This window comes from Muntiacus reevesi, chromosome 12, assembly GCF_963930625.1.
Source record: "Muntiacus reevesi chromosome 12, mMunRee1.1, whole genome shotgun sequence".
NCBI lineage: Eukaryota > Metazoa > Chordata > Mammalia > Artiodactyla > Cervidae > Muntiacus > Muntiacus reevesi.
The window spans coordinates 62,483,831-62,555,919 of NC_089260.1; the positions used below are offsets into that span (position 1 = coordinate 62,483,831).

At 37.6% G+C, this 72,089-nt stretch overlaps 1 protein-coding gene across 4 annotated transcripts; it reads right to left on the bottom strand.

Moving 5' to 3' along the window:
* Nucleotides 1–15,120: 15,120 nt before the first annotated feature.
* TMEM65 (transmembrane protein 65) lies at nucleotides 15,121–60,347 on the bottom strand. Of its 4 annotated transcripts, XM_065902523.1 has the most exons (9): nucleotides 59,569–60,347; nucleotides 44,656–44,736; nucleotides 31,892–31,987; nucleotides 30,634–30,678; nucleotides 27,590–27,657; nucleotides 22,953–23,007; nucleotides 22,081–22,123; nucleotides 19,646–19,751; nucleotides 15,121–18,080 (listed from the first exon to the last, which is right to left on the bottom strand). In XM_065902523.1, the coding sequence occupies exons 1-9, from the start codon at nucleotides 59,861–59,863 to the stop codon at nucleotides 17,979–17,981; spliced, it is 891 nt and encodes a 296-aa protein (XP_065758595.1). In that variant the 5' UTR covers nucleotides 59,864–60,347; the 3' UTR covers nucleotides 15,121–17,978. The 4 variants fall into 4 exon arrangements, with proteins under 4 accessions (XP_065758595.1, XP_065758596.1, XP_065758597.1 ...); XM_065902524.1 differs by lacking the exon at nucleotides 44,656–44,736 and having other exon boundaries at nucleotides 59,569–60,343; XM_065902525.1 differs by lacking the exon at nucleotides 31,892–31,987 and having other exon boundaries at nucleotides 59,569–60,343.
* Nucleotides 60,348–72,089: the final 11,742 nt, after the last annotated feature.

A 72,089-nucleotide genomic window follows, 5' to 3' on the forward strand; every position in this document is an offset into this window, starting at 1 on the left:
TATGATTTTTGTCATACCCTTACTGTTTGCTTTATATATTTTAAAGTGATAACTTTTAACTTCATTTTTCAAATGAATATTTAACAATATACACAGTAAGTTAAATATCTAACTACACATTTAAAACATTTGTCTACCCTGTGAAACATCCTGCATATTATAGTGACAGAACACATCCCACACTTTAGGCAACGGTGATCTTGAACCAGCACAACCCATTAGCTCTTGAATTTCCAGAAGACAAGGGACAAGGTGACATCTGTGGGATTCAAACTCATCTTTTAAGTTTTCAATTATCATAAACATCCAGCAGCTTGATTCCACCAAGTACTGGCTGCACTCCTGCTGTGCGCAGTAATTTTGATCACATCAACTGTGAAGTCATATTGAAAAACCACAGAACGGCCAGCAAAGATGGCAGATGACTCTTAACTTCCCAGCAGCTTACATGGGGTGTTATTTTTGTGTGTATTTGGTTGCTTGTATTTTTTTTTTTTTTTTACTACTGCTGGGTCGTTGCTTTGCACAGGCTTTCTCTAGTTGCAGTGAGTGGGGGCTACCCTCATTGCGGTGCACGGGCTTCGCATTGCAGTGGCTTCTCTTGCTGTGGAGCACGGGCTCTAGAGCACAGGCTCAGCAGGTGTGGCACAGGGGTTTAGTTGCTCCACCGCACATAGGATTTTCCTGGATCAGGGATTAAACCCATATTCCCTGCATTGGCATGTGGATTCTTTTCTTTTTTTAATTACATTTTTATTAAATTTTTTTAATTTTTTTCCATTTATTTTTATTAGTTGGAGGCTAATTACTTTACAACATTGCAGTGGGTTTTGTCATACATTGACATGAATCAGCCATGGATTTACATGTGTTCCCCATCCTGAACCCCCCTCCCGCCTCCCTCCCCATCCCATCCCTCTGGGTCATCCCAGTGCACCAGCCCCAAGCACTTGTCTCATGCATCCAACCTGGACTGGCGATCTGTTTCACCCTTGATAATATACATGTTTCGATGCTGTTCTCTCAGATCATCCCACCCTCGCCTTCTCCCATAGAGTCCAAATGTCTGTTCTATATATCTGTGTCTCTTTTTCTGTCTTGCATATAGGGTTATCATTACCATCTTTCTAAGTTCCATAGATATGCGTTAGTATACTGTATTGGTCTTTATCTTTCTGGCTTACTTCACTCTGTAAAATGGGCTCCAGTTTCATCCATCTCATTAGAACTGATTCAAATGTATTCTTTTTAATGGCTGAGTAATATTCCATTCTGTATATGTACCACAGCTTCCTTATCCATTCACCTGCTGATGGACATCTAGGTTGCTTCCATGTCCTGGCTATTATAAACAGTGCTGCGATGAACATTGGGGTGCACGTGTCTCTCTCAGATCTGGTTTCCTCGGTGTGTATAGCATATGGATTCTTAATCACTGTGCTACCAGGGAAGTCCTGATTACATTTTTTGTTTAAAATAAAATAAAAAAAATTGCTCTAGTAAGGCAATATTGATTTACAACATTATATAAGTTTCATGTGTACATGCCATTTCTACTTCTGTGTACCGTATAATGTGCTCACCACCAAAGATTTAGTATCCATTGGTCACTGTACAGTTGATCCCCTTTATCTATTTTGCTCCCCATCCCTCCCCACTTTAGAAAAGCCTAAGTATCCATCAACAGATAAGTGGATAAAGATGTAGTATGTATGTGTATATATATATATATGTATATATATATACACACAGACACACACACAATACTACTCAACCATAACAAAAAATGAAATTTTGTGACAACGTGGACGGACTTTGGGCATATCATGCGAAGTGACTTAAGTCAGAGGAGGAAATGCAAGTGCTGTTTGGTTTCACTCATATGTGGAAATTACAAAACTAATAAACAATAAATAAGTGAACAACCCAAACCAAACAAAAACACAGAGAAATGAGTTGTGGTGAGTTTTTTGACACTTTTGCCCAATTCTCACCTCCACCAGCAGCATAGATACTTCAGATAATAACTTAAAACAAAAAGCCTGCCTGAGTTGAGAGGTTTGTCTGTCTCACCTGGTGGCTCAGATGGTAAAGTATCTGCCTGCAATGCGGAAGACCCAGGCTAGATCCCTGGGTCAGGAAGATGCACTGGAGAAGGGAATGATAACCCACTCCAGTATTCTTGCCTGGAGAGTCCCATGGACAGAGGAGCCTGGTGGGCTACAGTCCACGGGGTCGCAGAGAGTCGGACACGACTGAACAGTTAACGCTCTCACCAGCCACAGGCAGAGCTGAGAGTAAACAGAGGGGCTCGAGGCTGGTCTGGGGTCTCCTTGGCCATGCTGTGGGTCTTGGTCACACGGAGCCACAGTCTTGGCTGCTCTTGGCGCTGCCTGTGCTGCTTTCTGCTTCTTCTGTTAATATTCACAAAAGCTGCTGGGTTTTCATAAAACCAGCCTGCTCTCAGTCTCAAATACCCGCCTCCTGACTTAGCTACTATCCTCTGCCAGTTCTCCGTGAAAAGCTCTGTAATGGCTGATTGGGTCTAACAAGGCCTTCAGAGGTTTTGAGAATCTTCAGAATGGATGGAGAAGATTATGTGATGGTTTTAGCATTTCCACAAAGTTAAGGGAATAGCAGTTTGTGGAAACTGGGCCAGGGCCCAGATCATCCGTTCCAATTCCACGTATAATAGCGAATTTAGACTTTGGTAAGTATTTCTGTAAAACCACACTTTCTGGAGGAGTCAAGAATTTCCCAAATTATCTAAGCAAGTAAAGGACAATCAGAGGATTTTTTCCTCTCTTTTTTCCTAGAATTAATCATTAATAGTCCCAGTTTCCCTCTTTCATTTCCCCCATATATAAGGTCATGAATAGGAAATTATGCTGAGGGTCAGGAGGCCTGGGTCCTAAGTTCTACTCTGATACTAAATGGCCATTCTCCCATCTGTAACCTACAGAGGTTTGCTCTAAGGAGTGAGCCTGTGGTGTAATATGGAAACCTAGGTCCTAGAGTCAAGCAGACCTTGTATTAATCCCTGCTCTGTCCCTTGGGCCAGTTATTTAAATTTCTTTGAGCCCCACTTCCCTCATTTATAAAACTTGTTTCAAAAGTATTAATGAAGATTAAAGAATAAAATGGATATAAAACTCTGAGCACAGCCTTGATACAAAGCAATAGGTAGATAAATGGTGCATGCTTAATGCTCAGTCATGTCCAACTCTTTGTGACCCCATGGATGATAGCCCACCAGGCTCCTTTGGCCATGGAATTTTCCAGGCAAGAATACTGTAGAGGGTTGCCATTTCCTACTCCAGGGATCTTCCCCACCCAGGGATTGAACCAGTATTTCCTGGGTTTCCTGCATCTCATGCATTGGCAGGTGGATTCTTTACCACTGTGTAACCCGGCTGTTGTAATTACTGTCAATTTGGATAATCTGGGCCTTCCAACTGGACTGTATGAACATAACTAATGAATAGCTCTTGCCTTCAATAATGATGGATTTATTGCCCAGAATAGGAAGACTGTGGAAACACCATGCAGCTGACAGATAAGCTCCTCACAATTCAATTATCAAATGCATGAACTTTTCTAGCTTTGAGGAGTTATTCAGTGTGCCTTGAAAAAAAAAATCAACCAGCACACCTTTAAATATGGCCAGTTCTTGACTGTTAGTGGAAAAGTATGTTAGAGCAAGCGGATATAAATAACATCAACAAATAATTATTATTTTAGCCTGTGCCTTTGACTTTAGGACAGGACATTTTACCCAAATGTGTCCCCCTGATTTGAGTTTCACCAAATACCATCCTAGGCTCCTCCTTTGCTGGAGGGAATCAGCCCAAAGTAGTAAGAGGCCAGAGGAGACTAGAGGAACCCAGGTTGTATTTGTAAAATGGAGTCACCTGACCTATTGCATCAGGGTTACCAGGGTTGTTAAAATGCAGATCTCCCAGCCTCAAAATGAATGAGACTATGTGGATTGGGGATTGAAAGTACACATCCCTAACAAGCACTTTTGATGCAACCAGAACTTTGAAAACCACTGATCTCAGGCCAAGTGTAACCGTGCCATTATTGCCCCATATTATGCATGTGTCATCTCAGTAGGATTTCTCCATGTCTCCAGTAGAAATGCATGGTCTAGAAGGAGCAAAACATAAGCAAACAAACCATAAATAATAGAGATAAAAACCAAATATGGGGGTGGGAGAGGTCAACCTGTTGGGGACACAGAGGACAGCTGTCAAGCAGTTCTTTCCCAAGTGGAAGCTTTCCCTGTACTTTTTCCAGGGGGACAAGGTGGATGAAGTGTACCACCATCTAAAAGATTCTGACTAGCTGAAGACTCAGATGATGGTTAGAATTTTAGCAATAAGCTATTTTTAATTAAGGTAAAAGCAAAACAAAACAAAAAACTCCAAAACCTCCCATGATAGATGGATTTGTGGCAGGACAAGAGAGAAGATTAGACTGAGAGTTCAGGAAAGAACTTTCTGAGAATTTGGGGCTGAGGTATGAATATCAAGAAGGGTCCAATCCTGTAAGCACATCGAAGAGGCATTTTCCCCAGAGGAAACAGCATGACAAAGACTTTGAGGTGAAAAGTCTGCTGAGTGTGAGACACAGAAAGGCCAACGTGGCGGGAGCATCAAGAGTAAGGGGAAGAGATAAGATAGTGTTGAAGAGGCAGTCAGTGGTCCGTCATGAAGCAGATGGTTTGTGTCTGGAAGAAAAAAATCAGGAATCCCAGAGAGTCAGTGCATAGTGTGAAGAATAAATCCAAATTGTCAAGGACTCTACATCATGAAATCCTCTTCACTTAAAAGAAAGATGAAGATATAAGCCTTTATGTCTCTCTTCATTTACGCACTTGCTTGTACATGTAAGAAGCCAAATTTATATGTTTAAAAGGTGAGTGGAGGATAGAGGTTGATGGATGATTTGGGCACAGGGCACAGAAGCAGGAAGAACAACATGAACAAGGCAGAGAGATGTGAGAGCCCCTAGCATATCTGAGGGGCTGCAATGATTCTTAGGAGCTTCCCAGGTGGCACAGTGGTAAAGAATCTGCCTGCCAATGCAGAAGATGCAAGAAACACCGGTTCAATCCCTGGGTCGGTAAGATCACTTGGAGGAGGAAATGGCAACCCACTCCAGTTTTCTTGCCTGGGATATCCCATGGACAGAGGAGACTGGCGGGCAACAGTCCATGGGGTCACAAAGAGTCAGACACAACTGAGAGACCAAGCACTCAGTATTCTACGATTCTTCACATGGCTGGAAGGTAAGAAGTGAGACTTGAGGAGGGAAAACGGAAATATGTTTTCTCAGCTGTGCAGGATTACAAATTGGACCTTCCTTCCTCAGGGGAGGAAAACCATCTCAAGTTTCTGGCATTAAAAAGCATAAACAAATCTCTAGGCTCTACTAGGACTTGATTTTCCCCCCCTTTTCCTGATTTTAAAATGCACACACATCCTACACCAAATCCCAAGATGCTGAACATAGTCAGCATTCTGAACCTGCTGCATTTACTCTGCAGTGTCAGTCTTTTCAATTGTGATTTATGCTCAGACTATGATTGCGTTAACTTAGTCAGTTAACTTCAGTCAAACCAGATATTTATTTTCCATTCTCATGAGTATTGTTATTACATGATTATTTTAATCATATGCTCATAGATCGATCCACTTTTCAAGTTGGTCCTATTTCATTTGTCTATTGCTTATAGACAGACCCTCCCCCAGGCTGAGTGGCTTAAAACAACTCACTTTGTGTTAGCTCACTATTCTGAAATCCAGACTGGGCTGAGCTGGACAAACCCTCTGCTGATTTTGATGGTGGTCACTCCCTGGCTGAATTGAGCTGTGGGTTGGCTGGGGGCTGGGCGGAGCTGATACTCTGGGATGGCAGAATTTCTCTCAGGTCACTCCACATACCCTCTGGCACAACTGTCAGACTCCTTATATGTCAGCATAGACCTGACAAGGTGGCACCTGACATGCTGCCACTTCTGCCACATCCCACTGGTTAAAGCTAGCCCAGATTCATGGCAAGGAGACCACACAAGACTGTGAATGCCAGGAGGCATTGTTTCCTGTGGCCGCTGATCAGACAGACAGCAACACTTTGCTCTCTGATCCTGGATGGCTCACAATCCTCCCATATTCCAAGACCTCTAGGAGTTGCATCCCATGACAGCACCAGTCTCAGGCTTTAAGATCTTCTATCTAATACAGGGTCAAGTGTAGGTAAGACTCCCTCAGGTGTATTTTCCTCTAGATCTGAAAACCTGTGAACTTAAGAGACAAACAGGTTTTTCCCACATACTGGTAAGAAAGAGATAGGGTAATCATAATAGACATTCCCACTCAACACAGAAAGGAATGGCAGCACATGGTAATTGCTGGCCCACAGCAATTCTGAACTGCTATATTCTGGGCCTATATTATGAATTTCTCCCCTGCTCCAGGGACAGTTCTGATTCCCGAGTTATATTTTCATTGCTCATCTGTTTTCTAAACCATCGTGTCTCTAGACACTTCTGGGTAGAAAATATATGTCAGGCCTTGTGTGCCATGTTTGGTTGCAAGCTCATTAGAAGAGATCAAGTCTTACCCTCTTTGAAGTTCTCATTACAACACTCCTGCATTTTCACGGTCCTTTGAGGCTCTAAGTCTTTCTCCTAACTTAGACTCCATCCATTGGATTACCCTTCTTGTTTGACCCCACTTCTACCAATCAGCCATTATCACGGCTGTAACTCCTCCTGTTCCCTTCAGGGCTGAAAGTGGCCTGACTCCCCGGCACGTCCAGAACTTTCGCTGGGACAAAGCAATAGGTGTAACAATGTGATTTACCAATGTGCAGAGACACAATTTTAAAAGTTGGGTGTGCATTCTTCTCTTTTACCTAACACCTTCTTTCATCTGATGTTTCCACCTTTCCTTGGCTATCATCTAATCTTCCCTGGAGGCTCTGAACACATGCATCCCAATCTGGTATTCTTTTCTTTTTCACCTGCAGTACCACCTCAGCAGCATCTGGGTGTGAGAGATTTCACTGTCTATTCTCTTTTCTTTAGCTCTTGTGCAACTTTGAAAAATTAGCTGAAAAATAAGCTCTAGAGAACTGAGATGGGCTATTTTTTATTTAAAGCTAAATCCATTACTGGAACTGCTATCTGGGATAAAGAAAAAGGCTTTTGGAAAACAAAGCATTCAACTATTCCCATAGCAACAAGGGAATCAGGCTTTTCGACATGACCCAGTAGATGTTTATAAAACTACTGACTTCTAGAAAGGGTTATAAAGCAAAGGGCACAGGATTTAGAGGCCAAAGACGTGGGTACCAGAGAACCACCTCTGTCATTCACTGTATGTGACCTTGAAGTTGTCAGAATTCAAGTTCCTTGCTTATGAAATGGGGTAAGGGATATCTCAGATATGCAGGTGATACCACCCTTATGGCAGAGAGCGAAGAGGAACTAAACACCCTCTTGATGAAAGTAAAGGAGAGTGAAAAACCTAGCTTAAAACTCAACATTTAAAAAACAAAGACCATGGCATCCAGTCACATCACTTCAAGATAAATAGATGGGGAAACAATGGAAACAGTGACAGACTTCATTTTCTTGGGCCCCAAAAATTACTGCAGATGGTGATTGCAGCCATGAAATTAAAAGATGCTTGCTCCTTGAAAGAAAAGTTATGACCAACCTAGACAGTATATTAAAAAGCAGAGACATTACTTTGCCAACAAAGGTCCATCTAGTCAAAACTATGGTTTTTCCAGTAGTCACGAATGGATGTGAGAGTTGCATCATAAAGAAACCTGAGCGCCAAAGAATTGCTGCTTTTGAACTGTGGTGTTGGAGAAGACTCTTGAGCATCCCTTGGACTGCAAGGAGATCCAACCAGTCCATCCTAAAGGAGATCAGTTCTGGGTGTTCATATGAAGGACTTATGTTGAAGCTGAAACTCCAATACTTTGGCCACATGATGTGAAGAGCTGACTCACTGGAAGAGACCCTGATGTTGGGAAAGATTGAAGGCAGGAGAAGGGGATGACAGAGGATGAGATGGTTGGATGGCATCACCGACTCCATGGTCATGAGTTTGAGCAAGCTCCGGGAGCTGGTGATGGACAGGGAAGTCTGGCATGTTGCAGTCCATGGGGTCACAAAGAGTCGGACACAACTAAGTGACTGAACTGCCTGACTGAAGGGATATCTATGTCTTCAAGGTTACTGTGATGGCCAAATGAGATAATCGGTATGAAATTTGTCAACCAGAGAGCTCTAGATAAATTATAATTATTGTTTTTGAGCAGACAATGCTAAAGTTTAGAGGTGACAGTAACCAAAGATGAATGACATAGCAAGGCGTATGTGCATGCACACACACACATAGGCACACAAACACACATTGATATGGGGTCCAAAACTTGTGACCCCAGCTATGATGGGGCAGAACCTTGACTCCACCCTGACATCATAACACCAGCAATCATCAGTTATCAAAACCAAGAGGTTGGTCAGATCTGGGGGGTCACAGCTGTATAACATGGCAGAACCTCAGTATGCAGCCCAGGTCTGCCACCTTGGTATCCCTGGTTGAAATGTGTGAATGAGTGTTGCACGCTCAGTCGTGTCTGCCCCTTTGCGACCCCATAAACTATATAGTTTGCCAGGCTCCTCTGTCCATGGGATTATCCAGGTAAGAATACTGGAGTGGGTTGCCATTTCCTTTTCCAGGGTATCTTCCTGACCGAAGGATTGAAGCCCAGTCTGGCAGTCCGATTCTTTACCACAGAGCCACCTAAGAAGTCCATCCCTGGCTGTGGGAACATCAGTCCCACTAAACTGCCCTATGTTGGTTTGTCTTAAACTCTCAGCTGTAGCTAGTTTGCATGGAGTTTTTCAGAGGCCACCATGTGAGGAGTCAGTCTTGGGTTAAGTCAGCCCTTAATTTTCAGTAGAGTAATAAAGAACACTTCTCTTTCCCAGTTAAGTTCTTAACATTTTGAGAAACAAATAAGCTGGACAGTTGAAGATAAAAATAGCAGCCTTATTGCTGATAAAGCCTAGGGTGAAAATATGGTGTACAGAAAAAATGGGCTCCATAAGTTCGTACTCCAGAACTAGGCAGACTAGCTACCAAGTCACATGTGTCTTTTGTAAACTCGGGACTTTTTCGGTAGGAGCAAAATGTTTTCTAATAATTTTATCAAGTGGCCAATTTCTCTGCTGAGAGGCAGATACCAAAGGGGACCCAGGAAGTGACAAGTTCCCCCCGAGTCCAACAATCATAAGCAAAATATGGTAGATACATACAACAACCTATGAGAGAGAATTAGCCAGGTTAGTGATTGAGAAAGGCTAGAATTGTTCAAGTTGATGGCCCATTGAGAATTTAGCGCTGTGAGATTAAGTATCTATGTAAGAATCCAGTGAACTGTAGTCAGTCTTGTTTCACATGAGAAACGAGGTGTTTCTGAAGTATTCCATTAAATGGAGTCCCATTTCACCCCAATAGGTCTTTAGAATGATTACAGCTTAACAGCCATCCCAATGACAGTCATTCCCCATGAAATGTCTCATTCAATCTTAAACCTGTGAGATAAAGAAGTGTGTCTAGTACTCATTCTGCAGATGAACTGAATGACTTGCTTAGGACCAAACAGCTAGTAAACAAAACAAGACCTGAGAACTTAGGTTTAAACATTATTTCAGTAAAACTACAGGAGTTTCATAGGCCCTTAGCAGCCTTCCACAACACCAGAAAAATACTGGAAGGCTCCAAATCATTGCACTTCAGTGGTTATTTTAGGGGTAGCAGTGGGAAAATAACTACAAAACCACATGTTTGATCTGGGTTATCTTTTGGTTGCTTAATTTTCATCAAAGATGTGTCTGATGGACTGAGATTTCAATACTTACAGTCACACTGTAAATGACCAAAGAGAAAGTGGAATGTTTTCACATTCCCAGTATTTCTCAGCTCAGAGATATTCCACAGATTCCATTTTTTCCCAAAGATTTAACCACCAAATTGAAGACAGGAGTAAGAATTCTGAAAAATACTATCTTCACTATGACCATCAACTGAGCACTTTCTATATGCCAAGCATTCCACCAGGCATGATACATATGCAATCACAATCCTGTAAGGAGGTATTACTGTCTCAATTTTATAATGGAGACACTGTGAGAGTTCAGAGAGATTAGTCCTCATGGGTATGTAAGTTCCCAGAGCTATGAACTGAAGAGCTTAGAGCTGTGGATGCCAAATGATCGATGCTATTCACATGGCTTCAGAAAAGCAAAGGACATCAGCTGTGAAAGGAGATCTTCCTCTACAAAGACTGCCAGATGGATCAGCAGGAGCCACTCTACTCAGAGGTTCAGAGGCTGAGGCTTAAAATGAACATCAGAGAGGGGTGCAGAATTTCAATCTAATTATGTATTTTTAACGAATTTCCAACTATCTTATCAAGCCTTCAGAAGTTCATAATTGATACCAAGACTAATAAAAAATATAGAAAGAAGGAAAACCTATAATATACTCTCGTGGTAAATATCAAAGACAAGAATGAATTAGAGACAGCCTTGGCCTCAGTGCTGAGGCATCATACAATGGATGTGAATTAATGGTACTCACAGAGAGCCATGGGATCGTGGAGATTTTTAACTCGATAATTCAAACTAAATTGATGTCTTGCCCTCTAAGATCACTGTGTTTCATTTATATTTTTCCTGAATTGGAATAATTCAGTGTTTTTATTTAAAAGGTTATATTAAGTCTTACTTCAGAGTAAAGATGAATATGAATAGTGTCAAAGTGACTTTATTGCCCGATATGTTGAATTATATAAAAACAAAAAACTTCTAATAGCGACTTCCCTGGTGGTCCAGTGGCTAAGACTGTGCACTCCCAATGCAGGGTGCCCAGGACTGATCCCTGGTCAGAGAATTAGATTCCATATGCTGCAACTTAAAAAAAAAAAAAAGGAAAAAAAAAGATCCTACATGCCACAACAATGATTGAAGATCCTGCATGCTGCAACTAAGACCTGGTGCAGCCAAATAAATATAAATTCTTGAAAAATCTATAATATAATGCATTGCAAGAACTAAACAGCAATACTGTGAACCACGTGGATCACGCACTTAGAATCACAGAACTCCAGAGCTTGCAGACACCCAAAGACTGTCCATCTGTCTGATACCAGATGATCCTCCAGGGAAGGGATCGGGTCTCATGATTCTGTTGATCTACCTCCCTCATAACCTGGTTCCTTACTGGACACCAAACTCATAATAGGAGTGAATACAGAAGATGTTTTTCTCTGAATTGCATTTTCAATTTCTGTATTTTAGAGACAAGGAGAAAGGGTGAGTCTTGCATTAGTTAAACTATTTATTAGATGTCTGAGTGGGAAGGATATTGCAGGAAGATATAATTATAAAACCTAAAATGTAGCCGGGATCCAGCCTAGAGTTTTCAGCTTGTTTACAAAACATGCCAGATATCAGATGGCAAGAAAAGGGTAATGTGTTAATAGCAGATAGGCAAAACATTGGCTGCAGTTTCTAGAAACGACTAAAGAACTTGGACTAAGCTTTTGGCAGAGCTGCTCTGCAACATACTTTGTCTCTTGAAATCTAAGCGCTTAGAAATACAAAGGACTTGGAATAAATGAACAACGTTTATTTTAAGCACCTCAAGCATTGTTCTAAAATCTTTCATCTACACAGAAAAATATAAACATAAAAAGCAAGGTACTAGCCACCAGAATGTTTTTTCTGCAAATTTAAAATCCCCAAGTTATCCATCTGCTCTCCAATTATCTAAAAATGTAATTCTATAAAATTTGAAGAAAAACTAGAATTTCGAATCAAAAGAGTTGTATTTATGTAAGATCTAATTACTTAAAAACAGTTTAACTCTTCTCATCTATAAAATTAAGGATTGCATTGCCCTTACCTATTTTGTTACAAAATGCTGTGATTATTAGGATATTCTAAATGGCTTATCAATAGCTGTGATTTGCTTTTGCTGGCTATGGAAATTATCATTTTAAACACCTTGGGATCTTTTTCACTCTACCATGACAAAGACAGATTTTCAATTTTAGTTTTTTCCCACTCTCCTTTTACTTCTCTCATCTCATCATCCACGAGAAACTCAGCACTGACGACAGTGTTCGAGGTCTGTGATGGTTGCAAAGGGAAATAAAAAATGAATAAAATCCTACTTTCAAGAACTCACAATATAACAGAAGGGATATGGGTACCCAAAAAAATGCCCATGATAAAGCATAATCTGGAAGGATAGAGATGTTATAATGGCCTCCAATTAACAATGCTCCCCTATGTCCATGCCCCTTTGCAATAGGCCATTGTTGATCCTCCCCTCAGAAGGATGGAGTCAGTTTCTCCACTCCTTTGAATTTGGGCTGGTTTTGTAACTTGTCCTAGCCAAGGGAAGATGGCAGAAGATACATTGCAGAAGGTCCAGAGTGCAGGCACTGTGAGACCTCATGATTTCTACTTTTACTCTCTTGGAACCCAACTGCCATGCTAAGATTTGGTCATAGACTATGAAATGATTAGAGACCACATGGTGAGAGATCCTAGTCCTCCCTCTGTTCATGTCAAAACCATCTTAAACCCTCTAGCTTCTGCCAACTCACCAGTTGGGCTACAGTCACATGACTGAACCCAGGCAAAACCAGCAGACTAGTTGCACAGCCAATCCACAGAAATGTGCTCAACAGCTTTCTTTGACTCAACTCTCTCTCTGAAACTCCATTTACAGCTTGCATATGCGTAAATATTTTATAAACGGTAAAGCGCTATATAAATGTATAGCTCTCATATTAGTAGATATCAAATCTTTACTGACTTTTACAGTTCTCACAGAAAATTTCTTTATCCTACAGTTTTTGAACATTCCCCTCATCTCCCCCCAAAGTAGTTTTTTTGAGTTTAACTCCTCAGTCATCATTCTCACAATTTACTCATCTAAAGGCTTGACTTGTAGTTGTGGAGAAATTATAATCTATCCTATGCCTATTCCATCTTTTTAATCTCAGAAGTCAACAAAAAATTTGCTGAAATTTCTTTCATTCATAAACTCATCAATAGCATTAACCTATGTATGATGTTATAAAATTTCATGCAAATACCAATACAAAACACCATGTGCTTCATACAGCTATCAGCATAAGGTCAATAGATCCTGAACAGTTCTAAAGCTTCAATGTTAAAATGTTACAAGTTCCTGCTTTAATTACTATTTCAGTCCTAAAATTTAGAGGAAAAAAACTTATTTCAGTGTTGAAACTCATATACCAATAGCATTTACTACCTTGGTAAAAAAACATTACAAGGTTTCATTATGAGTACATAATAAACCCTAAACCATTTGCTGATAGATTGGTCACCCACTGACTTTATGAATCCCAAGGTAGCTTCCCCATGCTTCCAAGTCATTTCCCTTTACTGCTGTCAATAAATATGCAAGGAGTATCAATCTTAATACTTAAATATTAATATTCAGGCTTAATTCTGAAAACATGAATACTGCAAAACAAACAAGGAAATTTTTTACACGCAATCCAACTCCTGGGCATGTATCTGGAGAAAATCAATTATGAAAATTTACATGCAGACCCCAATGTTCATTGCAGCACTATTTACAATACCAAGACATGGAAGCAACCTAAATGTCCATCAACAGGTGAACAGATAAAGAAGATGTGGCACATATATACAATGGAATATTACTCAGTCATATAAAAAGAGTGAAATAATGCCATTTGCATTAACAGGGATGGATCTAGAGACTATCATACTAAGTGAATTAAACAGAGAAAGACAAATATCATATGATATTACTGATATGTGTAATCTAAAGAAAAAGATACAAATGAACTTAAATAGACCCACAGACACAGAAAACAAACTATGGTTACCAAGGCAGAAAGAGAACAGAGAGGGATAAATTAGGAATTTGAGGTGAACATAAACACACCACTATATATAAAATAGATAACCAACAAGGACCTACTGTACAGCATGGGAACTATACGCACTATTTTATAATAAACAGTAAGGGGAGAGAATCTGAAAAAAAATACACATAAATATATATATAACTCACTGTGCTGCACATCTGAAACTAACATAGTACTGTATATAACTACACTTCAATTTTTAAAAGAAAAAAATCATATAATGCATTCCAAAGTGAAACACGAAAATATTTCATATAGTAGAGATTCTCTAAACATCAACCTTTTGGAACCTAGCATAATACCTTCTCTTCCCTGATATATGTATTGCTTACTTCTTACTTCTTTCAGGTGCTCCCTGACCACTCTGTATAAAAATAACCCCCCACATATGACCATCAGAACTTTCTAGACTTCTCGTTTCATTTATTTCTAAAGAACTTATCACCACTTATTTAAGCGTACAACTGCTTTCCTGTATTCTCCTCCCTCACTTCCACTCCCTCAGAGAATAAACTTCCTAAGGATATATGGATGTTCTGGCTGTTCATTCAGAGACTTGAACAGTTCCTAGTACATAATATACAGTCAAAAACAAGTTTTGTTAAATGAACTTGTAGAGTTTTAGTACAACTCCCTTAAGGTATAAGTGAGAAAATAACTCCATAAATATACAGGCAAAAAGAAGACTGAGCAGAGAACAGACATTATAGATCCCTGCAACTGCTGTCCCGACTGCATAGTAAGTAGTTAAGAACACAGACTTCATGCTTGGACAAAGCCAGACTTTAGTCCACTTATTAATAGTGACGCCCTGTGCAAACTAACCTCTCCATGTCTCCATTTGCTCAATTATATACCTAGTTTTCTGACTGCTTTTTTCCACACACAAAAAGATGCTGTATTTTGTCAAATCACTTTTCTGCAAGAATTGAGATGATAATGTGGTATTTTCTGCTTCATTCTATTAATGCAGTGTATTACAATGATTGACCCCCTTACATTGACCCACTACTGCATCCTAGGTAAGATCCCAATTGGTCAAGAAAAAGATTATATTACATTTAATACACTCTTAAGATGGCAAGAAACTATAATTCTAAAACGGGGAAATTTTACTTCAAAATAGTTTGCACAAGCTTTTGGAACAGAAGATAAACTTCTATTACTTTCAAAATTCATTTTCTGGAAAAAGGAGTAAAGTAAATGACACATTCTTATATAGAAGGCTTGGATATCTCTTCTGCTGCTGCTGCTGCTGCTAAGTCGCTTCAGTCATGTCTGCATTTATTTATACTATTTCCTTTAAGCTACAGAATAACCAGGATTTTCTGAGATTAGAAAGAAAATCAAATTTCAAAATCAAAACCACATTCCAAAATTTCTTAAAAGGTATTTTTCTTTGTTCAATTCCTTTGTAAAAACATTGGTCACCGTTTAACATACAGTGGCAACAAAATGCACCCAATTTACATGCATAAATAAGTCAATAAATCATAATACACAGACAACATGATTTCACATGAACAGTATTGACGCAGCTCATGTTGCATTTAACCATAGTTATAGTTGCTCCCAATAAAGAAATAGTTAATGTGAGAAATAAGAACTCCAGTTTCAACCTGAAATAACATTCTTCATAACAAGTAACATAAAACAATGATTATATGAAGTCATTATCTTAAAGGGAACCATTTTTCAGAAGTCACTTTGTGCAAAGCACCATACTAGGAAGAAAATGTGTACCTTAGGTTAAGGACGAAAGAGCTCCATTCTTTTAAACTAATTACCTGAATTATGCAAATTTTATTATAACCATAAATTAAAGTACTTTTCAATTGAAGGCTGTATATTCCATATTTTGAAATCTTAAATAATTCCACAGATGCTCAGTTAAACTAAAAGATTCTACAGGACTGGGTTATTTTCATGAGCAAAAAAGAAAGTAAAATCAAAAGCCCTTTCTAAACTCACAGGCAAGGTTTCTGGATATAGGACTTAATAAAAAGAAAATTTAAGCACCACAATAACATATGTTTTTAGAGAACAGACAGGGCTGGCAATACAAGTTAGGCACAAAAACACTTAAACATTTACCAAAAAAAATTTTTTTTAAATAATCACTCTAATCCTATTAACTGAAATAATAAAAAAAAATTTTTGGTGTCTGTGATGTTATGTGGGAGATACAAACCACAATTCTATTTAAGATGCTAAGTTTTATGATTTTAATTTGATTAAATGAAACTGTCACATTATTTGTACATAATAAGAACATTATATATTTATCTTTATAGCACATGATCTATTTTTCCCTCAAAAATCTATGACTACAGGATAGCTCTAAAATAATTCTGAAGTAAACAGAAAAGAATTTATCACAACCTGTCTTGTGAGAGAAACCAGCTCCTCTGAAAATAAGAGTTCAAAGCAAATGTGCAAATAAAACTTTAAAATAAGGTAGCTATAAATACAGCCATCTTTAAGCTTCCCTTCTTTTTCATCTATTTAGCAAAGTAAATAGTTTCAGTGGCCCAAACAGTAATTTTAATTTGTTTTTCTCCTCTGTGATATATTTAAGTACTCTTACAATTAAGAGTAATTTTTTAGCATGTGTAACAGATCACATGCTAACAAACTTTACAGGTTCATAAAATTAAAATTTATGACTCACAAATATAGATGTGAATTCTAGCTACACTTAGGTCAGATACACAAGACTGGACATAAGGAACTTCAATGTAGAATATGATTTAAACGCCACAAAAAAAGAAAGGGAACGAAAAATGGGAGAAAGAATTTTTCCTCATACATCTTTTGATTACTAGGCTATATATATATATATATATATAGCAAAAAGTAAAATACAAAATATTTATTTTTCACCTCAAAAGAAGTTATCCAGAAATAAAATCTGCTAAAGAAGATATAACATTAGGATTCAAATTCATTCAACTCATATAAGAAGACATTTGGAGGGGAGGAGCATTCCCAAACAATATTATTTGTACTAATTAACCTTACACACATCACCTCAACTTCACCAATTATACTATAGACCTTCTTAACAGTTTCCATTTTATACTTCTGTGAAAAAAAACTTCTTTAGCCTCGTAACTTTCCAAGTGTCGTGTGAAACCTCTTAGTTGACCTAAATCTCACAATCCCCATTAGAAGCACTCTAATGACTTCCTTTCCCATAGGAGTAAAAAACCACTACATAATTATTCAAAGTTGAGAAAATAAAAGTATAAAAACCAACTCAAAATAATGCACTTCTTAACATATATGTTCTTATGTAGTAGGGAGACTAAAACTAATTGTTCATCCTAATTAATCTCCGGCTGTTGAGACTGAGAGGTCAGAAAATTAAAATGAGTGATAAGTACTTAAAGTCTGTTCATTTTGAATAGATGTGAGAGTTTTAAAAAAAAATGACTGAAACTAGATGATTGTAAATGTTTACTGTGAAACAGTACAAAATTGATGTTGCCAAAAAGAGAGTAAAAAAGAAATATTCAACTGATATTAAACATCTTAAGTAATTTGGAAAAAATTTTAAGGTTGAATTGTAACTGTAGGGGACAATGACGACAGAAAATGCTTTCATGCGTGTACACATGGTAAGTAACAAACAGGTAAATCTCAAGTTAGCACGGTACATCAACAACTGATAGTTAAATGGTATTTTGGTATATAAAGAAAAAGAAAAGGTAAAATGTTGACTGCCATTGATGAAAAAGCACTTTACCAATTTACACAAAAATTTTTTAAAAAGATGTCCTAAGAAAACCAAGCCACAATAAGTTAGTGTTTTCCATAATACATGCTGAATTATTTGATCCCGTTATCTATACACTGTTACTGTCTTAATTCCTAAATGCTGTTGACAGCATATTTGATAACTGAGGTACATTAGTTTACATCTTTTTAAAGGTATTCTACGTGAGTTAATTTTTCTTTTCCAGTTTTTCATCATCTTCACCTCCTCCAAAGAAGATCAAAGGGAACATTCCTAGAATGCAGCCAATGGTCACTCCGACAGCTTTACCCTACGGAAACAAAAGAAAACATTTTTTCAAAGTTATTTTATCCCTGTAAGAGGAATATCTGCTTAAGTATCTATGATAAAAATTACTATGTACTATATAATTCAACTGTTGCTATATTTCTTTTGATCATGCTAACTTAAATTAAAAAATAACATACAAAAAGGTTCTAGAACAAATAATATGTAAAGTTCAAGGCAACCAGGAAAAAAATTAAAAAATTTTTTTCAAATTGCCATAAAAATAACATTAGAGAAGTATTCAAATAGAAAATACCTTAAAAATGCACATATATTTTAAAGTCAGAAGATAGAAAGGAATGAAAAATCTCACCCAGTACTCTCAACATATTTGGATTTGCTGTCCTTTGTATATATTCCTTTTCAGTATTTATCCCCATGTACACCTAATTATATATGTAGGGCTAATCATTATGTAAACATAACTTTGTTTACTGCTTTCCGCCTCCCCCCCACCAGTCACACATGTTATGAAAACCTCTTTTTCAGACTGTTTCATAAACTTAATACAAAAACTTTTAAATTCCACTGAATTGATGGGCCTATAATAAATGTTAAAGCTCTTCGTACCATTAAAAATCATTGCTATTGTCAGTGATAGAACAATAAACATTTCAGTGTATAGTTCTTCCTCAATGATTTATCTAAAAATCAAATAATATGAATATCTGTGCATAATTATACTGCTTTGCTGTCTATTCTAGACAAAACTGCAAATATATGTATATACCCACCACAATATATTTATATGCCTACATACACACAATTTTTCTGTGACCTCACCTATATTATGAAAAATTTATTTAATTTTTGTAAATGATTTTTAAATGTTGCATTCTTATGATGACTATTAAGATTAAAATACTTACCAATTAAGTTTTACATCTTCATACAGACATTTACTGAGAATCTACAAAGTACCAAACTCTATGGCAGGTACCAGGGAGACAGAGATTAGTCAGATGCAGTCCCTCTCTCTGCCAGGAACTTCCAGTTAGTTATCATCATACCTTTCTACTTGCTAATCAATATACTTGCAATTCTCTCTCCCACCTAATAAATGTCTCATCAATAATTTAAAAATAAGTTTAGAACTAAAATACACCAAGAAATCTCCCCACTAAAAGAAATTTCTTTCCACAAAGACTTAATTCTTCTCCTGGTGCTTCTGCTATATCCAGTGTACATTTCTATTACTGAATATGTCACACTAAATTATAATTTGTTCTAATATGTCTGATTCTTTACCTATACAATGCTCAAAAAGAACTATAGTTTATTACTCATTTTATGTCCTTCAGTCTCAGTACATAACTGATATTCCTCAACAGTAACTGAATCATATAAAGATTTTTTTCAAAAATCAAGTATGCTTACAAAAAAAAGTCAATGATTAGTTTTTCTGAAACCTACTAGGGTTTGGACAGTTTTTGTTAAAAACTCCACTCAAATAAATTTTAATCTCAAATTTCTCAAGGGACTGAATTATATACAGTGTCTTGCTCTGGCTACCCAAATTCATTATCATAAACCACACAAAGTACTCACCAAATGTGAACTAACACGTGTTTGCCACATGTCAACTTGCTTTGGTGAGAGATCAGGAATTGATAGGCCTAACCTGGAAGCCAAAGCTTCAACATAGCCTGCAAGTCTTTAAAAATACAAGAGGACAAGTAAGTCAGAAAGAGAAACACCAATACAGCATATTAAAGCATATATATGGAAATTAGAAACATGGTAACGATGACCCTGTATCAGTTCAGTTCAGTTCAGTCGCTTAGTCATGTCTGACTCTTTGCGACCCCATGGACTGCAGAATGCCAGGCCTCCCTATCCATCACCAACTCCCAGAGTCCACCCAAACCCATGTCCGTTGAGTTGGTGATGCCATCCAACCCTATATGTGAGACAGCAAAAGAGACACAGATGTAAAGAACAGACTTTTGGACTCTGTGGGAGAAGGTGAGGGTGGGATGATATGAGAGAATAGCATTGAAACATGTATATTATCATATGTGAAACAGATTGCCACTCCAGGTTCGATGCATGAGACAGGGTGCTCAGGGCTGATGCGCTGGGATGACCCTGAGGGATGGGATGGGGAGGGAGGTGGGAGGGGGGTTCAGGATGGGGAACACTTGTACACCTATGGCTGATTCATGTCAATGTATGGCAAAAACCACCACAATACTGTAAAGTAATTAGCCTCCAATTAAAATAAATAAATTTTTTTTAAATAAAAAAAAAATACAAGAGGACCGAAAATAAGTTTTTAAAGAGACACATATGAAAAACTATGTCCTCACATATGAAAAACTCATGACTACAACAAAGATAATTCTATATCTGTATACTCCAGAAATGGTGTAAGCATTCTTTTACAATTTTCATCTTTATTGTATATACATATATTTGGTTTAATATTTTCCAGATTGACATATTTAATATAGGTAAATTAACTGACTTAAGAGTAATTACTCTCTACCACTGCTTTAAAAAGAACAATTCAAGGTATATAAAAATTTTACAATTACAATTAACGCATTTAATCCAAATTCAAAGCAATGCACTTTAACATACAATTTAATAACTGTCACCAGAAAAAAAGTTTTCTTGAAATTTATCAGACTGATATACTAAGAAAAACAGCCTATAATTTTCAGGGTAATTTCAAGTTATTTTCTAAGTGGCCATTGCTTATTGGATACAATCTTACTTTCAGAACTGGAAGAAAGAAAAAATTTGCCAATTAAATTATGCATACCATCAATTATAAATGGATCCCAATATTAGATATGTTAAATTCTAAAAACCTATGCAACTAAGATTGATAAAATGTGGTATTTACTACATAATGGTATTTTTTTAAGGCAGAGGAGAAATAGTTCTTAGATGGAAGAGTCCCAACAAATCTATAATATTATCATTGTAAACGTTAATGTTGGAAACTGGGAAATGGAATGTTTAAGGGATAATATCACTGTAGGTTTACATCAGAAATTCCAGGAATACAAAATTTCTGCTTTGGCCCAGAACAAAGAAACTGTGTTTTGAACAGTAGCTGTGGCCCCATACTCAAGTGCAGATGTCTAACATACAGAGTTAGATCATGAATAAAGCTGCCTTTTCCTAGATTATAGGGCTAAGTAGACTGCTCCTAGATGCAAATTCAAATCTCAAAACTTACCATCAAAATGAACCAAAAAAAAAGAGGAAGAAACAGAACCAAAGACTGAGCAAGACAGAGTATGTTTGTCACAATAATTAATGCCAACTCTGTCTAATTCATACTTCCTAGGCTTCCCCAAGCTCAGGGAATAGCCCAGGCCATCTGCTGCTTAGAAGAGAAAATGTAAAAACAGAAGGAGAAAGCTCGCCTTTTCTGAGCAGGCGCCCTCAGTTTGTTTCATCATTCCTTCTTGCCACATGGAATAAAACGAGCAAAAATTAGCCAAGTCCATGTAAGCTTTGGCCATTATTTGCTTTGAAAATTCCTCTCTCTAGAGAATATGCCCAGTCAGTATCCTCATATTTGAGCCATATTTCTTATCTTTGGACTTAGTGGGAGGACGGGGGGTGTGAAATAATGATAGGGTTTCTTACTTTTAGTCCTGTCTCACCCTTAGAAATATTTATAAAATACATATAAACATTTCAGGAAATGAAAAATTCAACTCTGCTTACTTTACAGTAGTTTTAGAAAAAAATTTTACACATATCAGAATTGCTTGAGAAGATTCTTTAACACAAATGTCAGGGCCCCATCCCTAGAGACACTAATTCTGCAAGACTGAGATGTGAGCTAGGCATCTATATTTGATGCACACCAAAGATTTAGTGCTGCTGATTTAGAAACATTAATTTAAAAAATTTAGTTCTAAAACACACGTGCAAAAATAAGTGTCCCTTTTCAAAATCCTTCCCAATTAAAGGAGAATGGAGAATAGAGAGTAAGTATACACATGCACAAGTGAACCTACCCAAGACCAGCTAAATCTGACACAAGGTTTCCCAAAGCAGCAGCTAAAAAAATGAAAAATGGACAAGTGAATTACTACATAAAAGTCAGAAAAATCACTATAGTAGATCACCGTGTAATCAATAAAGCACTAGTCTGGAAGAGTTACCACCTTTCTAAGCTACAATGACTATATCCAAAGTAACTCATAAACCTCCATCAATTAGTAGTTTTTTTCCTGATGTGGCAGCCAGTTTCCAGTTTGGTTTCAATATTAAAACATCTGCATAACATTCTGTAGTTCAACTTTCAGACAATATTTAAGGGAATTTGGATACTTGAAAGTTAAAGAGTAAAGCTATATGTACAGCTATGACATTCAAGAAAATCAAGGAGAAGAAATGTCTCATTCATTACTCATCTACTTCACATGTTCCATAGTAACACAACACAGAATTGTTCCCAAATCCCACCATCATGAAGAGTAGAGTGGTATTTGTGGGGAAAGAAGGAGAAAGAATCAAATCAGATTTTTGTTCTTGTGTTTCCTTCCTTGATTTTTCTTCCCAACTTGAAAATAAATAATTTGATAGAGAAAATGGGTAGGAAAGTTTTAGGGTAACACTGAATTAATAGAAAAAAAATTTTTAACACAGTCAATATAGTAGATTATTGTTACTCATTAACTAACATAAAGTACCCAAACTTTCTCAGAAAAATGCATACTACATGTACAAAATTAAAAATTAAAAGATAGGATTAAGGAGATAAACTATTAATGACAGACATCTCAGTGAGTAAATTCATTCAAATGAAGTATCTTCTTCTATACTTAATCTACTAAAATGTTTCATAAATATACAATGGAATAATAACACTGCTATTATTAAATACCTGCCATAGTTGAAATTCCAAAAATAATTCCAATAGACAATTCAATATGGGTTCCCTGAAAAACAATTACAAAGAAATTAATCTTAAAAATTTAAACTGAAGTGACTATAAAAGAATAGCAAAGCATTAATAAAACAGATAAAACAATGTTATTACAGCAGTTATATATAATATACATAAAATGCATATACTTAAAATGCAAATCACCTGCATATATGTATACTTGCATATACATAAAATGCAAATCACTTATTAAATATATGCATTCATGCAGAAATAACATCAATATTTTATTCATTACAATTAAGCCTTCATAAAAATAAAAAATAGCAACACACAGAGCAATACAATTCATCATTAATAATCTAGAATTTATATTTTCCTACTACAGAAAGGTACTTTAATGCTTTTGAACACAAAGACAACCAACTCTCCTAAGTTTTAAATTCTGAATGATACAATTATATACTATTGGTATCTACCTTATAAAAGATTTAAAAGATTAGACCAGTTTCTAAGGACCCAAAAAATCAGACTTCAAAAATTATCCTTAAAACATTTAGCTCTTTAATCACTAGATAATGAGACTATATAATTCATTTACAAGCAACAATAGCATTCAGTACAATAGAGATACAGCAAAAAAGAAATCCTAGAACCTATTGTGCTAATTCAGTTCTAACCTTTATGCAATACTGCCAAAAATGGACTTCTCAAAAGTTCTCTTAAATATTGATGGTTGAAAATTTCTAAAAAAATTTTTTTAAATCTCAATGATACTTATAGAGAAAAAAAAAAAAAAAAGCCCTACAAATCTCAGTATTTGTTGAGGAAAAACAAAAGAGAATGCCCTATCTGGTATACAGTAATATGGCATTACGCATTTATTTACAAAACTGAAGAGAAGTTAAGTTTAACTTCCTCAATTTTCCTTCCCCTAAGCCTTTTGATTCCACTCCTTTAAAATATAATTCCTGTAGAGTATGGACCAAATAGCCTGATGTAAAGGTCTCCCAGGCATTAAAGTTACAAGGTTGTAAAGGAACGCAAAGAAACAGATTTCTGAAGAAAAAGAAAACTGGCACAAAGAAATATCTTTATCCATGGATGCAAAATACCCTGGAGTATTAATATAGGAGAGAAGCACCTGACAGCTACAAAGTATAAAAAATAAACACAGCATCTTTAACAGCAATGAATCATTGGAAATTACCTAAAATGAATCTGTCTGCCAACACATGTATTTATAAAGCATTTACATGCTTAATCACTTGGTTGAATTTAAGAAACCTGAAGATGATTCTAATAGCATGAAAAGCTTCATGTAAACTCAAAGTTGGTTTGAAGGCAATGAAATCTCCACTCTTTTCCTTTTTCCCATAATAACATCAAATTTCATGTTAACAGGTGGGGTAGAAATTATAAATAAATCTAGTACTAGTTGTCTTAAAGTTGTACTTGGTTCGTCACCTTAATCTTATTCATCTATTCTAGAATTCTAATCAATTCTGTCCTAATTAAATTGTAAGGAAAAGAATTCCCCCCTACCCACTAAAATCTAAGTTATAAAAAGCAATCCAACAACACAAAAATAAAAAACTATGAAATCACAAGCTTAGTATGAACAGCAGCCAAGAATAAAAGTCAAATCTACTATGAGAAATTATATAGGAATTTGTTTACATGATTGCAATTAGGGTAGCAGTCAAGAAAGTATACCTAACAGGAAAAACATCAAATGGCACAATACAAAAAAAAGAATCAGTTAAAAATTAAACATTAAAAAGAAGCTTTTCTTAACTAGCTTTCTAACTAGTTTGAAGATATTCAAACAATCATAGCTATCCTACAATGGCAGTTAGTGTTTAACTAAAAAAGGTGAAAAAAATTCTTAAGATAACAATGTTCACTTATTTGCCTTTTCATAGATTCTATAGTTATATTATTTATGGATTTTTAGTCTTAACAGTCTATTAAAAGAAGTCTCTCTGGAAAATTTAACTGTTTCTGAATTATTCTGCAATTATCACAGGATATTTTTGCCACACCTCTTACTCTTAATCAGTTTTAAGCCAGTAGTTTAAATACTTATTTCAGTACTATATAAATAAAAAACTAGTGATGTCTGTGAAACTGGATTTCAACATAAACCAGAAAAACAAATTTTACTGAGTTAGAGTCAATCATCTCAGGCCTAGAAAAACAGTCCACTCTAGTCACACTAATAATTAGACACAGGCCTGAGTAACACAAGATAGGAACAACATTACAATAATTTGACTTTAGAATGTGGGTGTGGTTGTTCTGTCTTAATTGGTAACTGTATTTAAACACAGATATCTGTTTCTTGGGGCTTCCCTGGTAGCTCAACTGATAAAAAATCTGCCTGCAATGTGGGAGATTCCAGTTCAATCCCTGGGTTGGGAAGATCCCCTGGAGAAGGGATAAGCTACCCACTCCAGTATTCTTGCCTGGAGAATCCTCAGGAACAGAGGAGCCTGGCGGGCTGCAGTCCATTGGGTCACAGAGTTGGGCACAAATGAGTGACTCAGCACAGCCCATCTGTTACTGGAGATATTTATTTCAAAGAAATAGTAAGACCATACTGAAAGTTGATGAAAGTGAAAGTCACTCAGTCGTGTCTGACTGTTTGTGACCCCATGGACTATACAGTCCATGGAATTCTCCAAGTCAGAATACTGGAGTGGGTAGCCATTTCCTTCTCCAGGGGATCTTTCTGACCCAGGAACTGAACCGGAATCTCCTGCATTGCAGGCGGTTTCTTTACCAGCTGAGCTACCAGGGAATCCCCAAGACCATACTGTGAAGGTCTTATTCAGGACCTAAGAAACTACCCAGTTTCCCTATTCTGCTCCCTCTTCAAAATCTCCTTGTCCCCCTCTTTAAGCAAAATATATCATCTCAATGCTTCCCTTTAGCAAGGATAGTTTTTCATCATTTGAGTATCTAAGGTTTGTTCAACTGAGGCCAAAAAAATAAAAAGATTATTAAGATGGTAGAATGGGGGGATACCTGCTTTCAATACAGAATTAAAATACTGAGTGTAAAATTGTCACAGAGAAGCTTTAATCCAATCTATTCAGGAATATACCAAGTTTTAAATGACAGTTCATAATTTAATCATAGTGGGTTTTTCTATAAATAGTAAATAAAATTAGATTTTATTTACATTAACAATTTAAATAATCTAACCAACTCAAGGCTTACTAAAGGCTTACTTATTTCAGAAAAGGTAGTATGGCATGGTTGAAAAAGTTCCTTTTATTCACAGATATATAAATTAATCATCCTGATTCTTATATACATATTAGGAAAATATCATAATCAGCCAAAAAGCTAGCATTTTGAAATTATATTTTAGATGCTCTTACCAGACTACTCTGCTCAAGAATCATCCATCCAATGGGTGCTTATCACTTTTAAATTATGTACACGCAACAGTATCTTCTATGACTGTTTACCAAGTGAGATGCCTTCCTGATGTGTAAACCTTGTGTCTCCTCAACCAGCTGAATGGCTACAATTTCTGGATATCTGATCCCCATCAATCTGGACATAAACTAAGACTATATAGTGAAGAAAGCCATTCTTGAGCGAACCAATTTGATAGTCTTCAAGCAAATTTTATAATCTATACAATGTAAACTATACTTTCATCCCTATTTTAAAACCAAATATTCTATTTCTACCCACCTACAGTACATGTGACCGTCAAAACACTGAAACAAAAAACAAAACAAATGACGACAAAAAAAAAAAAAAAAACCTGGCATCTCTCAAATATTTTTTCCTTGATAATCCTCAAATCACTTCTTTTTTTTTTTTTTGAGCAGTTTCCTACACAATATCTAGAATTTTTAGACTTTTTAAAACTTCAAGTCAGTGAGGAGAATTGGATACAGGACTAGGCAGCTTCAGAAGACCTGCATTTTCCTCGTGGACTAATGATGGACATGTATTTTCATCATGACTTTCTAATCTAAACCCCAAATTGGGTTGACATCTATTGACATCTATTGACAAAAGATGTCATAGAAGAGTAAGAAAGGTCAATTGACCATTCCTAAAACTAAACAGCAGCAAGACTAAACAATACCTTTAAGAAACAACCTTAAATGAAAATAACTTCAGCAAAAGAGAATTTTTAACACTGATGGAACAGACTGAAGGCCTTAACATTTACAGTATTCTGAATTGAAACTTAAATCATCTTTGAGTTAAATGGATAAACTGAATACCAAAACACTCTTGTAAACATTTTTGTATGGGAAAACTGGACAAAGAACTAATTAATAACATACACATATGAGAACTGCTGATAAAATTAAAGGACATCAGAAAATTTTACAAACTTTTTTCTTTAATAACGTTGAAACTAGAACAGAATAATACAGACTCAATGAATATCTGTTTATTATTGTCAATGCTTTACCAAAAGTCTTGATTAATAGATATAATGCCTTAAAATTGAGCTACAGTCTAATTAACATGAAATACAGCTAAAAATAGTCATTCATTTGTTAATTAAAGTTTTACAACTATAATATATAAATTATTAGGAAAATTTAGACCACATTTCTTTATTAATTCAAAATAGAAGGGTTGAAAGAACTTACTGCAACAATCATAATTGCATTATCCAAAAAGCCAAACCCTATGAAAGGTATCGCATTGTGGATGAATACTGAAAAACATCAAAAACAGAAAAATATATTTTAAGATTTCTATAATTTTAAAATGACAAAAACAGATCATATGATTAAAGTCTCATAAGTAGATATGATTTAAGTTTTAGAATTTGCTTTCCATTCCCCACAGCCAAAAGATTCTGCTTCTGCTATGTTTATATACTTGGTAGAAGCTATAATGGGGAAAAAACAAAATAAAAAACACATAACATGTAAAATTAATTGTGTTAGGTTTTTGTGCTTTCTTACCGGCAACACACACACACACATACAAATTACATACAGTTAATGACAGAACAAATAAATAAATATATTTTGTGAGTACCATATTTTACCTGCTAAATAACTATTGACATCAATCTTTTTCTCTCAATAAATATTGATAACATAAAATTGATCTCCATATTAGAAATAATAAAAAATGTTTTGAATCAAATTTCAGGGAAGTTATCTGGTCACATTTACTTATCAAACAATTTTTTAAACACTGTTAGGAAACTGTGATTATGTCATTTCTATTAGACATCTGGATTCAAAGTCCTCTTTCCTTCCTCGACACATCAGTATCCCTGATTGCTTTCACAAACTAAAACAAATAATATTTGATTTAAACAAAAATGTAACTTGGCCTCTTCCTACCAAAAGCACACCATATCTTATCTACCAAGTACATAATCTGGATGACCTGAGAAAACAGAAATGTAACTAGGAAGAGCTAATATCTATTTTTTAAATATATTCAGCTTCATCTTTTTTTCCTATTTGCATCTTCAGCACATTGCAGAATGCCTAGTGCATAGCAGATGCTCAACAAACAAATTAAGTTGAGGACATCTACCTAGGAAAGGAAGAAAATTCCAGACTAAGACAATTGAGGGAAGACTATGAAATAGATTAAAAGCTGAGGACAGTTAAGACTTTATTCTAATTAATCTATAAATCTGCCAAGGTATAGTCAACATCCGTTCAACTGAGGACTTTTTAAAAATAGGCATCAAAGTATTCAGTTTTATACCACATCCAAAAAATTGTCCCTTAAATCAATTGGTTAGTTATGTGTTTAGTGTTCAGTGACTTTACATCTTTTTTCTTTTAATGTAGTTAAGTTCACAGAAAATACAATTAAAATATAATCCAGAAATTATGAAAATTTGATACTACTATGGTGAGCTCTGCACCAATAAGGGAAGGCTAATACACAGTAAAACAAGAAACACTTCTACCCATAAGCACTATCAAAGACTAAGGATCAACGGGGGAAATGGTACATATTCTAGGTCATTTCAGAGTTCTTCTTACCACATAAGAATGTCCCAGGTAAACAGCAGCATCTTTTTAATTACAAAGTATATTGTTTTAAAAGATAATAAAAAATCAAATGACATTAATGAAACAGCGTTTCTTCATTAAAGGGCTGTCTTAATTCTTCAACTTTTTGCCTAGGTTCAGGAGTTTAATGACCAGACATTCGAAATTTTATAATAATCAGCTTCTAAAACACATAAATACTACAAATTGGTAAGTCAAAGGAATATAATGAAATTCTAATAGTTCACTATATGAAACACTTACAGAGAAGAGAGAGCTACTACTTAGATATATATATTTGAAGAGAAGACTCCCAAACACCTTCTCAATCATCTTTGAAAAGTAAATATGGTAAAATATGAAACTTTTGGAATTACTAAACATTTTGGGGTTAATCTGATGGCATCTCTAAAACTAGCTGGTTATAAATATCTTAAAATTATGTGTCAAGGTTACTAAACTAAGATTAAGCTAATAGTTATCTTAGTAGAAACTTGGTCAGTAAAACCACAGCATGTTGCTACATTGCTATAATAATTACCTGCAACTGTAAAATATATCATGTTTTGATGCTTAGATGTAAATAAATGTGTCCTATAAATAAAAATTTATTTTCAACCCAAAGGAAAAATATAAATTTCAAAAAATTACATAACATGTACTGGACACTCCGCCGGGCACTTGAGATACAGAGATAGTTGATCCCAGCCCTCAAGAAGTCTGGGAATGATTACAGAGCCATATAGTTAACGTCAATATGACTCCCTAAATGGTGATGGCATTATACAGTGTTATGGATATAGAGTATACGAACCCAGCCTAGAAGCATCAGAAAAGATTACCAGGGAAAGAAAAATCTTAAAGAATTCTTAAATTGTTTTGATACCTAGGAAAAGCTACTAATTTCTAAGGCAACTTATATTCTACCTCTGAGAGAAAAAAAGGAACTAGCTACTACATTTTAATTATATGTCTGCTCTCCAGTATGTAATGACAGACTACCAATTTGTGTTTTCTTCAGTTTCCTTTGTAAAATATTATTCTATAACTCAGCAGTTATCAGCAAACCATATCTAATATTTAGCTTTAATTTACAACCAATTCAAATTCACTGCACTGCTAAATACTTCTCTTCTTCCACTGTCTTTATAAGAAGACCCTAAACTGTTTTACATTCCTTTGGTGTTAGCCCTTGAACAGTTATTCCAATCATAATACAGTAAAGAGAGCAGACCAGCAGCATTAAAAGGTTCTTCTTTGGGGTGGCTTAAAATGAACTTTACTTTCTTCATTATTAGAAACAAGTCAGAGCATTTTCTCCACCAAAGAAAATAGCCTAGAAATTCTAGTTCTGAAATAACCCAACTTAAATCCAAACTAAAGTAAACATATCCTTTTATCCAGGAACTAAGAAAACCTCTACTACAATTCTATCTCTAGATGGTAACAATATTTAAACACTAACAGACATGGTTAACAATCTTAGAAATTCTATAATACTATGTTTTAAACCAAATTTACAAATCTTTTGCTTTAGCATAATAAATAAGATAATCTATTCTATCTGGAATGAATTAATTTGTTGACTCTTCTGTATTATTAATGAATAACATAGCTATTTCAAGTCCAAAAGACAGATGCACAAATAATTATAGAACCATTACCATATCTCAGCTGTCCTGGGGTTGGTGGTTGAGCTTCCAACTTTTCTGAAGGGGAAAGAGAGGGTGTGGTCAAGAATTAGTTACTATAGCATGATTTCTTTTTTATTACAATGAAGAAAACACTAGCAGAATTACAAAATGAGAGAACAGCAGAGTTTATTCATAAATTATCTTTAGGTGAATGAACCAAAGTTATCCATACAGGAAATATTTCTTGGTATAGATTAAATTACAAGGCTAGAAAAACAAATTGAGCTTTAGTTACAGGCCTACTATAACCCTATATCCCTGGGCAAATCACTTGTTTTTGGCTTTTTGTAAATAAGTCTTTGTATCTCTACAATGAGTCTAATTAATATACCTTGATAATATACTGAATATTTTGAGTTTTGAAAAATATACTACAGGATAATAAAGAACATTTACACAACAAAATGACCCCAGAGAGTAGGGTGTGATTGACTAAATAGCAACATTACTTATATGTCATAATAAACACAAAAAGTTTTCTCGAGTATATTTTATCAAAGTATATTCAAGTGCCATCATTAAATCTAAAAATTAACAATTACAAAAATGCTACCTATGTAATCTCATAATAACCAACTCATCATTTGTATAAGAGTAAATTACAGTAAAATGGCAGAGAATTCCATCTTCTTTATTCTCATTCAATCCAACAGGATTAACTGATATACTATACAAAAGAACCCAAACCATGGGTCACTCTGCAATAAAGATCTAATGTAACCAAAGTGTCCAAAGAAATACATTACAAACTGGATATATATTTTCTAAAATATTTATAATCTCTGACAACATAAGAACTGAAGAGTTTAGTTTTTAAAAAGTGAAAAGCCAATGAATCTCCATCAATAAGCTACATAAAAAGGAGTATGACATATTTGTAAATGTTATTTTACTAAAAAAGCATACAGTATCATAATGAGTTTATAATAAGAAATGTGCTAAAACCTAGAGTTTAGGCAATTATTGGATTATTAAGAAATTCTAAGAATGCAAATTTAAGTTTTGTTTTTCCTTTTCTAGGACAGTAAAGAAATGAAGATATCCTGAAACTTTGCAGTATTGTCTATCTGCTTAGAATATAATCTTTATTCTTTGACTAGTACTATTACCTCAAAATCTACTTTGAAAGCATGCAAATAGTTTTCCAAATTTTTAACAAGGAATATAAGATACCACTGTACTCCACAGAGTTTTCTGGTGAAGTAAACATGCAAAAGTGGTTACATACCAGAACTATTTCCTAGTTGCATTACTCTCATCACCACTACAGTTCTGACACTGTGAGCAGAAGTCCTTGTCAGTTGACTGGAACATCTTGAAATACCTAAAAATTCAACAGCAGGACTTTCCCAATGTAATGAGAATATATAGAGTCCTTGCTTTTACTTCTTCAAATTCTCTACATACTGAGCAAAGTATTTTAAAATATTTTACAACTCCTAGGATGAAAGGATAAGAGCTAGGCAAATGTGTAAAAGTAATGAGGGGGAAAAAAATCAAATAAGGTAAGCAATATTTCGAATCTATCTTTCTAAGTACACACAAGGATTAAAAAATTAAAGGTAATGAAAAATAACTCTTTTTAAAAGAAAGAAAAAGAAAGTAATACAAAGTAAAGGAGACACAGCAGGGAGGAAAACCACTGGCACAGAGGTTAAAGCAAAATCAAAGCATAGAGTTTTGCCTCCTGCATTATAAAGAACCCAAGGAGTAACATTTCCTTGAAAGTGGAAATTTTATTGGAAAGTACCCATCAAAAATTGTGACTCATAAACTGACCATTTTGAGGATTCTGACACTATATCTTCTTTACTACATTAACAAAAAGAAGACAAATATATATCAGAAGTGAAAAAACATTAGGTGTATAACACACAATAAAACTCAATCTTTAAAATAAGCCCAAGGTTTCAGCAGTCTGTACCAATTTTAAAATGTGAGGGGAGCTAATATAATCCCCTTGAAAATAATCATGGTAAATCCCAAAGCTTTATATCCCTACATACACATCTTAACCTTAATTTTTTTCTTCTGACACACAGTAAACTATGTACACTTACATGGAAATGCACTCCAATCTAATGTTTTATTAAGCAGACTGAGTTAGAAAAACTAGTTCTTTCTGTTTCAGTGTGCGTGTGCATTACATGCATCATAATTTCTCTCTTTTTCTAAATATTTTAAAATAAGAAGACTATTGATCTAGTTGCTAAGTCGTATCTGACTCTTGCGACCCCATGAACTGTAGCCTGCCAGGGTCCTCTGTCCATGGGATTCACCAGGCAAGAATACTGGAGTGGGCTGCCATTTCCTTCTCCAAAGACTGTACATTACCACACTGTATTTTCCAACCATTTTTAGCTTAAAAAGTTCTGGTTCTACTTCCAGTACAGGCTGAATTATCCTCTATCAGACCAATCCTATACAGAACAACTATAAATAAATATTTGAGAGCTCTGGAAAATGACCAAAAAGCAGGTTGATTGTGGAGAAGAATCAACAACTACAAAGAAGAATGGAACTAAATGAGTTACCCATTTCATGAAGATTTTGGCCTAAACCAGCTCTTAAAAAAAGAAGAAAAAACCCTTCAGTCTTTCTGGCCTAAAGAAGCACTGGGCAAGGTGCAAGATAACCAAAGCCACTGCAAAGTGAGAGAAAAGAGCAGAGTCAGAAAGGAGGAGCCTTAAATTCTGATATACATTCAGTTCAAACATATGGCTTCTGTGTGAACCGCGCCTGTGCAGGGAAAACCACAAAAATCCCAGCTTAAGGTAAAATAGAAAGAAAATAAAAAGAATGAAGAGCATCACGAATGGTAAATACTGAGTAAATATAAAAGACTACTTTCTCCCTAGTAATTTAAATAAACCTGATTGTCCAAAAATTGCAACACTGCCATGTGGAGTTTATAATGTATGTAGATATAATACATTTGACATCAAAGCATAAAGGATGAAGGAGGTCCAAATGGACCAATTTGGAAATGTGATTGCAATATTTCCACAATGTATGTGACATGGTACAAGGTTCTAAGTAGAAGTAGCTCTAGGCAGTATGCAAAGTTAAAGGATACCTATTTGCAATTCCTAGAGCAATCACACATACAGACAAAATGCATCAAGGACACAGTTAAAAAGCTAAATAATGTGAAGGAGATTGCAAAAAATATTAAGTCAAAAGAATGCAGGAAATGAGAACAGAAGAAAGAAAAGAGAACCAAACAGTAAAATAGTAAACCTACATCCAACTATATCAATAATTACTTTCAATGTTAGAGGACTAAACAATCCAATTAAAAGGCAGAGGTGGTTAAAATGGACAAAAAGGCAAGACCCAACTATACGATATCTGCAAGAACTACACTTCAATAGATTAAAAGTAAATAAATGGCAAAAGACATATTATACAAACAGTAAGCTTGTGAGACTGGAGCTGCGGCAGTACTGTGCTGAGTTGCTCAGGCACATCTGACTCTTTGTGACCCCCTGGACTGTGGCTCGCCAGGCTCCTCTGTCTATGGGATTTCCCAGGCAAGAATACTGGAGTGGTTGCCATATCCTCCTCCAGGGGATCTTCCTGACCCAGGGATCAAACCTGCATCTCTTATGTCTCCTGCACTGACAGGTGGATTCTTTACTACCTGGGAAGCCCCTAAGGCTGGAGTTGTTCAGTTGCTAAGTCGTGTCCAACTCTTTGCACCCCATGGACTGCAGCACACCAGGTTTCCCTGTCCTTTACTATCTCCCAGAGTTTCCTCAAACTCATGTCAATTGAGTCAGTGATGCCTTCCAACCATCTCATCCTCTGTCACCCCTTCTCCTCCTGCCTTCTATCTTTCCCAATATCAGGGTCTTTTCCAGTGAGTCAGCTCTTCTCATCAGGTGGCCAAAGTACTGGAACTTCAGCATCAGTCCTTCAAATGAATATTCAGGATTAATTTCCTTTAGGATTGACTGGTTTGATCTCCTTGCAGTTCAAGGGATTCTGAAGAGTCTTCTCCAGCACCACATTTCTAAAGCATCAATTCTTCGGTGCTCAGCCTTTTCATGGTCCAACTCTCACATCTGTACATGACTACCAGAAAAACCACAGCTTTGACTACATGGACCTTTGTTGGCAAAAACTGGAAAGGCAATGTTAAAAACAGATAAAGTGGACTTAAAGAGTATTATCAGAACCAGGGACATTTCAAAATGTGAAGAGTCAACTCATCAAAAGGCATAATAACAATTTGCTTATGCTTAGAGTGTTCTTGCCTGGAGAATCCCAGAGATGGGGGAGCCTGGTGGGCTTCCGTCTATGGGGTCGCACAGAGTCGGACACGACTGAAGCGACTTAGCAGCAGCAGCAGTAACAAAGCTTCAAAATGCATGATGCAAAATCTGACAGAATTAAAGGGAAAATAAACATTTCTACAATCATACTTGAAGATACAAAAGCTTCTGTCTCAGCAACTGATAGAACACCAGGGGAAATTATCACTAAGAAATAGGTTATCTGAACAGCACTACCAATCATCTTCATTCAACTAATATTTAAACATCCATACTCAACAACTACAGAATGCATATTTTTTTCAAGTGCAGATGATAACATTTATCAAGAGACCATATGCTGATCCATGCTGATCCACAAAACAAGTGTTAAAAAGTTAATGATTACAACTGTAAAGAATATGTTCTCTGACCAAAATACAACTCATAATAAGATATCTAGGGAAGAAAGTGGAAATTAAGTAACATCTTTTAAATACACGGGCCAAAGAAGAAATCAAAGAGGAAATTAGAAAATACTTTTCAAATGAATCACAATGAAAATACAGTATACTGAAATTTGTCAGGACAGCTCAATGAATGCTTAGAGGAGTTTTAAATACTAATATTAAGAAGAAGAAAGGCCTAAAATAAATGATGTATGGTTCTATCTGAAAAAGCTACCAAAAAAAAGAGAGCAAGAAGTCGTAGAATGAAGGCTATAACAACAAAAACAGCTGAAATCAATGAAATAAAAAGCAAACAATAACGCAAATAGACAAAGCCAAAAGCTGATTCTTTGAAAAGATTAACAAAATGAAAAAAAACCCTTAGGTACACCAATCTAGAAAGAGAACACAAATTACTAATATCAGGAATAAAACAGGGGACATCACTACAGATTCTACAGACATTAAAATGAGAATATCACATATAACTTTATGCCAACCTAGTCAACTTAGATGAAATGAACAAATTCCTTGAAAAATACAACTTACCAAAAGATATAAGCTGAAACAAAAAATCTGAATAGCTCTATCTAGTAGCAAAATCAAATTTGTTAACAAGCACCTTTCCATAACATTCACACTAAAAAAGAAAAAACAACCCTCCAGATCCAGATGGTTTCACTAATGAGTTTTATTAAACAGTTAAAGAAAAGCAAACGCCAATCTCAGACAAACTTACAAGTTCCTTCAGAAAAACAAAAAATGAAGAAATAGTTCCTAACTCATTTTATAAGGTCAGAAGAGTACTAAAAATAAAATCAAGTCAAAAAATTACCAAAAAAAGAGAAAGCTACAGACCAATATCCTTCATGAACACAGACAGAAAAATTCTTAACAGAATGATAACTTAGTGGAAAAATAACTTAACGGAATGATAACAGAATAGAAACTGCTTTTCCAAAGTGTGTTTATTCACAATACTGGCAAAAATAACTAACATCCAGACTTCCTTATTTTTTTCTTTTTCTCAGATATTTTTCATTGTTTGAAGAAGCTGCACTTAACAGGGTTTCATATTTAGAAATATATAGGTTAGCATATTAATGGTTACATATGGAATTTAGAAAGATGGTAATGATAACCCTATATGCGAGACAGCAAAAGAGACAGCGATGTAAAGAACAGACTTTCGTACTCTGTAGGAGAAGGCAAAGGTGGGATGATTTGAGAGAATAGCATTGAAACATGTATATTACCATATGTGAAATAGATCGCCAGTCCAGGTTCCATGCATGAGACAAGGGCGCTCAGGGCCGGAACACTGGGATGACCCTGAGGAATGGGATGGGGAGGGAAGTGGGAGGGGGGTTCAGGATGGGGAACACATGTATACCCATGGCTGATTGATGTCAATGTATGGCTAAAATCACTACAATATTGTAAAGTAATTAGCCTCCAATTAAAATAAATTAATTAATTAAAAAAAGAAAAAAAAGTAACAAGAGGTATCCCTGTGGGGTTGTAACTCTTCTGTATGTTGACTCTATCAATGTCAATATTCTGCACGTGACACCATGTGATAGTTTTTACAAGACGTCACCTTTGGGGAAAGTAGGTAGCCTGTATTATTTCTTGCAATTGCATGTGAATCTGCAATTATGTCAAAATAAAAAGCTTAATTAAAATTAACAAACACGAGTATAAGAAGTTAGATGCTTTTGAAATTTGTTCTTAAAAGTCTTATGTACACAGGCAGAAAGGCAAATAAACTTTAGCTAAAAATGACTGAATTGATCTACTGATAATGAAAATCCAAACAAGACACACACACACACAAAGAAATATATAGGTTGGGACAATTATCTGTATATGTCTATGAGATAATATTTACACATACATTTTTTTTCCTTTTGATTTCACATTTAAGTCTTTACTGGCAGGAAGGTAAGTAAGACATGATAGTTTTTACAAATTGCTTGTTTATACTGCATCAAACCAAATGAAAATTATTTTAAGTAGGATTTTCTCTCCTTGAGAACATAAACATTCAATTATTTTAATGTATAAACAAATCTTTTCCTAATTAAAAGCTCCCTAGATATTAATTATAAATCCTGAAAACTATAACACTTCACATGTTTAAATATAAAAAATTTCAACACTTTCAACATTTTGTTTTGCTTCAGTAACCCAGGAAGAATAGAGAAAACAATTTAAAACATGCAATTTCACTTTTACGAAATGAAATTTTGATTTTTTAGGATGTACAAAAAATGAGGAATTCCAGTTAGTCTTCTAATTAACAAAAGCAACCAAAGACCTGTTGTAGCTTACAACATATTGTTACTAATTAATACTGAATTTTTAAAAGAAATATTTCCTTGACGAATTGGAATATTACAGTGCATCAGAATCGTCATTTAATGGTCAACTATTATTTAGGAAATATAAAACTGAGGGTCACTGCCATATAAAAGTCAAAAGAGAGTCAGAAGGAAACACAAAGTAAGGTTTTTTTCTCCTATCTCAAGAATAAAAATGTATTTAATCCAGCAGTTTTTTATATTTTGCTATATAAGTATAAATAATTACTTCATACTATATTCACTTAAAAGATGGTGGTGATGGGGGGTCAGATTAGAAAGACAAAGACAAAGAAAGAAATGAGAGACAGAGCAACGTAACAAAAACAGATGAGGAACAATTGTAGAGATTTTTTAAAAAGAGAGAGAGAGAAAATTTTTGAAAGGCGCCTCATTGAAGGCCACACAAGAAGGAAACTCTAGTTCTGGGCGAATGGAATTGCTGGGACTTGGTTTTCTTCAGTCTCTCCACTGTATTTCTTTGTTAAGTAGCCATTTTTTTTCATAATTGTATGTGTGTTAGTCACTCAGTCATGTTTAACTCTTTGTGACCCTACAAACTGTAGCCCACTAGGCTCCTCTGTGCACAGAATTCTCTAGGCAAGAATACTGGAGTGCGTTGCCATTTCCTCCACCAGAGGATCTTCCTGATCAGGTATCAAACCCATGGTCTCTTACATCTCCTGCATTGGCAGGCATGTTCTTTACCAGTAGTGCCACATGGAAGCCCTTTTTCAATACAGAAGTGCACATAAAATTGTATTCTGTAATTTTCACAAAGCATTATATGGTGAACATTTCCCCTTTTAACTCTTTAAGGCAATAATTGCATTGGTAGTATTTTATTTCATTATATGATACACAATAGTTTAATCCCCTTAACTAGGTATTTATTCTTCATTATTTTTGGCTTTGAAAATAACACTTACATAAACCTGTACCTAAATCTTTTTATGTTTCTCTGAAAATTCTTTAACATAGATTATTCCTAAGTGGCATTACTGAATCCAAAAAAGGCATAAATTTAAGGATTTCTAAAATTTTACAAAATTTCTCTCTGAAAAAGCAGGCCAAATTACTCCCATCTAGATACATTTTAATTTTTTTCATGTTACACCTTTACTATAAATATTCTTATGCTCTCAGAAAGTAGGTAAAATGTCATTAAAACAAAAGCCTTGAAAGAAATTTTCAAGCCCCAGTCAACTGCCAAGTTACTGACGAAAGACTTCAACACAATGAATAAGGAGGACAGGTTCACAGAGTTTATCGTGAAATTTAATTAACTTGCATACCCCTCCTTAATTATGTTGTCGTTGATCAGTCACTAAGTCATGCTGTGTCCTTCCTTAATTATATTTTCCCATAAAAATGTTTTAAAAAGCTTCAGTCCAATATCAATAAATGATTCTATAGTATCTTTTAGGATTGTAAGTTATTCTAGCAAGAAATATATATTAAACTGAAAATCAAAATACTTTGGTAGAAGAAAGTATAGTTTCTTTATTTTAGCCTCCACTATAAAACAATGTGTTTATAATGTGGTGGGCTTCCCTGGTGGCTCAGATGGGAAAGAATCTGCCTGCAATGCAGGAGATCTGGGTGTGATCCCTGGGTTGGGAAGGTCCCCTGGAGAAGGGAAAGGCTACCCACTCCAGTATTATGGTCTAGAGAATTCCACAGACAGAGGACCTGGCAGACTACAGTCCATGGGGTAACAAAGAATCGGACATGACCAAGTGACTTTCACATTCACTAGAAAACAAAACTACACCCCTTGACTACAGTGTGACATATTACATTATTTAATTAAAACTCAATATTTTGTAATAATCTAGGAGGGAAAAAAATCTGAAAAAGAATAGGTGTACATATAAACTGCTTAGACTTTTAACAGAACCAAAAGTTCCAATAGGTAAGGTTAAATTTACAATAAATATATAATGCATTAAAGAACACAAACTTCAGATGCAAATCATGCTGTTCAAAATAATTTAAGCAGAGCAAATCATACCAGGTGCCAAAAAAATCAAACATGCACCCAAAAGGGTTTATAAAGCTGTAACACAATATTTTTTAAAAGAAATAAATTAATATGGTTAAGCTATTGCTTAACCTACTTACAAAACCTGACATTCTGAAATGAAAATTGAAACACTTTAGAAACTGAAAAAAACTTAAATTTTTAATTTTGTAAATTTCCATTAACAGGTCTTGTCTTTTAAAATAATGGCTATTAATTATAAAACGATGTTTTAGTTTTTTAAACACATTCCTTAACTAAGACCAAAAAGAAGTATTTCAGTATGATTTTGTTATTTAGCATTTAAAAGTTTACTGCAACATGCAAAGAAATGTTTACTCAGATCATGTAATACTGTCACTCACTAAACTTCAGGGGAACATAGCATGCAACCTGGGGCTTCACTGCAGTTTACTTAAGGGAGACTAACAAATTCCTGGTCTGAGGCAGTCCAGTGGTATAACAGATGACAAGAGTTGGCCAGTACTAATGACGAGGAAGGTGATATGTGCATGCTTACTGGCTCAGTCATGTCTGACTCTTTTCGACCCCATTGACTGTAGCCCACCCAGTTCCTTTGTCCATGGGAATTCTCCAGGTAAGAATACTGGAGTGGGGTCACCATGCCCTCCTCCAGGGGATCTTCCCAACCCAGGGATCAAACCCAGTTCTCCCACACTGCAGGCAAATTCTTTACCCTCTGAGTCACCAGGGAAGCCCCGGGAAGGTGATAGAGCCTAACTGATCATCACTTTTGTTAACTTCATTAATGTTGGCTTAAGAAATAGTAAATATTGGGACTTCTCTGGTGGTCCAATGGCTAAGACTCCTTGCTCTTAATGCAGAGGATACCAGGGTTCACTCCCTGGTTGGAGAACTAGATCCCACCTGTGGCAACTAAGACCAGCATAGCCAAGTAAATAAAAATAAATCTAAAAAATAGTAAATACTAGATATACAATAATGTATTTCTCTTATATCTGTCATTTCATGGAGTTCTTTTTTTTTAGGATAATCAAACATACTATCGATCTGTGGTTGCTTTTACATGTCTAAGTTGTCTATTTAGAACAATTATATACACTGCTTAACTCAGACACTGTATTCCTTTCCTTCTTTCATGCCGAAGGAAACCAGACAAAGAAAACAATTACTACATATAATGATTTTCCTTTTTTAAAAAGGCTAAGATAGTAAACTAACAGTACAAGTTTTTTAAAAAAGTAGGTCTTACTTTTATGTTTTAGGTATAGAGACAGTACTCAGTTCAGTTCAGTTCAGTTCAGTCACTCAGTCGTGTCTGACTCTTTGCGACCCCATGAATTGCAGCACGCCAGGCCTCCCTGTCCACCGTCAACTCTCGGAGTTTACTCAAACCCATGTCCATCAAGTCGGTGATGCCATTCAACCATCTCATCCTCTGTCGTCCCCTTCTCCTCCTGCCCCCAACCCCTCCCAGCATCAGGATCTTTTCCAATGAGTCAACTCTTTTCATGAGGTAGCCAAAGTACTGGAGTTTCAGCTTCAGCATCAGTCCTTCCAATGAACACCCAGGACTGATCTCCTTTAGGATGGACTGGTTGGATCTCCTTGCAGTCCAAGGGACTCTCAAGAGTCTTCTCCAACACCATAGTTCAAAAGCATCAATTTTTCAGTGCTCAGCTTTCTTCACAGTCCTACTCTCACATCCATACACAACCACTGGAAAAATCACAGCCTTGACCAGACGGACCTTTGTTTGCAAAGTAATGTCTCTGCTTTTTAATATGCTATCTAGGTTGGTCATAACTTTCCTTCCAAGGAGTAAGTGTCTTTTAATTTCATGGCTGCAGTCACCATCTGCAGTGATTTTGGAGCCCCCCAAAATAAAGTCTGACACTGTTTCCACTGTCTCCCCATCTACTTCCCATGAAGTGATGGGACCAGATGCCATGATCTTAGTTTTCTGAATGTTGAGCTTTAAGCCAACTTTTTTATTCTCCTCTTTCACTTTCAAGAGGCTTTTTAGTTCCTCTTCACTTTCTGCCATAAGGGTGGTGTCATCTGCATATCTGAGGTTATTGTTATTTCTCCCGGCAATCTTGATTCCAGCTTGTGCTTCTCCCAGCCCAGCGTTTCTCATGATGTACACTGCATATAAGTTAAATAAGCAGGGTGACAATATACAGCCGTGACGTACTTCTTTTCCTATTTGGAACCAGTCTGTTGTTCCATGTCCAGTTCTAACTGTGAAAACATTGGTCAGGCATTAATATTCAAAACTGAAGTAAAATCGCAATTATCTAAAATACTAATACCTTTTCCAATTGCTTTTTTTCTCTTCTAAGAAATCATTCTTTTTCATATAAATCATTAAAAGAAATCCATTAAAGTTGAAAGAGTGGGGAAGAAATCAACTCATCTATTATAGTTACCAAATAAAACATTTTCTGAATGGGAAAATTACATAATTTCTGCTGGTTTCAGAACTGGATACTCTCTGTTGTTGCTGTTGTTCAGTTAGTTGTGTCTGGCTCTTTGTGACCCCATGGTCTGCAGCATGCCAGGCTTCCCTGTCATTCACTATATCTTGGAGTTTGCTCAAACTCGTGTCCATTGAGTTGGTGATCCCATCCAACCATCTCATTCTGTCGCCCCTTCTGTTCCTGCCCAATCTTTCCCAGCATCAGGGTCTTTTCCAGTAAGTCGGCTCTTTGCATCAGGTGTCCAAAGTATTGGAGCTTCAGCATCAGTCTTGCCAATGTATATTCAGGGTTGATCTCCTTTAGGACTGACAGGCTTGATTTCCTTGCTGTCCAAGGGACTCTCAAGAGTCTTTTCCAGGACCACAGTTTGAAAGCATCAATTCTTCAGCACTCAGCCCTGTTTATGGTCCAACTCTCACATTTGTACATGACTACTGGAAAAACCACAGCTTTGGCTATATGGATCTTTGTTGGCAAAGTGATGTCTCTGCTTTTTAAAACACTGTCTAGGTTTGTCATAGCCTTTCTTCTAAGGAGCAAGCATCATTTAACTTCATGGCTGCAGTCACAGTCTGCAGTGACTTTGGAACCCAAGAAAATAAAATCTGCCACTTTTTCCATTTTTTTCCCTTCTACTTGCCATGATGTGATGTGACTAGATGTGATGCCATAGCACAGAAGTCAAGATGGCAGAGTAGAAGGATGTGCATGCATCTTCTCCTGCAAGAACATCAAAATCAGATACCCCCTAGTCTAGCACTAATCTCCCCTGCTAATCCTAAAGTAATTTATTACCATGAAAAAAGCACTGAACTAAAAACCCAAAGGCCGGGACTTCCCTGGGGGTTCAGTGGTTGGAACTCCAAGCTCCCAATTCAGGGGACCCAGGTTCAATCCCTGATCGGGTAGCTAAGATCCCACAAGCTATAACTAAGAGCCCACACAATGCAACTAAGTCCCAGTGCAGCCAAATAAACAAATCAATAATAATAACAACAAACTCAAAGGCCTCCACACTAATCCCTGCTCTGATATACATATATATACATATAAAACCAGTCACCAAGCCTTGAGTACATCATAAACTATGTTTCATGTTACATAAAACAAAGATTTTAGGTCTCTGAATTCCTTCTAGCTCTAATATTCTGACTCTATATTGCTTCCTTATTGTATAAATAGTAGGATTAAAAAAATAGAGGTGTACCACATAAACATTTATGAAGAGGCACACTACAGTGAGTAGGGACATAATTAAAGACTGAGTCTCAAAAGGTGATCACTGACAGGTTAAATCCTATTAGCTATTGTTCAGTAGCACTTTACCTCCTAGTGATATCATTTGCCATTATCAATAAAATAAGTATCATTCCTTTCTCCTACACTGTCTTTAAAACAAGGATTATTTAAAAACAATCTTCAGAATAATCCAAAATTGAAATGTTTAATTTCCGCATACACACTGAGATAAAATTTTTAATTTTAGAATAACATTAGAACTGGCAAAGTAGAGCAAATTGGAAGATTTTTGCACTGCACTGATACGTTAAAATATACACAACTGTGTATGTTTGTACATACACACTACATGCCTCCCCATTTCTCAGAGGATCTTTCAGCTTAGCTTTTGCTTTTGACACTGTATATACCGTCTAAGAAACTTTTTCTTACAAAATTTCAATTGGTGCATAAAACAGTTCTTATGCCTTTCCATACATTGTGTTATACTTCTGAGGCAATTCATCTATATTAAATAGTAATAAAAAAATAAAATATGGACAGAGATATTTATTTTTATTTCTCCCTCCATCCCACGCACACACACACACTCAACACAATTCCTCCTCCTCCTCCACCACCACCACAGCATACAATGTAAGTCAGATAGCAAACTGTACAGAGACTTAATCTATAAAAAAAGTTCATGAATGGCCTTACAATGAACATACTTTCAAACTATTCAAGAATATACTCATAAAATATATTTTACTAAAGTTCAGTTACTGAAACATAGTTTCTCTTAGAATATTCTGAAGGTTTCCCTGTGTGTGGTTCCTCTGTCTTACTTTCATCCTAAAGAAATTCATCATCTTTGTTGCTTCTTATGTCTCACTTTGCTGTGGTTATTTCAACATTTAAAATATGTTATTTAAATATTAGTGATTCTGTCTTTTGTTAAGATCATAAATGTAATCTTTCAGTCAGTTAAACATGCAATTATTAGTCAATCATATCCACAGGTCTAGGGTTAGATAATAAAAATATATGTTCCAAAGACAATGGAACACTGAAACACTGATGCAAACAAACAAAAAAAGACTATCACTATAATCAAACCATTCTATTTCAAACAAGCAAGAAGTCCTGTCAAATAGATGCTCTTCCACTTGCGATAAACATCTGACAAACAATCAATACTGCAATACTGTACTGTACCAAAACTATCAGGGGTCTCTGCTGATGATACCGCCTTCGCTCGCTTCACAATGGCAATCTCAGGTTTGGGATACCTGCATGCTAAAAATATTTTTAAATCAATGTATTCAAGCAATAACACAAATATGTATAAAACTTTAGATGTATATGAAATTTTGAAGTGAAACATGCTAGTATATGGGCAGTCCTCACTTCGTACAATATTGTGGGGACATAAAAATGACGATGTAAGTGGCAAAGCAGTCTTAGTAACTGATAGGAAAAATCACCATTGTTCCGTGATTTTTAAACTTTTTTTCAAAACATTAAAAATTTCTCTTACTGGTAGTTTAAATATAAAGGGAAAGCTTTTAAATAGTAAAACTACTGACTAAAATATTTGTAACTGAAAATATTAGACACATTTAGAATTACAGTACAGTGTTTTATTCTTCGTACTCATAGATCTAGAAAAAGAACTTATGGGAACCAGCAAGGAAGCGTGGTGGGAAGGGATATTTAGGGTTTGGAATTGACAGGTACACACTGCTATATATAAAATGAAAAACTAACAAAGAACTTATAAAAAAGTGCTTTATTCTTTGTAAAATAATTAAATTATCAAAAGTTGTTTCAATAGTGCTAGCACTCTTTCTCATCATATAACTTACAACATGGAACAATCAACTTTCCTATACCTTGGTGAACTGCCACGTTCCTTTTTAAGTCTGAAATTGCTTACACTTTACCTTTCATATTTTTAATATTATGAAATAGCTCAGAGAGTTCCTTGAATGTGAAAATTTTACCAGAATCACTTCCTCTGCAAGTCTTTATCCTTTCACCACAACCTTCTCACTTTCCTCATTTATGTCCGTACGTTTGCCTTCTCTTAGCTCTTCTGGCTGAGTATCTGGAGCCTCTTGCATGGCAGCAGTTCAACAACAGTATGAATATTCCCAATGTCAGCTATTTCTTCTATAACCTCTTTTACATTTGATTAAAATATCACATCAGCGTTACCACTTCTAATTTCTTTGCTGCATTTTCACCCTTTTTTTGGTCAATTCTCTTTTGATTATCTTTTTTTTAAATGTGAAGCATGGGACAGCTGGAAGGTCAAAAATGAAAGTAATGAACTGTAACCCATTAAACAGAATAAGAATTCATGAACATATATTGATATGAATTCATAACTTGACTAGTTGATGAGGAATGGGGTATTTCATAGACTCAAAGTACCTCCCCACAAAATACTAATCACAAAAGGGAAATAGAAACTCTACAGTGGATAAATCAGACTGATACTATTTAGTACAGTGTTCAAAGGATATGGTTAACCAAGAAGTGGTTAACATCATCAGGAATAAATAAAAATCATGAGCAACTGACAGGATGGAAAAAAGAACATAAAATTACTTCTGTGATATTCTTGCCTAAGATGCTTAACTGGAAGGCATTCATGAAGAAAGAGACAAAACCAAATACTGCGACAAGGTAACTCGACTATAATCCTCAAAAGTATCGATGTCATGAAAGCCAAGAGAAAGCCTGAGAAACTGTTTCGGAAACTTTCAAATAAAGGGAAATCTAAATGCAATGCGTGGTTCTGGACTGGATCTTTTTGATGTAGGGGAATATCAATGGGGCAACTGGTGAAAACTGAAATGACATGACTGTAAGAGGGAAGGAATCTATCCATGTTACATTGTGGCTTATACAGAACAATGTTCTTGCAGGAAACATAAGCCAGCTGTAGTGGGCACTGTGATGCAGCCGATCCCCAGCTGCCTGAAGTCTTTCCCAGAGACACTCCTCAGTGACAGTCTTGTGAGGGGACTGCCTCGGTTGAAGAACGTTGCTCTTCAACTCACTCAAGGCTCTGGTAAGGATTATACTTTGAGGATTATAGATCAGTTATGTTGAAGCAGTACTTCAATTTGGTTTTGTCTCTTTCTTCAAGAATAACTAACAAGGACCTTTAAAAAAAAAAGTGCTTTATTCCTTCTTAAAAAAAAAAGTTAAGTGATCAAAAGTTGCTTCAACAGTGCTAGCACTCTGTCTCATCATGTAACTTACAGTATGGAACAAGTATCTTTCCTATGCCTTGGGGAATTGTCATACTCTTTTCTAAGTCTGAAAGAGCTTACATTTTATCTTTCATATTTTTAATAGCATGGAATAGCTCATGATATTAAAGTATTGAAGTATCCTCCTGGTGAGGATTTTAGACAGCACTCCCAATAAACTTCTTGCATGTTAAGCTCTGTCTCAAGAGACTGCTTCCCAAGGAACCTTCCCTGTGCCTGGAATGACAGGGCATCATGTCAGTAACTTATCCCAAATGATTCAAGGGGAAGAATTCAAAAAAAAAAAAAAGCTTATACTGTACTCTATGTAAAACTTTTCTATAAACTTGAGGCTGTTTCTAAGTTTTAATAAAAGTAATATAAAATTTAAAAAAAGAAGAAAGCAATATAAAATTTGAGTGGGGAAAATACAGAAAGAACAGGCTGACAAAAAGCAGAAGAAAAAAGTATGGCAGAGGGCATGGTTTACCGAAGAAATGAGACTAACCAATGAACAGCACATTCAAGGTAATGACGCGAAAGAAAAAGAGATGAGCAACAAGGAATAAATCTATTATACAGCATTTATTACTCAGTGATTGCTGCATAACTATAAAATCAGTGTTAACAATGCACACTTTCTGTAATGTCCTTAACAAACCCTTTTGAGTATTAAAAATGCTATAATAATGTTTTTGAAACCATAGGATCTTTCTCACACACAAACATAAAATTTTGCCAGCTCACAAAATATGCCACATCTTACAATACTGCTCTCGCACCTGTTTGCCTGTTTCCTTTCGAAATGCAAGCATGCCTGAGTTTATCTACATGACCTCAACTCTTTCTCACCTTATAAACAAAACGTTAGCTCTATTGTTACTCAAAATATTGCCCCCCTGGACCTGTAGCACTGAACCACTGGGAAACATAGAAACACAGAATTGTCAGAAACACAGAACTCAGGTTCAAACCCATATCTATTGAAACAGCATTTGTATTTCAGTAAGATTCCCAGATGATTTTATATGTACATTAAACTTGGTGAAGCAGGTTCTAGTTTTCACTGTGGAATACAGAGAGCTACAAAGAGCATTGCTCCCACCCTTACAGAGAAACAATGTCAAACTAAATTCAAATTTATAATTTATTTTTAAGCCTTAAGGGAACTCAAGTCACAAAACAAATAGCTGGGCCTAAATCAAAAGAGAAGAGGCCCCTGCAAGGACAGAGGAGATGTTAGCACATGTTCATCTGAGACAGATGCAACCGGACACCATAAGCAGAGGGCGGCTAGAATAGTAAGGGAACAGGTGAAGGCAGACTGATGGTCAGTGAGTCGGTGTGAAGGATTCGGGTATGAACACTCTGTGGGAGCCAGCACCTTCCTGCAGGTTCTTTCACTAGAAATCCCACCAGACACAAATGATAACAGAGGGAGCCCTAAGAAAGTTTCAGTGGTTCAGATCCAGAGGAAAGGCAAAGCTGCAGAAGGGACAGGAAACCATCTGAATCCCTTTTTCAATCTCTCCTGTGAGTCAGAGCCTTAATCTATGAAAAGGACAAAAATACTGCCCACCTTAGGGGAGGTTTTGCCTCAGACTAATTCAGTTTTAGCACTCAAAGTCCCACATTCCAGGAAAAGAAATGTTCCCCCTAGTCCTCGGGTACTTTGATTTGAAAGTGGAGTTTCAAATCATCTTCCTGATTTCTCTAAGCTTCCTACCAAAGGAAATGAAACGACATTACTTGCTAAATGGTCTGCATATTTTCTACACCATGCTGCTAAAAAGAGCATGCTTTTGCTTACCCGTGATATTACATTTTTCTCTGATAAACTAGAATTCTACATAGGACTGTAAAAAATTAGTAAACTGGTAACATATGTTTAAATTACTTTCGGACTCCTGACTGAATGGGAAAGAGATAACCTCAGTACTACTCAGGATACTGCCCAACACCCCCTGCCCTCTACGTCCAAAGTTCCCTTTAAAGAGCTGAATCCTTCTTTATGGTACTCCTTCCATTGCAGTCAACTAAAATCCAGCTTCTCTCCACATAATTCTTACGAAACTGACAAATATACCGCTCTCTTTCAAATTATTATATCCAATAAACCTTCTTTACCCCCACCACCCACCCCTCACCAGTCTTCCTCTTACTTGAACTATCTAAAGCATCAGATCATTCCCTCTTTCTTGAAATGCTCTCGTCTTCACTTAGCTTCTAGAATACACTATTCTTGTTATTTTTCCTAACTTTGTAGACATTCCTCAGTCTCTCTCTAGTTTTCATTCTTTTTAATTTCTTTATTTTTAATTAGAGGATAACTGCTTTATAATATTGTGTTGGCTTCTGCCATATATCAACATGAATTGGCCACAGGTGTATGTATGTCTCTTGATCTTCGTCTTCCCTTCCAACAAACATCACTGTTTTTCAGAGTTCTATCCTGGATCTCCTCCATCTATATACAACTGTTGACACCTACACCTACATCTTTGGCCTAAACCTCAATGAGCTCTATATTTAAGTGTATAAATACATACATACACACAAGTGCGCGCGCACACACACACACCCCTACTCTCTTGACATCTCCATTTATATTCACAGAGGTATCTAAAATTTCATATCTATTCTTTCCCCAGTCTTCTCCCTTGCAGTAAATAATAACATGTTTTACTCAATCACTATAGTCAGAAACCTAAGTCATCACTTACTATTTCCTTTCCCTTAATTTCCTTCCCATCAGCAAGTCCCATCAGGTCACTCTCAAAAGTCTATTTGGAATCTGTCTCTTCCTCTTCATTTCCTGGCTCCTAGTCTCAGCCACCAACGCTGCCAGCCTAGACCACTGGGACAGCTCCCACGTGGTCCCCCAGCTCGTGCCTCGCGCCCTCCAATGTGCAGCAGCAGTGTGCTCAGTCACTCAGCGTGTCTGACTGCAACCCTGGCAGCCAGAGGGCTCTTTAGATACCATTACTCCATTCCTGTTTAAATGGCCTTCATATGGTTCACCCAGAAAGGTCCTGACTAATCTGGCTTCTGCCTACAACATCTCATCCCATACCCTTTGTTCATTAAGTTCCACTCATATTTGCCTTCTTTCAATTTCTACAACACTCCAGGTCCCTTCCTTGATACTTGCTTTTCCTTCTGAGAATGCTCTTTCTTTATGTCTGAATGAATGGCTTCTTATCAATCCTTTATTTTCAGTTTAAATATTACCTAAACAAAAGCCTTCCTAGATCACCTTTAAGTAAAGGTCCTTCTGTTTATATGTCTAATAGCACACACTATCTATAATTATTTTATTATTTATTTCTCATATCTTTCCGCTCTCAAAAATGTAAGTTTCATGAGAATATTTTCCTGAATTAATTCTCTGACACACCCCCAATATCCAGTACCATGTTTATGATATGGTAGGAGATTAACAAATATTTGTTACATAAATAAATTTTCAAAGTTTAGGAAGGTTTTCTTTGAACAGTATGCTAGGTATGTTTTTTAAAAGCTCATTCAAAAATCTAAAGGAAAATTACAGTAGAAGTTGAAAGTTAAGAGATTTATTATGACAGTTGGAAGTCCCAGATACCAGTTTTTTGACTTTTTCAAAATCCTCCCACAATTTACAAACTTTTTGCACATTGACTTTGCTTTGATTTCCCTTATTTTAAAACTAACAATGCCATATTTGCTTTTGTATTGAATGGGTATATTATGCAAACATATAAAAAGTAGACTAAGTTATGTTACCAGCACAAGCATTTGAATTGTTATCTTTTTTCCAGCATGTTAAAAATCCCAGATATGAATATCTGTTGTCATTGTTGTTTAGTCCCTAAGTCATGTCCAACTCTTTTGTGACACCGTGGACTGTTGCCTGCCAGGTTCCTCTGTCCATGGGATTTCCCAGGCAAAAATACTGGTGTGGGTTGCCATCTCCTTCTCCAGGGGATCTTCCCAACCAAGGGATCAAAACCGGGTCTCTTGCATTGCGGGTGGATTCTTTACCCACCAGGAAATCCCTGTGAATATCTAAAAAGGTGCAATAATAAAAACAGGGATTTTATGAGTCAAACAAAGCTAAGCTAAAAACTCTACTCTGCCACACAGGTTTAAGGATCTTGGGCAAGCTCCTCTTAGCCTCAGCATCTTAATCCAGAGAATGGAGATAATTCGTTCTCTCTCCAAGAGAAGTAAACAGAATAATTACATGAAAACTCACTTAATTAGCTCAGTACGTCTACAACAAACATTCAGTAACTGCTAAGTAATGTAATGAAAATAGTGTTAGAAGCAGCAATAGGGGAGCAGTGGGATGTCTACTATAAAATATAATAACCATTATACAACAGAAATTCAGAAGCTATATTACAAAAATATCACGCTATTTTTAAAATCACAGAAGTTTTAATAACCTAGTGCCCTAAATAATCTATACTAAGACTCAGAAAGAAGACTAAGACTCAGAAGAAAATCTAAATTAAGCCAAGTAAAGAACATCTTCTAACTTCAGCTAAGTATCTTTTAGATTTACAACAATCCTTTGAATGACCATAATTGTAATGTTAGCACAAATACGAAATCTTCAGTGTGAGATCTGAAGAATCAAAGATCAGTAACAATGTGAAGGCACAATGGGCTAGCTGGAAAGACAGGAGAGAGTAGTGGTCTGTGACACTGAAATATCTATCAAGATTTCTACAGTGAGGTAAGTTAGAAGGAGAAAAACAAATAATGTATATTAACACATATATACATGGAATCTAGAAAGAGGCTACTGATGAAATTATTTGCAGGGCAGCAATGGGAACACAGACATAGAGAATAGACTTGTGGATACAAGGGGTGAGGGTGGGGAAGGAGAGGGTAGGATGGATGGAGACAATAACATAGAAACCTACATTACCGTATGTAAAATAAACAGCCAATGGTAATCTGTTGTGTGACTCAGGGAACTCAAACTGAGCGAGAGGCGTGGGGTGAGGAGGGAGGCGGGAGAGAGGCTCAAGGGTGGGGGACATAAGTAGACCTGTGGCTGATTCAGGTTGGTGAAGCATTTATCCTTCAAGCAAAAAATAAATTTTAAAAAAAGATGAAACCCTACTGAAAAACTTAAGGGTGAAGAGAGAGAGAGAAAATGAAAGAAAAATAATAAGAAGAAGAAAACACCATGGAATAGTGACAAAAAAGCAGACATTAGAAACCGTAACAGAGATGCCAAGAAGCAGACCTCCTTCCGTAGCAGAAAAGTTTACGACAACCACAAGGGATGAATGAGAATATAGTAGCATCGTCTGAGGGCACTGGAGATAGGATGGGAGAGTGGCACAAGAAATCCAACACCTTTCACCAGCACTATGACACGGTCTGAAAAGCATGCCAACTGAAACAGCACAGTGTTCTGGAGGTACTGAATGTGATGACTAGTACATCTACAAATAGAAGTAGCCCCAAAGAGAATCACTGTATTAAAATACAGTAAACAAAAACTCTGACATCTGGTAGAAACAAAACTATGCCCAATATACTTTACTAAGGCAGAGAAAAATGCAGTATGTTCAGATATGTTGCCATCAAAAATAGTCAAAGTAAACATTTCAGAGGTTAAGAGACAAGACATTTTGCTACCTGCAAAGTCCTTTGTGTAGAAGAGTCTCTCATTTACCAGATGCTTTCAGGTAACTACATTATTATATTTTAACAAGTAACTACTTGCTTTCATGTGGTTATTTTCATTAACTTAGAGCAGACATAAACCTATGAGTCAAGGACAAGGCTAGAGTTTCGCTAATTAATTCGGCTGACTAGCAAAATGCTAATAAACTCTGCACTCAGGAATTTAGCCCCTATTTGTTCCAGTTAGCTTTATACTCTCACATACCAAAGAAAACCAGAAGAGTATAGTTACGCAAACTCATCACTGTTTTTAGAAAAACTAAAACAATCACCATTAATAGTGGTTCAATAACAGATCATCCCTAACTTTCAAGTTCATCCATTATTGTTAGTTCTGCCTGACCCTTTGGATGACCCTATAACATTGCAGACTTTATATTATTTTGATTTCCCTATCTACAAATTTGTTTATAAAAATTTACTTGTCACAATTACTATAAAAAGTAAGCAAATAGTCACTACTGAGAGGACCACCACCAAATTACTAGTGAATTCTACTATAGCAGTGTTTGACTTATCTGGAAGCCCTATTTTCTAAGTGTCTAACTCAGAATTTAGTTAAGAACTTAGAAGTGAAAGGACATCACAATCAAGGAAAACAGCTATTGCAGAGCTCATTTATAATAATGAGGTGAAGAGCGTGACAGTGAACATGTGCTCAGCCGCTCAGTCAGGCCTGACTCTCTGTGACTCCACATACTGTAGCCCACCAGGCTCCTCTATGGAATTTCCAAGCAAGAAGACTGAAGTGGTTGCCATTCCCTAGTCCAGGGAATCTTCCCAACCTAGGGATCAAACCCACATCTCTTGAGTCTCCTGCACTGCAGGCAGATTCTTTACCACTGATCCACCTGGGAAGCCCCAAAGAGTATGATAGAGAGGTGAGGAATTACTCTTCTGTCCTTATCCAGAGAAAAATAAATGTAAAATGAAGGAAATGAGCTAGAAGCAAAGAGAATATACTGAAAATAGCAAGTATCAATGGGTGATAAGAAAAGGGGAGAGACAGGGACAAAGACTGAAGAAAAATCGTCTTTTCTATTTATATATTTATATGAAATACAGCATTTCATATGAAGCAACGGCTGTCGATCAGACTGGTTTTATTTTGCTAAATTCCTCCCCTTCCTCCTGTTCAATGTCTCCTCCAGGGACAGTTGGCAATATCTAGAGACATTTTTGGTTCACAAAACTTGGGGTGAGGAGGGTGGAGGGGGCTATTGGCATCTAGTGGCTAGAAGACAGGGAAGCTGCTAAATATCCTATGTGAAGGACAACCCCCACAACAAAGAATTATTCAGTCCAAAATGTCAATACTGCCAACGTTGAGAAATTCTGATATAGATGAAAGGTCTTATACATCTGTATCTCTCTCTATATATATATTAATCAATATATTAATATACATCAATCAAAGGAATCACTGTCACTACACTGGCACTCAGAATGTTCAAAAGTCTTAAACAAAAATTCAATGTTACTGGTGTGCATTAATAAAGAACGATACAAAATTTCTAACAGAAACGATTAATTTTTACATGTACTGAGAAAAAGGAACAGACTACAGTTATCAGTTATGGTTACTACACAGTTCAGTTCAGTTCAGTCGCTCAGTCGTATCCAACTCTTTGTGACCCCATGAATCACAACACACCAGGCCTCCCCGTCCATCACCAACTCCTGAAGTTTACTCAAACTCATGTCCATCGAGTCGGTGATGCCATCCAGCCATCTCATCCTCTGTTGTCCCCTTCTCCTCCTGCCCCCAATCCCTCCCAGCATATCCCCTCCTAATTTTCCTTCCCTTGAATCTACATTGGCCTTAGCAATCTGCTTGATCAATAGCATGCAGCAGAAATGACATTTGGGGGCTTCCAAGGCTAGGTCATAAATCTGTGGTTGGCTGAATAATATTATCCCCCACCATATGTCCACATTCTAATCCTTCAACCTGTGTTCACAGGAGACTTTGCAGATGTGACTAAGTTAAGGATTTTGAGAGAGAAAGACTATCCTGAATAACCCAGGTCAGTGCTAAATGTAATCACAAGGGCCCTTATAAGCAAAAGGTAAAAAGGTCAATGATGTGGCCGCTGAAGCAGAGATTATTGTGAGCAGGAAGAACACGTGCCCAAAACTGGACAAAACCAGGACCAGGTTCTCCACTAGGGCCTCCAGGAGGACAGAGCATCGGGTAATCCTCTTATTTTAGCCCCTTAAGTCTAATTTTGGCCTTCAGACTTCCAGAACTCTAACAGAATGAATTTGTGTCCTTTTAAGCCACTATATTTGTGGTAATTTGTTACAGCAGCAATAGGAAACTGATACAAAGTCTTGCCACTTCTACTCAGCTCTCTTGGAACATTTTCTCTGGGAGTCCTGATTCATTTTAAGACTGTCATGCTGGTGAAATCAAACTCGTCTACACTGGTCAGTAGTTCCATTTGAGCCCAAACTCCCAGTCATGTCCAACAAAGTGCCAGACAACTGAGTGAAGCCATCTTGGGTCCTGTAACTAGCTCATCTGCCAGCTGTTTACTATGTGACCCCCACAGATACTGCATGAAAGAGACAAATCACCCAGTTGAGTCCTGCCTATATTCCTAATCCATAAAACCATGAGATATAATGCAATGGTCACTGTTTTATGTCACAAATAACTCTAGAGCTCAAGTTATATGCTAAATGATGATTAAAGATGGTTAATTGAATATATCCATTTTACAATGGAAGGAAACCTATTTAGGTTATCTGTTTTCTAGGCAGAAAACCTAGTTATGGGGCTACTCTAATATGCTCATTAACTCTAAAACTATTTGTAATTAAGGTTGTTGGAATATACTGCTATAATCAGGTTTCTTCCACACTGGAAAAATAACTGATTGTAACAAAGCTTCATTTACTTATCCAGGGCCAAGATATAGAAGTTCCCAGCTTATTAGAAATGACTCACTCCTCTTGATTCAATCCACATTTCATATTCTCATCTGTTCTCCTCTTGGAGTTCCGGTTGTTCTTTTACTTTCTTTTACTGTTTCAACTAAGGCACTGAAATATCTTTATTCACAAATGTTAAACTGGAGTATGAAATGTTTTCTTGCCCTCTTTCTTATTCTCTCTGAGCAAAAGCCAAGATTATCTTCAATTCATCCCAGAGGCCAACAGCTTAACAGCTTTGCTATTTTCTTATATAATCCTATACAAAGGGTTGACAAAAATGGGAATACTCTTGTTAAGAGTCCAAGATCCCTAGTGGATTTGAACTCCAGCAAAAGTCATATTTATTTTTATGTATTCTAAGTATGCTATATGGCAAGTTCTCAAAACAAAACTCCTTATCATACCTTAAGTAAATAATCACAAAGGTGGAGAACTACAAGATTAACTTTAGAATCATATGAGTTATCTATATGAATGCAGATAAGTGGTTAAAAAAACTTTTTTAAAACATATACAATTACCACTTATACAGAGAAACAAAAAAGTGCAAGTTGATTAGGATCTAAGATTGATTAAAAAAAACACTGCCCTGTTCCCCTCAAAACATCCTTTATTTGTATACATACATATATATATATATAAAATCTCATTTTTAAAATAAGTACACATTAAAAAAAAAATATTTCCTAAGAAGCTCCTTTTTTCAAATCACATCTTTCTTTGTGCCTCCCCAAAAGCCAGCTCTTACTTTTCTGTGTAATTCTCCAATGATCATTAATTACAACAAGTTAATAAGCATGCAAGGCAGCCTCCAAGATGACCCCAATTATTTCCACCTCCTGGTATTCACATCCTATATAGGATCTTTCCACAATGTACGACTAGGGCAAAAAAGGATGGACTAGCTCTTCTAAGACTGGGTTATGAATTACTGTGGCTTCCAGCTTAGGTCTCTCTCTAATCACTCATTCTGGAAGAAGCCAGCTGCCATGTCTTGAAACAGACAGACAGTACTATGGAGACACCCATGTGGCAAGGAACTGAGACTTCTGGCCAACAGCTATGTGAGTGAGTATTCTTGGAACTGGTTCTTCCAGCCCCAGTCAAGACTTCAGATGATGCAGCCCCAGCTGAAAACTTGATTAACACTTCATGAGAGACCTTGAGCCAGAAATAACCCCATAAGCTGCCTCAGGACTCCTAATCCTCAGAAACCATGTGAAATACATATTTGTTTTAAGCCACTATGTTTTGAGGTAATTTGTTGTATAGCGATGTATAACTAACACAGTGAATCCTGCTCATTCTTGAAAAACCAAATTGATATTTTAAACGTTTTTAAAAATAATTACAAATAGAAATAGTAATTGCAGAAATTTGAAAACAAATTTGGTTTAAAAAGCTCAGATAAAATTAAAAGGCAATAGTAGTAATAACAGCACAACAATGTACTGTCAGAAGAATATGGACTCTTACTGGAATAAAGCAGGTTGAACAGATAAGTTGAGAACATAGCATCTACTTTTTTAAAACTAGGGAGGAAATCAGTTTGTAATTTAAAAATCACAATATCTTACTTAACAGTAACAAGACATCCCACAAAGTCTGTTTTATCTATTACAAATTGATTCTAAGGCTTTATCTTGCCACAGACTGTATCAAATGCCTACTGATAAACACATAAGAAAGATAAGGACAAATGTGACAAATTTCACCAGTAGACCCCACTTCCATTTCAAAGCACATTTCCTGTAGTGTTTCCACACCGAATCCAAAACACTACATTAGATCATGCAAGCACACGCTTTCCAAGAACATATAAGATTTCCTATTATAAGAAACAGCTCTTTTAATGATTTATTTCATTAGAAAGTGCACTTAGTACACACACATTTAAAACACAGGCTGAGTATTTAAAAACACTCAAAAACCAACAATAAAAGAAAAACATGACAATTTTTCATTTGATTGAGGAAAAAATTTATTTCAGCAATGGATTGAGCTGTATGCATTCTTGACATAAGAAATCTCTTTACCTTAGATGGTTAATGAATAGGGTAATTTACTAGTTATGATCCCAGTTATCTCCCTCAAAACTATATGCACTGACTGATATTGAAAACTGTATTAGTATTAAGACTATATTAAAAATTAAAGCATCATCATCAATAAATGTCACGAATCAACGGATACTAATTTAGTCATCAACATTGGTAAAATTAGTTGACTTAAACTTTACAATTGTTTAGCTTATAAGTCAAATAAGCATTTGACTACTGCATTGTTTCCTATATCCTTGCTTGTTTATCTTGAACAAACACAATTTATGAGACTGACACGCTGCCCACTGCGCTAAGAAGGCGCTAACAAACAATTTAAATTGCCAATTTCTCTCTCATGTAACTTACATATTATTAAGTTTGGCACTAACTGATCTCTACTGACTGAAATTTATAGGTCCTTTCCAGAATATTTAAAACCATGTTAAATTTTAAAGCATTATCTTCACTGGAAAATGTAGCATTCCTACCACAATACTATTGGCATGTGCTACGACAATAAGGTATAAGGTAAAATTTATCCATGTGTATCACAGTACATGCTTTTCATGAACTGTCATAAAGTCATATTAAGAAGGCCCTCCAACCTTGAAACAATGTTAATGCAGAATTTCTAAGAAATTACTTAGAAAAGGCCAAATGTGCATTCAAACAGTCTTGTCCATGGAGAAAGATTCCTAAAATTAATGCTCTGGCATGGATGTCTTTACAGTTTTTTCCAATGGTCACATTTTCGGAAATGATTATTTTAAAACCACACACTGAATGCACATATAGCTTACAGATATGCTAATATCTGATTATGACTTCATATAGTATCATGATTACATATTGAGTAATCGAATTGATTGGGATGTCACATTTTTCCTATAGAAGCACTGTGGGTAGACAAGGTCTGGAATGATCCAATACCATAAATTGTTCCACAATTCCCTGAACTGAGGAAAATAAAGCAGTTAAAAGGCCCAACAAAAAGTTTCTGAAAAAGTAGTATAGAAAAATCATGCTTATGAGGCACATAATTCTTTTCTTTATTCTTATCCACAGATCAAAGAAGCACTTTCAAGTGGTTCTGGCAAATGAAACGTCTTTTTCCAAATAAATGGGCTCTTAATGTAAGGAATCTATGGAATGTTTATTTACCTACCAACCCTGAAGGAAGGGAGATGTAAACTTAGGGGGAAAAAACCACAACTTTCAAACACACCAGAATGTAATATAAAATAGCAGCAATGTATTTTGTCTGTATTAAGGTATTTAAATGGCAAAGGTATTTTAAGAATGAATGATTGATCACTGACTGGTCCCTTTCACCTCTTCTGGTTTTCTGACTTTTTAGCTTTTTCACTTGGACTCAAACTCTAACCTACCAGCATTCTGCACTGGTTTTAAAAATATCCTCTTTTAACATGTTAGCTTAAAAATAGCTTTGTTTTCACCATTCTAGATTATTTTTTAGCATAAGTCTGCTTTTTATTGTAGAGTCACAGATTTCCAGAAAAAAATATCTTCCTATCTACTGCATCCTTTCATCCTCTGGGGAAACAACAGAAAAGGGAGTTTAACTTGGGCAGCACCAAACCTATGACGGACTGACTTGCCAGTCTGTATGTGCTGTTGCTGGTCTACTCCACTCTTTCCATTTCCCAGGAAAATGTTTCCTTCGGCTGTTCAGATGAATCCAACTGGAGGTGTGTGCAAACTGGCAGCTGAGAGTATCTCTGCCTTAAGAAGCAACATCCCTTCTTTCGAACCCACACGTCTTTTGATAACCATTCAACAAAGTTTCCTCCTGCCTGTCGGCTTAGCCACCTGCACGGCTGCACGTTCCCAGGAAAAGCAGCACGAGCTAGGGGACAGGAGGACCGGGGTGGGGGGCGGTGAACACGGCAAATCTAAAGAAAATCGGGTCCTCGTCGGTTGGTAACTGGGGCTGAGCTCCGATTCTGAGGCTGGGGAAGAACCAGCCAAGCGTTGGCCCCGGCTGCCTGGCACTATCCGCGCCTGACCTACCAGCCCCGAGGGCACTCAGGAGGCGGAAAGTTCCCCTCCTCCAAAGTCCCAGGCACAAGGCCAGGAAGGCGAGGGGAGCGGCGGCCAGGGTCTCAGGCCGAGATGCGGGCGGGGGAAGGGAGGGCGCCGGGCCCCCGGGATCGTCCGCCTCGGGTCCCCCTTACCTTGGGCGATGGCGATGGACTCGAAGCGATGCAGCTCCTTAAGCAGGCAGCTCCTCTCGCTGGAGTGCAGGCTGTAGATGAAGTCGCGCGCGCCCTGCGCCGTGTTCAGCGCCTCCATGGGCTCCTTCTTGGGGTGGGTGCCCAGCGCCCGGGGGCCGCCCGGGGCCGCGAGCGCCAGCAGCCCCCGCCCGCAGCAGCACCAGGAGGGCGGGCGGGGCGCGGCGGCGACGGCGGCCGGGCCCGGCCTCAGGCTGCGCGCGGTCCGGCTCCTCAGCAGCGGCAGCAGCCGGGACATGGCGGGCTGAGGAGCGGGGACCCGGCGGCAGTCCGGGAGGGCGATTTCTGACGAGGTCGCGGGAAAGAAGGAGCTGGCCTCAGCCCGACCCCGCCCCGACGTCCTCCCGACAGGCGGCCGAGGCGCCGGGCACCATGCACTTCCCGGGCCCGCGCGGCAGGAGCCTGCTCTTGCGTCCTCCTTCCCTTCCCCGAAGGCCCGCGGCGCCTCCGGTCCCTCCCGACGACGAAAACTTTCTCTGAGGCGGCCGGGCCGGGAGAGCGCTCCGGGAGAAGACTGGCTGGCGGGCGGAGGGCGGCGCGGGCGGGCGCCTCCCAGCCGACCCGGAGCAGCGCGGGCGGGCGGGCGGGCGGGTTCGGCAAGGGTTTGCGTCTGTCAGTCTTATCTTCCACAGGGATGAGTCAGCCACGCGCCGCCCTTCTCCGGCACCGCCCTCCCTTACCGCCGGTTTTCCCACCCTCTGGCCGGCGCTAGTCCTCACGCCTCACGTCTGCCTCAAAGCAGCAGCGCTCTCGGGCCCCAGCCGCCGCCGCTACCCCTAGCGGCAGGGTAAGGGGTAACGGGGCGGGGCGAGGGAAAGGGGCGGGTAGGGGGCGGTGCCGCGCAGGCGCAGTGCGCAGGCTTGCGGGCCGAGCGCGCTCTCCCGCATGAGGCCAGTGCACGCGCGTCCTCCCGCCCTCCGGTGTGTGAAGGTGCCCAGAGGGCCGTGGCTGCTGGCCCTGGCCTCCGCCACGTTTGAGTCCAGACTGGGGGGTACGGAAGAAGAGCCTTGAGCCCCTCGCTGGGCTGGGTAGTCCGACTGCCACCCGGCCCGCCCTAGCGTCATACCTGTATCTGAGGCTGGTTCTGAATGATGGTCCAGCGTGTGGCCCCCTTCGCTTGGCACGGGCCTCACCACAGCGCTGCTCAGCTTTTGGGTGATTGAAGCGCTCAAGCCGCGCCGTTTGCCAAGTCGCCGCACACCCAGGCTTCCGCCGGACCCCGATCTCTGGAAACTGTAAAGGGAAGGCGAAGTCATGTCTACCCCTTCCCAAGAAGTCTTTGAGACCTTGACACTGAGAACACTTTTCCCCGTTTTGATGCAAGCACTTTGCAGATTGTTAATGCTGGAGCCCAAGGCAAGAATGTCGCAGACCTTTCCAGGTGTTTGTTCAGGTCTATTGGGTTGGTTTTTTTCATCTATGCTGAGACGGAAAGAATTCTGCGATTTTCCACCATTTGCACGTGTCCTAGGCATTTTTGGAGGAGTCACGGCGTCTCCTTTTACGAGCTTTCATTGTCTCTTTTCCTAAGGGAGGAGATCTCTGCTCTGTCTGAACTCTCTGATGACACTTAGGCTTCCTGGCTTCTTAGAGAATAGATCCACTTAGAGAATAAATCTGCTCAAGTGTAATCAAGACCTAAATCCTATCCTTATATCCGCTGCTGCACCCAGTCCAAGACCATATATGCAGTCCATGTGCTGTAAAAATGTAAGTACAAAAAGTGTGAGTCATTGGAGGAACGTTATCACCAAATCCTTCCACTGCTCTGACTCAGTGGTTCTCAGAGTATGGTCCCTAACCAACAGCACTTGTTAGACATGCAAATTCAGGTGCTCCACCAGAGACTTCTTGAATCTGAAACTGGGTTTTGGACCCAGTCATCTGTGTTTTAACAGGCCCTCCAATTAATACTAATTCCTTCCCTGGTGGCTCAGATGGTAAAGAATCTGCCTGCAATGCGGGAGACCCAGGTTTGATCCCTGGGTTGGGAAGATCCCCTGGAGAAGGGAATGACAACCCACTCCTGTATTCTTGCCTGGAGAATTCCGTGGACAGAGGAGCCTGGAGGGGACTACAGTCCATACGGTTGCAAAAAGTCAGACATGACTGAGTGACTAACACATCACACACACACACAGAGACAAAAGTTTGAGAACCACTGCTCTAACTTAAACAGGGAAAGCATTTAAAAATTTTTTAAATTTCAGGGCAGTGCTCCTGTTGTAATGATAATTAAGAATGTTCTCTGTGGAAAATGCAAGCTCTTAAGAGTGAAGAGACTTTCTTGGCTTGGAAACCTCCTACATCCCCCATGGTGTGTTGGAATCTTCTATAGAGTTATTTAAGTTTCAAATTCTTGAGATTTCTACCACCTCCCCCCATATATACCTTCTACTCCCAAGAGATTCTGATTCATTGGGTTTGGGGTGGGGCCTGGGAAGAGAGATTTGAAAAAGCTCTGCAGTAAGAATTCCCAGCAGTCTCCAGGACATCAGTTTTGTGTGTAGGCTCCAAAAGCATAGATTGCTGAAAGTTCAATAATTGGATCAATCACTTCCTAGTTAAGTGTTAGTGTTCGATTGTTTCATTATGGTCCCAATGAATCATGCCTTGTGGTATCCACCTCCTTGTGTAGACCTACCTGTACCATAGGATTGTGGGCTTGGCCATGTGATACTTTCAGCAGTAAGTGGGACATGACAACCATGTTCTGATAAGTGCTTGTTCCTTGAGGCTTGCTGAAATGTGTTTGCTGCATGCTTTATGAGTGATCAGCTGTGCTACAGAGAATAAGAGAAACGAAAACATAGACACAATTTGCTTATAAGACATGTTACACATAGACTGAGTGGGTATGTGTTAAACATAAAAAGGCTGGAACAAATGAAAGTGCTACTTTAGGGACTTACCTGGTGGTCCAGTGGTCAAGAATCTGCCTTCTAATGCAAGGTACGTGTGTTGAGTCCCTAGTTGGAAAACTTAAGATTCCACATGCTGAGGGGCCGCTAAGCCCGCGCACGGCAACTAGAGAGAAGCTTCGTAGATCCTGCATGCCACAGCTAAGACCCAATGCAGTCAAATAAATAAAGTTCTACTTTAGATAGAAAGAAATAGACCAAGTGAGCTTTAAATATTAATAAGGCATGGATCATACTACCTCTAGACTGACAGCTATGTTATCACCGACTCGTGATATCCATTATGCCCACATTCAGCCTTATATAGTCTCTGCACAGATAAATCTAGCAGATAAATTATTCTAGCAGATGAATCCCTAGCTACTTAGCCAGCTGATGGCCAGCTATGGTTTTGACAAGACACACTTCCCTTGTGTTGATTCCAGGCCCCTTCAATCTGCTGAAACCCCTCACTTCCTCTCCACTCTAGTTCTTAAAACTATGCCATCTATAGAGAAGACTGGCAGAGACTGTTAACACATATGAACATCGCATAAAACAAAATGGTTTTTACTATGGTCCTTCCACCCTGCTTATGTCTCATCCTAAGCTTGTTTATCTACTTGTTTATCTCTTTCTCCTTGCTTCTCACTCTGTTCTAAATTGGTTGATAAACTGGGTTACTCTTGCTGGTCTTTGAGTGAACACGTTAAACCAAACTTAGTGGCTTAACTAGGCAGTTTATCCTGCTCATGATATACTAACAGGAATTCAGGAAAGAATTGCTTGGGCAGTTCTTTGTTAGAGTCTCTTATCAGATGTCACTGCAACTGCAGTCATTTAAAGGCTCATCAAGGCTGGATATCCAAGATGGCACAGTCATGTGCCTGACAGTTGATGCTGATAGTTGTCTGGCTGGAAGCTCAGCTGAGACTGTGAACCAGAATACCTTCACACACCCCTCCAACAGGTCAGACTTCTCACATGGCAGCTGGCTTCCCTGAGAGCAAGTGTCTGAAAAAATACCAGGTTCATGACCTTTAATGACTTATCCTAAGGAATCATGCAGTATCACTTCCACTTATTCTACCAGCCACCAGTAAGCCACTGGGGCCAGCCCATGTAACAGGGAGATGGTGAAGAACAGAGGAGCTTGGCATGCTGCAGTCCATGGGGTCAGACACCACCAAGAGACTGAATAAAAATGGACCTCCATCTCTCAATGGAAGAAGTGTCAGAGAATTTAGGGGCATGTTTTAAAGCTGCCACCTAACAATGTGATTCACACAACTTAGTTTGGTCTATAAGTCTTATCTGTTCCATGACCAATGGTACAGTCTCGGAATTCAGCTGCCATGTAAAGAGTTTTGGTGTATCCTGCTGGAAAAGCCGTGTGGAGGAGGAGGTGACAGCCAATAGCCCCAGCTAACTACCAGACACATGCATGAGGCCATCTTGGACCATTCAGTCCCTGTCAAGCCCCAGATGACAACATTGCAAAGTGGTTGAGGTCATTCGCTCTGGAGGCAGACTAGGTTTTGAGTCCCTACTCTACTACTTACTAGCTGTAAATGTATAACCTTGTATAACCTAGCTGTGTAACTGCTCATGTCTTTGATGGTAATAAGATATTGCTAAGTTTGCTTATATGTTAAATGGAGGTAAGGGTATCTGCTTTAGAAAGTTATAGTGAAAGTAAATATCTGTAAAGCACTTCACACAGCACTTGAAGCATGTAAGTGCTCAATGCATTATTATTACCATAATTCCTGTGGACCCCTCAAACCTCTAGGGTTAGGTCTTTGGACCCTAATTTGGGAATACCTACCTAGCTATCATCATTTGATACACATATCACGTGTACTAACTAGATCCCCTATCCACTGTTCCTCTGAACACTTGAATACCCTAAATATGAATAAATGAAGGAGATGGGGCAGGGTCCGTGTATGGAGCTATGGAGAAGGGTAGGATAAGGCAGGTCTACCTGTGGGCAGCAAGAGGAAGATTGTGAGGAAATGGGAAGGTGCTGAGCAGGTAGCTTCAGCAGATTGGAGATTACAGAAGTGAAAGATGGAGAGAAGGAAGTCCCAGAAGGCAATCTTGTCCTGGAATCAACAGAACCTGCTCTTCACTTTTCAAGATGACAAACATCATGCCTCAGTTAACAATCACTGTCTCCTCCTCATGAAAAATTTTTGCCGAATCAGCAGTCCACAATAGGTTACATCATGCAGAAGCTCTCCAGAACTCCTGGCGTCCCTGTTCATGGTATGGCACAAAGTCATGTTCTGTCTACATCTTATGATACGTTATATACCCAGCTATTGCTGTCCACTTTATTTTAATGTTTTTAAGATTTTTTTATGTGGGCCATTTTAAAAGTCTTTATTGTTACATATTGTTTCCATTTTATGTCAGGTTTTTTTTTTTGTTTTTTTTTTGACTGCAGGCATGTAGGATCTTAGTTTCCTGACTAAGAATCGAAGCTGTGGCCCCTGCATTGAAAGCATGGAGTCTTTTTTTTTTTGAAAGCGTGGAGTCTTAACCACTGGACCTCAAAGGAAGTCCCTTTTGTTGTTTGGTTTTGAAGAAAAATAAGGCATCAACTCAGACTTTATTGAATAACTTTTAAATAGACTTTTTATTAAATTATCTTCTAAGACGTTGTTGTTGTTTAGTGACTAAGTCATGTCTGCCTCTTTTGCAACCCAACAGACTGTAACCCGCCAGACTCCTCTGTAACATGGGATTTCCCAGGCAAGGATACTGGAGTGGATTGCCATTTCCTTCTCCAGAGAATCTTCTGGACCAAGGGATCAAACCTGCATCTCCTGCATTGGCAGGCAAGTTCTTTACCACTGAGTCACTACAGAAGCCCCTTCTAACACATACCTGTGTTATCTGATATTCAAATAATATTGACCCTTCCCCTCTCTATACCAGCCACCTAGCTAGGACTGGATGTATAAAAATAGAAAGATTTTGTTTAAGGCCAGATTTTCTATTTCAGACCAAGTATTTTCACTGTTATTAATCACTACTGCTCAACAGAATTGATTCTTAGGGCCTGAGAGGATCATTCTTCCTTGTCCCCTTAAAGTTGAGGGTGGCCATGTGACTTGCTATGGCCAATGAATGGAAACCTGACTGACACATTTTTACCTCCAGATACAGGCCCTTAATTGCCTGTGCTTAGCTGTGCAGCTTTGTCCTCCCCTAGCATGGTAAGTTTCACAACATGTGTTGAAATGGAAGTTCCATGAAATTGAGGAGATAAGGAGTAGTGAAACAGTATAGAAGGACAGCTGCTCTAGAGAGTTGCCCCAGTTCACAGCAGATTTTACATGACAGATAAACTTTTTTTGTGTTAAGCCAGTGTGATTTAGGCAAAAACTTCCATGTTGTGATGACTAGTACAGCTCCTCCTTTGTTTCTTACCTTGAATGCCTTCCTTCATTCCTTCTATTTTCGTTAAAAGGATATTTTGGCTCCCAGGTGTTTGTTTTTCCTCAGGCTTAAGATATAGGGAAACAGGATCCTCTTTTCCTTTGTCTGGTTTCTGTGCTTTATGTGGGCCAGGGGCCACAGATAATTATTTGGGAGTCAATAGCATTAAGGAAAAAGTAGGGCATGACTGAGCAACTGGTTCCAAATCGGGAAATGAGTACATCAAGGCTGTACATTGTCACCCTGCTTATTTAAGTTACATGCAGAGTACATCCACGAAATGCCAGGCTGGATGAAGCACAAGCTGGAATCAAGATTGCCAGGAGAAATACCAATAATCTCAGATACGCAGATAACACCACCCTTATGGCAGAAAGCGAAGAAGAATTAAAAAGCCTCTTGATGAAAGTGAAAGAGGAAAGTGAAAAAGCTGACTTAAAACTCAACATTCAGAAAACTAAGATCATGGCATCCTGCCCCATCACTTCATGACAAATAGATGGGGAAACAATGGAAACAGTGAAAGACTTTATTTTGGGGGACTCCAAAATCACTGCAGATGGTGACTGCAGCCATGAAATTAAAAGATGCTTGCTCCTTGGAAGAAAAGCTATGACCAACCTAGACAGCATTTTAAAAAGCAGATGCATTACTTTGCCAACAAAGGTCCATCTAGTCAAAGCTATGGTTTTTCAAGTAGTCATGTATGGATGTGAGAGTTGGACCTTGCGGAGAGTTTCTGGCCAAAGTATTGGAGTTTCAGCTTCAGCTTCAGTCCTTCCAGTGAATATTCATGGTTGATTTCCTTTAGGATTGACTGATTTGATCTCCTTGCAGTCCAAGGGACTCTCAAGAGTCTTCTCCAGCACTGGTTCATTCTAGTAGCAGCCTCAAAAAAGTACAGGAATTGGAGCCATCAGGTATCTCTGAAGGTAGAGATATAATTGAACTAAAATCAGAAGATCTGGGTGAAAATTTTTAATGGAGCAGTTATAAACTCAGATTCCATGCAGCTGGAAGATTGCCATTCCCTCACCCCAGGAGAAATCTAGATATTTACTAGTGGAGAAACACTAGCTTGAGGGTTCCAGGAACACCTGAGGGTAAGGGAAGCCACCCGCAAACAAGGAGGTTAAGTGAATGCCACAAATTGACTTATGAATCACTTATCTCTCTCCCGCTCTGCTTCAGCAACACTATTAGCCATACTGTTGTTACAAAAATGTGTGGGATCCAGCTGCTCGCTGCTTAAAAGCCAATAAATAGACTAGGCTTGTGGAAAGGAAAGTTTGCTTTATTTCAGATACCAGCAACTAGAGGGGAGTAACAGACGTCTGTCCAAAGGCCTACTCCCGCACTGACAAGCAGGGTGTAAGAGCTTCTATAGACAGAGGAAGGGGGTTACATGTAGAAACAGCACAGTCAGCTCTTGACAGTCATCTTGAAATTGGTCATGCAGTGTTCTGACCAGTGTCATCGGGATTGTTTTAGGTACAGTTAATCTTCAGTTCCAGGGTCAGTTTATTTCCATTTCTTTGAGGCCAGTCTTCAGAATTGTGCAGCTCATGTCATGGCTACAGTCTGGGCATCATGTACTTAACTTCACCTGGTTGGGGGGGGGGGGGGGGGGCGGTTTCAGTATCTATAAAGCAGTTCATTGGAGATGGCTCAGAATATTATCTATAGCCCTTGAGAAGGAACTAAAGGTCCTTGACTTTGCTTAATGACTACGTAATTATTATTTGGTCTCCTTTGACTGTTTTCCTTTGTTTCTGCATTTTCTCATTTCTCTGATAACATTTATTCTTTGACTAAAGTTTTCCATAGACAAAGGGGAGGCAGAGAACATGGAGGGAAGTATCATAGGTCCTGTTCTGTTTCATTATTCCACTCTGAGAAGCCAATAAAAGAGTACAACCAGGCCACCTTCAGTTAACCAGGCCACCAGTTAACCAGTTCCGCTCATCTCAGTTTCCAGCTTTTTGTTGTCTTTTTCTTAAATACAAAATATGAGCTAACAACCTAAATTCACTAGTCAGCTGAAGAAAGCCTTCAAGATGGAAAAACAGAACTGAATTAAAAAAATAAATAAAGGACTTCGAGGACATGGGGAGCAAAAAATTTTTGAAAATGCTTAACATTAACATGTTTGCAAAATAAGGAGAGAGATACCGCATCTGTGGGGAAATAGGAGTATGTAAAAGTAAGAACATCCAGGAACTTTCCTGGTGGCTCAGTGGCTAAGACTCCATGCTCCCAATGTAGGGGGCACTAGTTTGATCCTTAATCAGGAACTAGATCCCACATGCCGCAGCTAAGAATTCAAATGTCACAACTAAAGGTCCTGAGTACTGCAACTAAGACTCAACACAGCCAAATAAATAAAATACAAATAAATATTTTTAAAAGTAAGAACATTCAGAAAACAGAAAATCTGACTTGAAAATTAAAACATGACAAAGTGAAAAATGTAGCAAAATTGGAAGATAAACCAAGAAAAAACTTTAAAAGTAGATGATAGATAATATAACAGATATAAAATAGAAGGTAAGTGACAAAATTATAAAATAAGGTCAGGAAGTGGACAAGAGTTAAGATAAAATAGTTTTTTGAAAACACAAGGGAGAAAATTTTCAAATCTGAAGTAAGTTCCTAAAATTAAGGTCATTTGTTTCCAGATCAAGAGTTCATTGAGGGGTCAGAGCACTAGATGAGAAAAAGACCCACTCCAAATCCTGTCATGATGCCATTTCTGATCACTAGGAACCAAGAAAAGATTCTAAACATTACCAGCAGCAAAGTCAAAGGTTGTCAAGGGAAGTTCAATAAAAAGTAATCTCATTGGAATGGCATCCAGACTTTCAACAGCATTGCTGAAAGCCAGAAGTCAACAGAGAAATAACTTTAGAATCTTGAGGAAAGTCATTTCCAATCTAGTATTCTGTATCCAGCAATCTGGTTTGAGGGTTGTTTCAGACACTGAAATCTCAAAATGTTTATGTCCCATGCATCTTATCAGAAGACACTGGAAGATGCACTCCATCAAATTGAAGGGATAAACCAAGAGATACAGGAAATGAGAAGTCACAGGGTGACAGATCTAGAAAGCATCGGGTCTGCCTGGGAACAAGGCAATGGAAGGTTTTGGGAGGTGGGCCTCTAACAAAGAGATGGACTTAATACATTTTTCTGGTGTATTTGAAATAGTAAAGGAGAGTTACAGTTCTGGGAGAGTGTTTGGGAGTGGATGAGCAATACAAAATTAAGCAAACTGAAACATTATTAACTCTAGTAATAAGTTACATTAGGGAGAAATTATAATTTAAAAGTCACAGGTAAATAGTGTATACAGGATTATAATAATAGCAAATACTGGTCTAACCAAAAATTATGATAAATCTAAACTAGGCAGACTGCAAAGAGCCAAAACAGGAAAACACTTAAGGAGACCTGAGACTCTCACAGAGAAATAAATTAGAGCTGCTGTTTCTTTTAGCTTTGCTTTCCTATTCTTTATTATTATTTTTTAAATGTAATTTCTCCTTTTATCAACCTTCATCATTTCATACTGTAAGAAAATGAAATCACTAAAGGCAAATAACCTTATGAATCTGCTGAGTGTGAAGAGAAAAGGCCATGGTATAGATGGATGGATTAGGAGGGAGATACCTAACTCTAGGGGTTTACAGTTGGTAAAAACTTGGGCTTTGTTGTACAATAAATATCATTATGTGTTACACAATGACTGGGTACTGATTATAAACTTTGTAGAACAATTTGACTTTTACAAACTAAATGTAAATTTGACAGAAATAATTTTTAAGTGTTCTTTGGATTTGGAATGAGAAAATCATTGATAACCTTTTGCCATGTAATTTCAGTTAAGTGTTGGGAGCTGAGGTCAGATTGTAGTGGGTTAAGGAGAGAGGCTAAGACAAGTGGGAGATGAATTCTAAAAGGCAGCCAAATGTTATCAATCAAATGTTTAAATAATGTCTTTAATAGCTAGTCTGTTAGTTTAGCTAGGTCACAGGTATGGTGCATGGATTTGTGTTTTAATGAGCTCTGCGTATGGGGCCCACATATGTAATTCACGTGTCTAGTATATTCATGTGAAGTTTTAGGATTCAGAGCATTGTTTTGTGCTTTTAATTATTAAAATGGTTTCTGGCTGTTATTTCTTAACCTGTCCCTGAAATAATACCTTACCTTTGACATCCGTTCCTTCTGCTCTATTTTCTTTGAACACCTTTGTACACCTTCTCAACTCAAAGTCAGAATTTGAACCTTCTTTGACCTCTTCTTTCAATTCTAACCTGTCCTTGCCAAATGCTATACGTTCTACCTATTAAACGTTTTCAGCTCCTTCTTTCCACCCTGGCCAACCCTGACAGAGTGTAAGCCATCAGGATTTGTTGATGTCAGTATGAGACGTAACTCCTTCTGTAAGCCTCTAAATTCCGTCTCCAATAGGTCCCCTTGTTAAATAATTTTTCCTGGTCTTATTAAAGACTATTCTTTCAGCCACAGGTCTTATTACTTCCCCTTTCTCGAGCCAAACACTCCTTTGGTGCTTACCAAGAGTTCCGCTCTCCAGGACTGTGTTCACATTGCCGCTTCTGCTTGCAGCACCTTCACTCTCTCATTTTCTCTGTGTACTGAATCGTTCCCAGTCTTCAGGGCCCAGTTCTAATGCCTTCTCATTCTTGAACTGGCTTCTGGAGATGCTTTCCAGGAAGGCATGAGCTGTGTTTCTAACCACTACCACCACCCACCCACCACCATCTCTTTCTCTGAAAGAAATCCTTGTATTCTAATCCTTGGGGTGTTTCACTTAAAAGCGACTTGAAGAAAGCTTCCCTAATTCATCTTTGTTTACCCTGAGCAGCTAGCATGGCATCCTATACATATACACACTCAGTACATTTGTTGAATTTTAAATGAAATAGCTGATCAGTATTTTTCCTACTTTATTGATATATAACTGGTATACCAAAAATTTCACATAATTAATGTATATCTTTTGGTGTGTGCTCAGTTGCATCAGTCATGTCTGACTCTTCGCAACCCTGTTGACCATAGCCCACCAGGCTCCTCTACCAATGGGAATTCTCCAGGCAAGAATAGTGGAGTGGGTCACCATGCCCTCTTCTAAGGGATCTTCCCAACCCAAGGATTGAACCTGCGCCCTTATGTCTTCAGCATGGCAGGCGGATTCTTTACCACTAGTGCCACCTGGGAAGCCCATATCATTTGGTCAGTTTGACAAATTTATACGCTTATGGAACCGTCACCAAAATCAAGGTAATGAACATATCCATCCCCTCCAGAATTTTCCTGGTATCTCTTTGTTTTAGTTTTGACTTTTGGTAAGATGACCTAACATGAAATCTACCTTCTTAACAAATTTTAAGCACATGACACCTTGTTGTTAGCTATAGGCTTTATGTTGTATGGAAGATCCCTGAAGCTTACCCATCTCGTATAAATGTAACTTTATATGCATTGAATGACTCTCCTATTCCTGTCCCCCTGCCCCTTGGTAAAGGGGCAGTCAGCCAGTCAATATTTGACTTTATGATATACTGTCATTTGAAAGGCAAAAAAGAGCAGTGATCTTAAGAACTGCTGTCATAATAAGACCAGGTAACTTCAAACCCCAGTTCCCAGGAAGACAGGAAAATATTATATGGTTCTTAAGAAAAAGATAGAGTGTAGGGGAACTGAAAGGTTCTATTAAAACTGAGAAGCCATAACCTGATATTGTGGCCGCCACATAATTAAAGTATGAGTACAAAGGTATTGGGGTCAGATTAACCTTAGCTAAAATCTTGCCTCTGCCCCTATGGGCTGCATTTTCTCGAACCAGTTAGCTTCTTGGAGCCTTCTTTCCTCGGTTTCCTTCTTGGCAAAATTTACACAATAATGTTACCTACTCCCAAAGTCATTCATATATTTAAATGAGATACAGGCATAGGTCATTTTATTGCGCTTTGCTTCATTGCACTTCGCAGTTACTGTGATTTTTACAAATTGAAGGTTTGTGGCAACCCTGCATCAAGCAAGTCTCCTGACACCATTTTTCCAACAGCATTTGCTCATTTCATGTCTCTG

What these genes read in the sequence shown, in the direction of transcription:
- TMEM65 (XM_065902523.1), bottom strand. Translation starts at nt 59,863, where the DNA reads ATGTCCCGGCTGCTGCCGCTGCTGAGGAGCCGGACCGCGCGCAGCCTG. An exon ending in GTCCATCGCCATCGCCCAAG is followed by an intron (nt 44,737 to 59,568) that starts GTAAGGGGGACC and finishes AAATATTTTTAG; the next exon opens with CATGCAGGTATCCCAAACCT. An exon ending in GCAACTAGGAAATAGTTCTG is followed by an intron (nt 30,679 to 31,891) that starts GTATGTAACCAC and finishes TTTCCCCTTCAG; the next exon opens with AAAAGTTGGAAGCTCAACCA.